The 72,089-nt window shown below is 43.5% G+C and overlaps 2 protein-coding genes across 3 annotated transcripts; one reads left to right on the forward strand and one right to left on the reverse strand.

Annotated features, from left to right (window-relative positions):
- Nucleotides 1–5,320: 5,320 nt before the first annotated feature.
- Nucleotides 5,321–45,323, reverse strand: LOC145348252 (uncharacterized). 2 transcript variants are annotated; one of them, XM_080196457.1, is made up of 5 exons: nucleotides 45,252–45,323; nucleotides 40,108–40,275; nucleotides 25,216–25,315; nucleotides 9,090–9,220; nucleotides 5,321–8,988 (listed from the first exon to the last, which is right to left on the reverse strand). In XM_080196457.1, exons 1-5 carry the CDS (start codon nucleotides 45,291–45,293, stop codon nucleotides 8,713–8,715), a joined length of 717 nt encoding a protein of 238 aa, XP_080052583.1. In that variant the 5' UTR covers nucleotides 45,294–45,323; the 3' UTR covers nucleotides 5,321–8,712. The 2 variants fall into 2 exon arrangements, with proteins under 2 accessions (XP_080052583.1, XP_080052591.1); XM_080196465.1 differs by having other exon boundaries at nucleotides 40,108–40,252; nucleotides 45,252–45,318.
- Nucleotides 45,324–57,424: 12,101 nt separating this feature from the next.
- smim19 (small integral membrane protein 19) lies at nucleotides 57,425–68,784 on the forward strand. The gene is made up of 3 exons (XM_080196470.1): nucleotides 57,425–57,620; nucleotides 58,337–58,461; nucleotides 67,170–68,784. Exons 1-3 carry the CDS (start codon nucleotides 57,493–57,495, stop codon nucleotides 67,226–67,228), a joined length of 312 nt encoding a protein of 103 aa, XP_080052596.1. The 5' UTR covers nucleotides 57,425–57,492; the 3' UTR covers nucleotides 67,229–68,784.
- Nucleotides 68,785–72,089: the final 3,305 nt, after the last annotated feature.

Consider the following 72,089-nt stretch of genomic DNA (forward strand, 5'->3'; position numbering starts at 1 on the left):
AAACAGTGGCCAGGTCTCTGGAGCTGAGCCAGTGAGCCAAAAAATCAAAAGGGGAAGCAGAAAGGTAGTGTTAATAGGGGACTCCACAGTGAGGGGCGCAGACAGGCGTTTTTGTGGACGTAGAAGGGAGTCGCGGATGGTGGTTTGTCTCCCTGGGGCTGGGATCCAGGATGTCTCTGGGCGGGTCCCAGACATCCTGAAAGGGGAGGGAGAGGAACCAGAGGTTGTAGTACATATAGGTACTACTGACGTAGGTAAGAAGAGGGAGGCACTCGTGAAAAGGGACTATAGGGAACTGGGTAGGCAGCTGAGGAAGAGAAAAGCGAAGGTAGTAATCTCAGGATTGCTGCCTGTGCCACGGGAGAATGAGGGGAAAAATGAAATGAGGTGGAGGGTGAATGCGTGGCTGAGGGACTGGTGTGGAGGGCAGGGATTTCGGTTCCTAGATCACTGGGACCTCTTTAGGGGTAGGTGGGACCTGTATAGTAAGGACGGGTGGCACTTAAATCCCAGGGGGACTAATATCTTGGCGGGAAGACTGGCTAAGGCTACCGGGGGGACTTTAAACTAGAAAGGATGGGGGGAGGGAACTGTGATGGGGAAACTGGGACGGAGGAGGTTCGCTCCCAGGTAGGGGAGGACCGCAGGCAGTATGGGAGGAAGGTTAGACAGGCGGTGGAGATGGGAAATGCCCAGACTGAGGGGCTGAAGTGTATATATTTTAATGCAAGGAGTGTAGTGAATAAGGTAGATGAGCTTAGGGCGTGGATTACTGTTTGGGATTGTGATGTGGTGGCCATTACGGAGACTTGGATGTCTCAGGGACAGGACTGGGTACTTCAGGTGCCAGGCTTCAGGTGCTTCAGGAAGGACAGGGAGGGTGGCAGAAGGGGTGGTGGAGTGGCACTGTTGATCAGGGACAGTGTCATGGCTGCAGAGAAAGAGGATGTCGTGGAGGGACTGTCTACAGAATCTCTGTGGGTGGAAGTTACAAACAGCAAAGGGTCGAAAACTTTGCTGGGTGTATTCTATAGGCCGCCCAATAGTGACAGGGAAGTTGAAGTGCAAATAGGAAAACAGATTCTGGAGAGATGTTTTAACAACAGAGTTGTCGTGATGGGAGACTTCAATTTCCCAAACATCGACTGGAATATCCCTAGGGTAAGGGGTTTGGATGGGGAGGAGTTTGTTAGGTGTGTTCAGGAAGGTTTCCTGACACAGTATGTGGATAAGCCTACGAGGGGAGAGGCTGTACTTGACCTGGTACTGGCGAATGAACCAGGGCAGGTGATGGATCTTTCGGTAGGAGAGCATCTTGGAAATGGTGACCATAATTCTATCTCCTTCACAATTGCGTTGGAACGAGATAGGATCAGGCAGGCTAGGAAGGTGTTTGTCTGGGGTAAGGGGAGATACGAAGAAGTCAGGAAGTTACTTGGACAAATAAACTGGAAGGAGGCGTTCTTAGGGAAAAGTACTGAAGGAAGGTGGCAGATATTCAAGGAATGTGTGTCTGGAGCTCTGAATGACAACGTTCCAATGAGACAAGGGGGTTTCGGTAGGTCGAGGGAACCGTGGTGCACAAAGGCTGTGTTGAACCTAGTCAGGAGGAAAAGGAAGGTGTACAAGAGGTTCAGGGAATTAGGAGAGGTTAAAGATCTTGAGTATAAGGACTGTAGGAAGGAACTTAAAAGGGAAATTAGGAGAGCCAGAAGGGGTCATGAGAAGACCTTGGCGGGTAAGATTAAGGAGAATCCCAAGGCCTTCTATAAATATGTGAAAGGTAAAAGGATAAGAAGAGAAGGGATAGGACCTATAAAAGGTGAGGGGGGAAAGGTTTGTGTGGAACCAGAAGAAATGGCAGAGGTGCTTAACGAGTACTTCGCCTCAGTATTCACAGTGGAAGCCGATCTGGGAGATTTTGTTATGGATTTCCAGCAGATGGAAAGGATTGAGTACGTGAATATTAAGGAGGAGGATGTGTTGGAACTTTTGAATTCCATCAAGGTAGATAAGTCACCGGGACCAGATGGGATGTACCCCAGGATACTGTGGGAGGCGAGGGAAGAGATTGCGGAGCCCCTGGCGATGATCTTTGCGTCATCAATGGAGACAGGAGAGGTTCCGGAGGATTGGAGGATTGCGGATGTAGTTCCTATTTTCAAGAAAGGGAACAGAGATAGCCCGGGAAATTACCGACCGGTGAGTCTGACCTCAGTGGTTGGTAAGCTGATGGAGAGGCTTCTGAGGGACAAGATTTACGAACATTTGGAGAGGTTTGACATGATCAGGAATAGTCAGCATGGATTTGTCAAGGGCAGGTCGTGCCTTACAAGCCTAGTTGAGTTCTTCGATAATGTGACTGAACACATTGACGAAGGAAGTGCCGTGGACGTAGTGTACATGGACTTCAGCAAGGCGTTTGATAAGGTCCCCCATGCAAGACTTCTTGAGAAGGTGAGAGGGCATGGGATCCAAGGGCCTTTGGCCTTGTGGATCCAGAACTGGCTTGCCTGCAGAAGGCAGAGAGTGGTTGTGGATGGGGCTTTTTCTGAATGGAGGTCAGTCACCAGCGGAGTGCCTCAAGGATCTGTTCTGGGACCCTTGTTGTTTGTCATTTTCATAAATGACCTGGATGAGGAAGTGGAGGGATGGGTAAGTAAGTTCGCTGATGACACGAAGGTTGGTCGTGTTGTGGATGGTCTGGAAGGATGGCAAAAGTTGCAGCAGGACATAAATAGGATGCAGGACTGGGCGGAGAAGTGGCAGATGGACTTCAACGCAGATAAATGTGTAGTCGTCCATTTTGGCAGAACCAACGGGATGAACGAGTACACTATCAAGGGCAGAAGTCTGAGTAGTGTTGAAGAGCAGAAGGATCTTGGGGTCCGGGTCCACAGGACTCTTAAATCGGCCTCGCAGGTGGAAGAGGTGGTCAAGAAGGCGTATGGTGTACTGGCCTTCATTAATCGAAGGATTGAGTTTAGGAGTCGGGAGGTAATGCTGCAACTTTATAAGACCCTTGTCAGGCCTCATTTAGAGTATTGTGCGCAGTTCTGGTCGCCTCACTATAGGAAAGATGTAGAAGCTATTGAGAGGGTACAGAGATTTACAAGGATGTTGCCTGGACTGGGAGGCATGCCTTATGAAGTTAGGTTGAGGGAGCTGGGACTCTTTTCCCTGGAGAGACGAAGGTTGAGAGGCGACCTGATAGAAGTTTACAAAATGTTGAGAGGAATAGATAGGGTGGATTCTCAGAGGCTATTTCCCCAGGTTGAAATGGTTGCTACGAGAGGACACAGATTTAAGGTGCGGGGAGGGAGGTTCAGAAGTGATGTTAGGGGTAAGTTTTTCACTCAGAGGGTGGTGAGTGAATGGAATCGGCTGCCGTCAGTGGTGGTGGAGGCGAACTCGCTGGGGTCTTTTAAAAGACTTCTGGATGAGTATATGGGGTTTAATGAGATTGAGGGTTATAGATAGGTCTGTAGGTTGGTAGGTGTTGATGTGATTGGCGCAACTCGTGGGCCGAAGGGCCTGTTTGTGCTGTAGTGTTCTATGTTCTATGACACTGTCCTTTGTCACAATGACAAAGTGCACAGAAGGGTGTGTTGTCTGCCTGGTGCTCGGGTCCGGGATGTCGCATCTGGGCTGCAGAGGAACCTGGAGTGGGAGGGTGAGAATCCGGTCGTTGTGGTTCATGTGGGTGCCAACGACGTAGGCAAAATGCGAACTGAGGATCTGGGGAGGGAGTATGAAAAGCTGGGAATGGAATTAAAAAGTAGAACCGACAAGGTGGTTATCTCTGGGCTACTGCCTGAACCGTGTGCAGATGGGCGTAGGGTTGACAGGATTAAGGAAGTGAATGGGTGGCTCAGGGATTGGTGTGGGAGGAATGGGTTTGAATTTATGGGGCATTGGCACCAGTATTGGGGTAGGTGGGACCTGTTCAGGCGGGATGGGGTTAGTCTGAACCGTGCTGGGACCAGAGTGCCTGGGACCTGGTGGATGTGGTCTTTCTAGATTTTCAGAAGGCGTTTGACAAAGTGCCTCACAAGAGGTTATTGCAGAAGGTCGAGGGACATGGAGTTGGGGGTAGGGTGTTAGCGTGGATAGAGGATTGGTTGTCAAATAGGAGGCAGAGAGTGGGGGTCAACGGGTGCTACTCGGATTGGCGGATGGTGACTAGTGGAGTGCCCCAGGGGTCGGTGCTGGGGCCTCAGCTTTTTACCATTTATATAGATGATCTGGAGGAGGGAACCAAGTGTAGAGTGTCGAAATTTGCTGATGACACCAAGATTGGGGGAATGGCAAATTGTGCGGAGGGTGTGGAGAGTCTGCAGAAGGATCTAGATAGGCTGGGCGAATGGGCCAGGAAATGGCAAATGGAATTGAATGTTGGCAAGTGTGAGGTGGTCCACTTTGGTAGGAAGAATGGTAGGAAGGACTATTACTTACGGGGCGAAAAACTGCAGCAGGCGACGGTGCAGAGGGACCTTGGGGTCCTTGTGCATGAGTCGCAAAAACCCAGCTTGCAGGTGCAGCAGGTGGTCAGGAAGGCGAATGGGATGCTGGCCTTCATAGCGAAGGGGATTGAATATAAAAGTAGGGAGGTCTTGCTGCAGCTGTATAGGGCATTGGTGAGGCCGCAACTGGAGTACTGTGTGCATTTTTGGGCGCCGCACCTGCGCAAAGATATTTTGGCCTTGGAGGGAGTGCAGAGGAGGTTTACTAGGCTGATACCGGAGTTGAGGGGGTTGAGCTATGAGGAGAGGCTGAATAAACTGGGCTTGTACTCGTTAGAGTTTAGAAGAATGAGAGGAGATCTCATTGAGACGTATAAGATGATGAATGGGATGGATAGGATAGAGGTGGAAAGACTCTTCCCGCTCAAAAAAGACAATAGGACTAGGGGGAACAGCCTCAAGATAAAAGGGGGGCGGTTTAGAACGGAGTTGAGGAGGAACTTCTTCACTCAAAGGGTGGTGAATCTCTGGAATTCTCTGCCCGTTGAAGTGGTGGAGGCTGCCTCGCTAAATATTTTTAAGACGCGGGTTGATGGGTTTTTGATAGGAGAGGGGATTAAGGGTTATGGGGAGAGGGCGGGAAAGTGGAACTGAGCAGCGACAGATCAGCCATGATCTTATTGAATGGCGGGGCAGGCTCGAAGGGCTGGATGGCCTACTCCTGCTCCTATTTCTTATGTTCTTAACATAAAAACATTTAAGTTAGCACTAAAAAGATTAAAAAGGACACAAGGACTTAACCAGCTGTTATCAATTCCAAAATTATCAGCTGGAAATCAAACCCAAGTTCAAATACCTCCAGTACCAGCTATTTATTAAAATTATTAATAATACAGAATGGTTTCCCAAGCAGTTCCACAGCTATAATAAACAACAGTTTGGTAATAAATAAATGCTTATTAAAGATAAAATTGGAGCATCTGTAGTTTCCATGTAAAGTACAGGTATGACAGACATTTAGCCACTCAATTGTTTTTTTTACAACCACACAATCTCCCTCCTCCTGCATTATCCCACTAAAATAATTTTCTGAAGGAAAATACTCCCTAATTGTCAAAGGTAATCAATCGCCATCCTCAATCTCCAATTCTGGGCTGATGTTTATCATATATAATGAAAACCAGCAATGAATCAATTCCACATGACAAGTTGTGATACAGTGAGTGAGAGGAAGAGGGTACTCAGTATGTTCTCTTTAAAATATTTCATAACTTCTTCTAATGCTGCACCCATCCTTTATCTCCAACTCTGGTTGACTGTGCATTATCATCTCCCTTCACCCCACCGTCGATAGCAAAGCCTGGACATAGTGCCAGTTATGTCCTCTTCCTACTGTCATTTTCAAACAATCGCTTCAATCAAGCTTTTAGTCACCTCTCCCATCATTAACTAGTGTTCATTCTGCTTCCCCCAGCCCGTACTTTTGTATAACAATGTAGTAAAAATTGATTTTTGCTTGTGCTTACTATTTAAATTTGCATTTTGTATTGTGTGAAATAACTTTTAAATAATTAAAAGTCATCTTCTTTGGCTTTGCATCATTGCCATTCTTTCATTTCTACTGCCCATCTGTTCAGTCTTAAATGGGAACACAGTCCAAAATGAACAAGACATTCTTGACTGCAGTGGAGCATTGTAGGTTGTCATTTGGCACTTTTCTGTGGCAATCTGAAGACACAATTCCTCAAATTTCTCTGCTCTAATGTGGAAACTTCAGTGCCAAGTGCTTCAGTCACCAGTTGTCGAAGTCATTCTGGCATGAAATGGTCTTGTTTATGTGAATTCTTGCATTTTGGCTTTTCTTTTGTTAGTACTTGTTTATATGCATTTCTTTAAGCAAACAAGCATGGTACCAGAAATGAATTTCTGTATGGATAATAAAATGAAACTGAATGGAATTTTAAACACTCTACTATGCTACTTTTTAATCTACATTATGCAAAAATACAATCTTTTCAGCTCTATATTCACATATATTCCAGCAGCCAGGTGTACAGAGACTTGTCTGTTACGTTGCTTAGGTATTGATCCAAAGATGGTCACTACCAGATTTAACCTGCTTATGTTTAAATTACTGATATTAAACTGAAGAAAACATTCTGCACACAAACACAAAAGCATGACAAGTGTTATATAAAGAAAAATTGTTGAATTAATCAAAAGGTATTTTTCGTCCCATTGTTAGCCCATAAAGGATTCAAGGTACAAGGTGTGAAACATGATTTGAATGACTTTATGGTCAACTTGACAGATTGGTTTCATATTCCATGGATTAGAAATTTCATGTATTCTAGACATAGTTAGAATTGAATTGGTTAAAAGTTGAACATTTTTTAAAATTTTAATTGAGAATTAAATTGGTGTGCAACCTGCAGTTGTTCTTGCGACTTCATATGATTTTACAATTTCATTCAAATCCACTTCTTCAAATTTAAATGAAATTCATCAAAATCACAATATAGAAACAACCAATTCAGATCAAAAACAGTCCTGAGTTATCTATGGGAGCTATGTACTTTAATCCAATTTTTCTGTCCTGTCTGATTTTTGTTCTTTTTAATTCACTTTTTAATTCCAAATTAAACATTACAATCTCTGCCTCAATAGTAAAAACATTCACCTTTTGAAAAATATCTTGACATCCCCATTTATTCTTTTATGATAGCGCTGCACTTGTTACTGATTCACTAACTATTGAAAACACCACATACTATTTACCCTCTCAAAATTCTTCATTTTAAAAACCTCTATCAGCTCATGCTATGAGTGTTTATAAAAAAAAATCCAATTGTTCAAGCTTTTCTCATAATTATAACCTCTTTGGGCACCATTCTCGTAAACTTTCATTGTATCATTTCCACGCCTCTAAGCCCTTTCCTATAATGGAGGTGCCGAGAACTTGAATTTTCTCATTTTTCATGTCATTCTAGGTAATTAGTGAAAACTGCTGTTTAAACAAAACTGGCTCTCTTTAGCTAGCTAAGTAACGAGTACAAAAAATGTAATCTTACATTGTTAAATAAAATTACTGTACATTCTTAGAGCTACAATTAAAATCATATGTCTATCACAAATTTTTGAAAACCCCCAACATGTTTCATTTTTATTGTTTCTTGGGACGTGGGTGTCACTGGCAAGGCCAGCATTTCTTAACCATCCTTAATTACCCTTGAACTAAATGGCTGGCTAGGCTATTTCAGAAGCAGTGAAGAGTCAAATTTATAATTTAAGAGCCAATTTTAACAGAAACTCAACCAGGTTCAATATGCACATTAATCATGTGCTTAAATAGATTAATAAAGGAAATAGGAAATTGTTAATTTATTTCAACAGCAGAAGTAATTGAGTATAGTTCCATCACACCAGTAACTGATACCAGAGATGAGGGGGTTTACTTATGAAGAGAGATTGAGTAGACTGGGTCTGTACTCGTTAGAGTTTAGAAGGCTGAGGGGGGATCTTATAGAGACTTACAAGATAACGAAGGGGCTAGATAGGGTAGAGGTAGAGAGATTCTTCCCGCTTAGAAAGGATAGCGGAACTGAAGGACACAACCTCAAAATAAGGGCGGGGGGGCAGTTTAGAGCAAAGTTGAGGAGGAACTTCTTCACTCAAAGGGTGGTGAATCTCTAAAATTCTCTGCCCATTGAAGTGGTGGAGGCTACCTAGCTGAATATATAAGTCACGGGTAGATAGGTTTCTGATAGACAAGGAAATTAAGGGTTATGGGGAGAAAGTGGAACTGATCCACTTCAGATCAGCCATGATCTTATTAAATGGCGTGCAGGCTCAAGGGCTAGATGGCCTACTCCTGCTCCTATTTCTTACGTTCTTATGTAATTGTGTTCTGGAACTTCCAAGGGTGCCAGGTATGTCCATGTGATATCCATACCTACTTACTTGGTATATAAAACGGTACAAAGTCATTGGGAGTGCAATCCCATCACATTACAGCTGCTTCCTTTACTGTTTTTGGATAAATGCTCATTACAATTTTCTTTACTTCCTAATTTCTGCTTGGTTTCAACTTTGTAGGGAAATCATTCTCTTATCCTTATTTCTAGTTTCATTTTGCATTTCATAAACTAGTAGTTCAGAGTTCCAGAGCTATCACTTCAAACTTAAATGATGTTACTTTCCAAATAAACAGGAGGCTGAATCAGAAACAGAATTTGTAAATTAAATGATCTTAACCCTCACTCTTATCCTTCTCCCTGGGTAGTCTTCCCAATGTGTAAAATTCTTCATTCGGACGCAAATCAATAAGGTGAGCCAGACGATTGGACATTGCAAAGAATGAGGCTATTGAGGCAATGTCCCAGGCATCCTCCCGATCAAATCCATGCATCTCCAGTTTTCTTAGATGATCCTCACTGATGTTTTCTGCATTGCTCACTGTGAGAGCAAAATCCAACATGGCATGCTGCCGATCATCCAAGTCAGCCAACTGCCTATTCACAACCACCTAAACACAACAAGCAGAATGCAAATGAAATCAAAGAGCCAAGTTACAGTCAATTACAAAGCTCTGTCTTTCTGCTGACAGAATATTTCATTATTACTCACCTGATCTGCTAGAACTGGATTTTTGGAATATATCCGGTGTAGGGCACTATGTGCAATGACACAGTAAGGACAGTGGTTATTAGCACTCGTGGCCACAATAATAAGTTCTCTATCTGCTTTGCTGAGATTACCTAGAGACAAATAAGAGGGGTTGGGGGAACAGAAAGAGAAAAGTTCAAACATTCCCTTTAAAGGAATTAGACATTTCAATAGCTTGATCCAAAACAATTCACTTCCTGGTTATAATCACAAAGTCAAATTGAAGGCATGATTGACATAGCTGTCATCCTGAGACATGGTTGTAAGGTAATCAAGACACGTAACTAAATGTACAAGTTTATTAACTCCATAGGAATAACAGGAAAAATGATAGGGTAGGAGTAATCTTGGTGGTTAAGGATGTAATTATTTAAATTACAAGGATATAACAAAATTAAGAAGGCAGAGACTTTAGAGGTTAAAATCAATAAACAGAAAATGATTTAAGACTTTATGGGAGTTGTATATTGGCCCCCAGGTAATAACAAAGAATAGCTTTCTTTTAAAAAAATTCATTCACGGGATGAGTGTGTTACAGGCCAGCATTTATTGCACATCCATTGTTTTCCTCAAGAACGTGGGAGTGAGCCACTTGTGGCAATCCGTGTGATGTTGGTACACCCACAGTGCTGTTACAAAAGCAGTTTCAGGATTTTTACCCCAAGACAGTCAAACTATATAAATGCAGAGGGTTAAGCAAATATGTAGTCAAAACAATGACTTTAATGGGGCATTTTATCTTTCATATAAATTGGGATATGCAGACTAGCACATGACAAAATGGAAGCAACTTCCTTCAGTGTGTTCAGGATAATTTTCTGTACCAATAGGTCTTAAAACCAACAACAAAATATACCATATTTGATACTGTAACGAGGAAAGAACTAAATTTAGCCAATAGTCCAAAGGTGAAAACCATGAAACAGTTAAGATTCTAGTTTTAGGTAAAGCTGACTTCAATGCAATGAAAGAGACTGTCCACAACAGACTTGGTAAATTTATTAATATGTAAAGCCACAAAAGATCGGTGAGAAGTGTTCAATAACAAAAGGTTTGTAATGCTTTGGGGCAAGAGTTCCACTTGCCGAAAACGTTACGAATGACTGAAGAGGTGAGAGACTGCATAAAACGGAAAGAAGGAGCAAAAAAAAGTGCACAGATCTTGGGTGAACAGGTAAGATATAGGAAAAAAAAGCAAAGGATGACAAAACGAGAGAGAGAGTATGAAAAGGAAATTTGCAAATGTGGTAACTTAAACCCACAGTAAAGGTAGTCAAATGCATTGTCAAGAGAACAATCTGCTTTACATAATAAAGTGACTAAATTTACAAATGGCAAAAACTTAGCAAACAGTAAGGAACAGGAGCAACTAGTACACAGGTTTTGCTTGCAGACCCATAAACCCCACCAAGGTCTTCACATGCACAAACCTATTCAAAGACATCAGTAACATATACGTAGACTGGTGCTACTGTAACACTCAAACACCACGTTTCCCCTTGAATTTCAATTCCCCCAACAGGACAGAAATACAATGTAAGTAACAACTCAATGATACAACAGTCTTTCAGGAGCTTATGTGATTACAATGTGATCTACGCAATACCACTTTCATTCATCAACCATTAGCAGATCTTGCATCCATTGAACTGGATCTGAAAGCTTGGAAGGTGGCTGAGAATCTACATATTAATGTTTTTCATCCATACCCAGAATAGAGTCTTTGCACTTCATACAAGGTCTCAACCCATCATCTCCCACAACAGTCAGCCATCCATCCCTGTATCAGAAATCCCTTGACTCAAAATAGAATAGGATCTCTGCCTGTCCACTGCTTAATCTGCTCAGCATTAACTGGAAAAGGTCTAAGTCTCTCAAATAAGAAAATGCAGATGGCACAGTGGTTAGCACTGCTGATTCACAGTGCCAGGGACCTGGGTTTAATTCCCAGCTTGGGTCAGTGTGTGTGAAGTTTGCTGTTCTCCCTGTGTCAGTGTGGGTTACCTCTGGGTGCTCCGGTTTCCTCCCAAAGTCTGAAAGATGTGTTTGTTAGGTGTATTGACCCGAACAGATGTCAGACTGTGGCAGCTGGGGAATTTCACAGTAACTTCATTGTAGTGTTAATGTAAGCATTACTTGTGACACTAATAAATAAACTTTAAATCTATGTCAGAAGGAAACAATGTTTTGACTGGCAGACCCAGTATAGGGAGGAGACTTAACATGCCTGTGTTTGCTTTGTCCTTCCCTGCCCTGTACACAATATTGTACTAATAAACTGAGAATGTAGGGGCCAACACTGTATAGTCGCTGAGGCCATGGGAGGAATACATTTTGATGAAAAGACTCAACGGCTTGAAGCTGGTACATTTGGTGAATGAATGACCATAGGAGATAGCCGATGGAATCCATTTACAGCCAAAAACAATAGCTAAGCCTTCTTGGTCTAATTGCGAATATACCTTTTCAGCCTTTGTCAGTATACAAGATGCAAAACCAGTGGGTTTTTCTGATCAGTCCTCCATTAAATGCAGGAGTACAGCAAATGAACCAGTAATCAGGACCTGAACCCCAAGGTATGTTATTGGAGTTTATTTATTTGTGTCACAAGTAAGGCTTACATTAACATTGCAATGATGTTACTGTGAAATTCCCCTAGTCACCATACTCTGGCACCTGTTAATGCACCTGATCAGCACATCTTTCAGGAAACTGCAGCACCCGGAGGAAACCCACACAGACACAGGGAGAAAGTACAAACTTCACACGGACAGTGACCCAAGCCAGGAATTGAACCTGGGTCCCTGGTACTATGCCACCATGCCGCCCACATTATGAAGCCATACTAGATCCCAGTAATTTTTCGATTTTGGTATAATCATGGGGACAGGACGCTTCACTGCAGGAGTGATTCTATTAACAAATCAGGGATCTATCAAAACAAGTTTTTATGCATAACAGTGTAAATATAACTCAACAAAATAAAGCAGCTTAACTTTCAACAGTTGAACAAAAGTAAAAAAAATGAAACAATTCCAATTTCTAACTTATCACTTTTAGTTCCAAATAATCAACGGCCCTCTCAGACTCAAATGCCATTTAAATAGGGACTATCTACAGAGTCTCTGTGGCTGGAAGTTACAAACAGCAAAGGGTCGAAAACTTTGCTGGGTGTATTCTATAGACCGCCCAATAGTGACAGGGAAGTTGAAGTGCAGATAGGGAAACCGATTCTGGAGAGATGTATTAATAACAGAGTTGTCGTGATGGGAGATTTCAATTTCCCAAACATCGACTGGAATATCCCTAGGGTAAGGGGTTTGGATGGGGAGGAGTTTGTTAGGTGTGTTCAGGAAGGTTTCCTGACACAGTATGTGGATAAGCCAACGAGGGGAGAGGCTGTACTTGACCTGGTACTGGCGAATGAACCAGGGCAGGTGATGGATCTCTCGGTAGGAGAGCATCTTGGGAATGGTGACCATAATTCTATCTCCTTCACAATTGCATTGGAACGAGATAGGATCAGGCAGGCTAGGAAGGTGTTTGTCTGGAGTAAGGGAAGATACGAAGAAGTCAGGAAGTTACTTGGACAAATAAACTGGAAGGAGGCGTTCTTAGGGAAAAGTACCGAAGGAAGGTGGCGGATATTCAAGGAATGTTTGTCTGGAGCTATGCATGACAACGTTCCGATGAGACAAGGGGGTTTTGGTAGGTCGCGGGAACCGTGGTGCACGAAGGCTGTGTTGAACCTAGTCAGGAGGAAAGGGAAGGTGTACAAAAGGTTCAGGGAACTAGGAGAGGTTAAGGATCTTGAGGAGTATAAGGACTGTAGAAAGGAGCTTAAAAGGGAAATTAGGAGAGCCAGAAGGGGTCATGAGAAGACCTTGGCGGGTAAGATTAAGGAGAATCCCAAGGCCTTCTATAAATATGTGAAAGATAAAAGGATGAGAAGAGAAGGGATAGGACCTATAAAAGGGGAAGGGGGAAAGGTCTGTGTGGAACCAGAAGAAATGGCAGAGGTGCTCAACGAGTACTTTGCCTCAGTATTCACGGTGGAAGCTGATCTGGGAGATTTTGCTACGGATTTGCAGCAGATGGAAAAGATTGAGTTTGTGGATATTAAGGTGGAGGATGTGTTAGAACTTTTGAATTCTATCAAGATAGATAAGGTTATAGTGGATGCCTTGGTGGTTATTTTCCAGACGTCGCTGGATTCCGGGGAAGTGCCGGAAGATTGGAAAACGGCTAATGTTACGCCGTTGTTTAAGAAGGGTGCCAGGCAAAAGGCGGGGAATTATAGCCCGGTTAGTTTAACGTCTGTGGTAGGTAAAATGTTAGAATCCGTCATTAAGGAGGAAATTGCGAGGCATCTTGAAGGGAATTGCTTGATAGGGCGGACGCAACACGGTTTCATTAAAGGGAAGTCGTATCTGACAAATTTACTGGAGTTCTATGAGGATGTGTCTAGGGCAGTGGATAGAGGAGAGCTGGTGGATGTGGTCTTTCTGGATTTTCAGAAGGCGTTTGACAAGGTACCTCACAAGAGGTTATTGCAGAAGGTCAGGGGACATGGAGTTGGGGGTAGGGTGTTAGCGTGGATAGAGGATTGGTTGTCAAATAGGAGGCAGAGAGTGGGGGTCAATGGGTGCTATTCGGATTGGCGGTTGGTGACTAGTGGGGTGCCCCAGGGGTCGGTGCTGGGGCCTCAGCTATTTACCATTTATATAGATGATCTGGAGGAGGGAACCGAGTGCAGGGTGTCGAAATTTGCTGATGACACCAAGATTGGGGGAAACGCAAATTGTGCGGAGGGTGTGGAGAGTCTGCAGAAGGATCTAGATAGGCTGGGCGAATGGGCCAGGAAATGGCAAATGGAATTTAATGTTGGCAAGTGTGAGGTGGTCCACTTTGGTAGGAAGAATGGTAGGAAGGACTATTACTTACGTGGCGAAAAACTGCAGCAGGCGATGGTGCAGAGGGACCTCGGGGTCCTTGTGCATGAGTCGCAAAAACCCAGCTTGCAGGTGCAGCAGGTGGTCAGGAAGGCGAATGGGATGCTGGCCTTCATAGCGAGGGGGATTGAATATAAAAGTAGGGAGGTCTTGCTGCAGCTGTATAGGGCATTGGTGAGGCCGCAGCTGGAGTACTGTGTGCAGTTTTGGGCGCCGCACCTGCGCAAGGATATTTTGGCCCTGGAGGGAGTGCAGAGGAGGTTTACTAGGCTGATACCGGAGTTGAGGGGATTGAGCTATGAGGAGAGGCTGAATAAACTGGGCTTGTACTCGTTAGAGTTTAGAAGAATGAGGGGAGATCTCATTGAGACGTATAAGATGATGAATGGGATGGATAGGATAGAGGTGGAGAGACTCTTCCCGCTCAAAAAAGACAGTAGGACTGGGGGCACAGCCTCAAGATAAAGGGGGGGCTGTTTAGAACAGAGTTGAGGAGGAACTTCTTCACTCAAAGGGTGGTGAATCTCTGGAATTCTCTGCCCGTTGAAGTGGTGGAGGCTGCCTCGCTAAATATTTTTAAGAAGCGGGTTGATGGGTTCTTGATAAGAGAGGGGATTAAGGGTTATGGGGAGAGGACGGGAAAGTGGAACTGAGCCACAACAGATCAGCCATGATCTTATTGAATGGCGGGGCAGGCTCGAAGGGCTAGATGGCCTACTCCTGCTCCTATTTCTTATGTTCTTATGTTCTTATAAGTCGCCGGGACCAGATGGGATGTACCCCAGGATACTGTGGGAGGCGAGGGAAGTGATTGCAGAGCCCCTGGCGATGATCTTTGCGTCGTCAATGGAGACGGGAGAGGTTCCGGAAGATTGGAGGATTGCGGATGTAGTTCCTATTTTCAAGAAAGGGAACAGAGATAGCCCGGGAAATTACCAACCGGTGAGTCTGACCTCAGTGGTTGGTAAGCTGATGGAGAGGCTTCTGAGGGACAAGATTTACGAGCATTTGGAGAGGTTTGACATGATCAGGAATAGTCAGCATGGATTTGTCAAGGGCAGGTCGTGCCTTACAAGCCTAGTTGAGTTCTTCGATAATGTGACTGAACACATTGACGAAGGAAGTGCCGTGGACGTGGTGTACATGGACTTCAGCAAGGCGTTTGATAAGGTCCCCCATGCAAGACTTCTTGAGAATGTGAGAGGGCATGGGATCCAAGGGCCTTTGGCCTTGTGGATCCAGAACTGGCTTGCCTGCAGAAGGCAGAGAGTGGTTGTGGATGGGTCTTTTTCTGAATGGAGGTCAGTCACCAGTGGAGTGCCCCAGGGATCTGTTCTAGGACCCTTGCTGTTTGTCATTTTCATAAATGACCTGGATGAGGAAGTGGAGGGATGGGTAAGTAAGTTCGCTGATGACACGAAGGTCGGTGGTGTTGTGGATGGTCTGGAAGGATGTCAAAAGTTGCAGCAGGACATAAATAGGATGCAGGACTGGGCGGAGAAGTGGCAGATGGACTTCAACGCGGATAAATGCGTAGTCGTCCATTTTGGCGGAACCAACAGGATGAACGAGTACACTATCAAGGGCAGGAGTCTTAGTAGTGTTGAAGAGCAGAAGGATCTTGGGGTCCGGGTCCACAGGACTCTTAAATCGGCCTCGCAGGTGGAGGAGGTGGTCAAGAAGGCGTATGGTGTACTGGCCTTCATTAATTGAGGGACTGAGTTTAGGAGTCGGGAGGTAATGCTGCAACTTTATAAGACCCTTGTCAGGCCTCATTTGGAGTACTGTGCGCAGTTCTGGTCGCCTCACTATAGGAAAGACGTAGAAGCTATTGAAAGGGTACAGAGGAGATTTACAAGGATGTTGCCTGGACTGGGAGGCATGCCTTATGAAGTTAGGTTGAGGGAGCTGGGACTCTTTTCCCTGGAGAGACGAAGGTTGAGAGGCGACCTGATAGAGGTTTATAAAATGTTGAGAGGAATGGATAGGGTGGATTCTCAGAGGCTATTTCCCCGGGTTGAAATGGTCGCTACGAGAGGACACAGATTTAAGGTGCGGGGAGGAAAGTACAGAAGTGATGTTAGGGGTAAGTTTTTCACTCAAAGGGTGGTGAGTGAGTGGAATTGGCTGCCATCAGTGGTGGTGGAGGCGAACTCGCTGGGGTCTTTTAAAAGACTTCTGGATGAGTATATGGGGTTTTATGGGATTGGGGGTTATAGATAGGTGTTGATGTGATCGGCGCAACTCGTGGGCCGAAGGGCCTGTTTGTGCTGTAGTGTTCTATGTTCTACGTTCTAAATACACAGTTAGAAAATCCAGGCATACCTACAATTACTTGGGTTAACACCCTTGAAGCTTTTATAGACAGGTTGATTGTCAAAGCAGACTTCTGTCTTTAAACAAACCCTGCCATAAGCTGAACAGAAAACGGTTTCTCTCTGCTACGTAACTAGCTCCTCCCATTAACCACACATCACGATCCTGAATCCTGAAACTCATCTTCCATTCCTTTAATCAAAAAAAAACCCAGAAGATCTTTTTATTTATAAACAAAAAAAAATTAGCTCTCTCTTAAGTAAACACTTCATAGATAAAATGAGTAACTATCCTATTGTCCCAGCATCTGAGCTGATTTCCTCCAGACATACTGTCTAGAAAAAAAATTAATTCTAAAACAGTCCCCTTAAACATAAAATATCTCAGTAGCTCAGTATCACAGTAGATTAACTGATTGCAACAGCACTTTCAGGTCCTTGAAAGTTATTGGTGCTGTCTTCCATTTCCATTTTGTATCTTTGTGTAGTATGTATAGTTGCATCAACACAGTTGAAAAGTCTAGCAAAAACTTTCCATAATAGTTCACAAGGCCCAAAAGTGACCTGAGCTCAGCCACATTCCTGGGCTGCGGAGCTTCCTTAAATGCTCGGACTTTCCCTTCCACAGGAGATAAGTCTTGTGCAGTGGCTGAGATACTCCACACTTTGTGCCTGAAAAATGCAATTGCTCCACTTCAGGTACAGTCCCGTTTCTGAAAACCTTTTTAGCATTTGATCCAGATTGCTGAGATTTGCCTCCTTGGTCTTCCCTGTAATCAAGATGTCACCCAAGTAGACTGCGACATGAGGAATGCCTGGCAACAGGTTATCCATCGTTCTTTGAAAAAATCACCAGACTGGGGAATACCCCAAAAACCATACGATTGTATTTGAACAGACCTTTGTTTGTGTTAATTGTAACGTACTGCTTAATGTCCTACTCTAGCACGAGTTGTTTATAGGCATGGCTCATGTCAAGTTTGGAGAACATCTTGCCTCCAGCAAGAAATGAAAGCAGATCTTCCATCCTAGATAACGGATAAGGATCTAACTGGGAAACCTGATTAACTGATAGTTTACAGTCTTCGCATACACAGTACCATTAAGTTTAAGGACAGGAACAATTGATGCTGCCCGACAAGAAAACTGAACAGGGTCAATGATTACAAGCTTTTGAAGCCGATCCAAATCCTCCTCCACTTTACTTGGCATAGGGCATTGCTCTAGACCTGAAAACTTGTGCAGTAGCACACAACATACCCAGTTCATCTTTGAAGACTTCAGGATACTTCTTAACAACAACCACGATCATCTTAGTGTGCTTGATCTCATATTCCCACTTCAGTGGAATTTTGCTAAGTCGGTGATGCTCTAGCAAACTTGGCCTCTTCACTTTTATCACAAGGAGGCGTGACCTTGCTTCTTATCTGTTGTATGCAATATGCACTTCCAATGCTCTGAGTAATGATTTGGAATCTCTGGCGCGTGGCCAAGGTTTGATCTCTGCCTGAGTTAGGGATCGTGTTCGATTAGAGTCCCAAGTCGACTTGTTTGTTTCTTCACTAATTACTGATGTGGAGGCTCCTGTGTCCACCTCCATCTTGATTTGCTCACCATCGATCACTACTGTGGTATAAATAGACTTCAAAGTGTCTCATTAACATTAAACATACTGTAAGCTTGCTCCTCTGCCTGCTCTGAGCTGTCTAGGTGATGTGTTACTGATTGAGGCTGCTTTGAATTTCAATTATCTTCTCAGCCTTTGCCTTTTCCAGAAAAATCATGTACTTGGCCAGAGAAATGGGGCACAGTGCAAGAAACAGCCACACTGAAGCCTCAGACCCCAATCGTTCCACAGCTCGAATGATGGGCAATGCTCTGGGGACCCAGGTTTGAATCCCACCACGGCAGATGGTGAAATTTGAGTTCAATAAAAAAAATGGAATTAAAAGTCTAATGATGACTGTGGATCCATCGTTGATTGTTGTGAAATCTCATCTGGTTCACTATGGCCTTTAAGGAAGGAAATCCGTCATCCTTACCTGGTCTGGCCTACATGTGACTCCAGAGTCACAGCAATGTGGTTGACGCTCAACTGCCCTCCAAGCTGGCCTAGCCTGCGACACCCATGAAGCATGAATGAAAGAAAAGGTTGTCTTCATTCATGCGCAGACTGAGTACATATTCCAATACTGCTCTGAACTCCAATGTTCTGAGAGCTGGCATAATTCTGCCACGAAATTAACTGCCGCTTGACCTGTCGAAAATGACTATGAAACTTGAATCTCTGGACGATCACTGATGTGGTAATTTTTCACAAATGCAAATGGAATGTCCCCTGACTTCAATTTTTATGATTGAAATTATATCTTATTTAATATACAAATGAACATAGTTTTGTTCTTTGTTCTAAATTTGTGAAACTACTATTTAAGTCTGCATTACATCATATGATGTGGAGTTCTTGGCTTTAGACTGGGGTAGGCACAGTAAGTAGTCTCACAACTCTAGGTTAAGGTCCAACAGGTTTATTTGGTAGCACAAACTTTCGGAGTGCTACTCCTTCAGCAGGTGAGTTATGTTATATAGCTTTGTGGCATGCTTATAAGTATTTGTATGTTTTAGTTTAGAATATGGAAACTGAAAATTTAATTGGAAAGTTGAGAAGTTAAAACTTCTTGAACCATGATTTAAATGCCTTCTTGTACGCGGTTGAGCAAATGAGAGTTCACATTTTGAGCCATGGAAAATTTAAGTGTGTATTCTTCTGCCTTCCTTACTCAAATTTAACTTCTGTTTGGACGTTTCAATAAAATACTTGTTTAATTTCTTATTCAAATGCTTTGTTTTAATGTTTTAGTAAAGCATTAGTAGAATTTTGTAAAGTTTAATGGAAAACATTTATTCACAAAAATGTTGATACCATGTTAACATTTAACTTTAGCAGATGCACTGATGTTTTGTTTAATCATCTCATCTTTTCAAAATGTTTTTACAAAATATATTTTTTCTCCAGCAATCAACAAAATATTTTTATACATTAACACAACAGTTCTAGCCGTCTCTAAACAAGGTGCTGTAAAAAGGGGGAAGGAGGAAAAGGCAGGGAATGGTGGGCGGTGGGTTTTGGACGTAAAAACTGTACATTTTACACGCAGCCTGACTCTTCTGCACCTCTCAAAAAGAACTTCAGTTAAAAAGCCAAGCTAAAAGCACGATGTACCAGCGGTGGTGGAACATGATTCCAGATTTTCAGTCTGCACTGGATTCTGCAATACCTTGGAGTTCACCTCTCCATTCACCTGACGAAGGGACAAACCCCGAAAGCTTGTGAGTTTACTATCAAATAAATCGGTTGGACTTAAACCTGGTGTTGTCAGACTTTTTACTGTGTTTACCCCAGTCCAACGCCGGCATATCCACATTCTGCAATACCTATCAGAGAGAGGGTTCACATCAGCTTACAGGAGGCTTGCATATGTCATCTTAAGGAATACACTTTCCTAAAGCATTTGAACCAATCAAGTTGCATACTTCCCACTTTAAATGTAGGTTTCTAAGGATTAGAGCTGCATCAGGGAGACCCTTAAAAGTGGGATATAAACTGCTTCAAATATATAGAAAAATCCAAATGAATTTTACCTGAAACTTATTCCAGACATTAACATCCACTTTGTTAAATATGAGCGTACTTTTTTGCTGAAATTAGTTTATGACAAAGTTTTAAATTTATTAAAAACGCGTTCATTTTTTGTGCATTACATATATGTGAACAATCTTGTTGCAACATTTATAAAAAATTTAGCGGCCCAAACAACATCTGCTGCCCCGACTCATTGCTTTTAGACCAAAAAAAGTGTTCAAATAAAGTAATACTCACCTATCGGCGCAAATGAAGAAAATTAGGGAGACATTGCAGCTCAGTACTTCAAATCAGCACTTATAGAAAGCAGCATGCATGTCCATGTGACTTCTGTACTGTCCCAAGTTGCATGTATGGCACACAACCGACTTAAATTGGGATTGGGGTCAGAAGTTACAGACTGAGTCATCCTTTGCAGTTCAAGATGCGATCAGCACACCAGACATCCCAATGAACAAATACTGAATGGAGGGTCAGAGACCTCAATTTTAAATGAAGAGAGAGTGGCAGCATGGTTTCTAATGAATAAGTCATGCCTGATAAACCAGACTGATTTGATTTGAAGAGGTGGCTAAAGTAGTGCAAAGGTCATTTATTTTGGACATTCAAAAGGCATTTGAATGAGGGCTTAGCATGTTGGACGTAGGCACAAAAAATAATTGTTAATGGGGAATTTTGGCCTTCATATCTAGATGACTAGAGTACATAACGGGAGCAACTGTTCAATAAAATCATGGCCAGTCAACCTCAACTCCAGCTTCCTGCACTGTTCCTCTGCCCTCTTCTTAGTTTCTAAAAATCTGTTGATCTCTTATTTTAACACACTCAACAACTGAACATTCATAGGACTCGACAGGACAGAATGCCAAAGGTTCACAATCTTCTAAGTGAAGAAATTTCTCAATGCTAATTGGTCAACCCTGAATTCTAAGACTCTGACCCCTTATTCTTGGCTTCCCAGTCAAGAGAAACATTTTCCTAGCATGTACCTTGTAATTGCATACTAAGATAGAATCATAAAACTCCTATGGTGCAGAAGGCTGCCATTTGGCTGATCGAGTCTGCAACGACAACAATTCCACCCAGGCTCTATACCTGCAACCTTACATATTTACCCTGCTAATTCCCTGGACACGAAGGGTCAATTTGGCATGGCCAGTTCATCTAACCCACATATCTTTGAAGTGTGGGAGGAAATGGTGCACCTACAGGAAACCCATACAGCCACAGGGAGAATGTGCAAACTCCACACAGTAACCCAAGGCCAGAACTGAACCTGGGTTCCTGGTGCTGTGAGACAGCAATGCTAACCACTGTGCCACCATGCGTCCCTTAGTGCAGTCACTTTACCAGCAAAGATAATAGAATGAAAAGTTTGTCACATTGTGGGTTACTTTACCAGTCCACGGGGTTATATTAGATAGGTGTTGCTTGCTTGCAGTCCAGAATGAAAGAGGGGAGATCTTTCAAATGCCTCTGATGCTGTCACCATGTAATCATGTGACACTGTGCAAATGCATTGGTTTAGTTTGGAATGTTCCTCCCTTTACTCCAGTAGTGTGATAGCTAACATCAACTCTTAACAAGGACAATAATTATTTTATCAAATACATATATACTATACATACATACACACAATTACATTGTCAGTACAAGTCTCCATTAGGTGGACATTTGCTCCACTTAGCTAGAATCCTTCGTTCAGGAGTCTTTGCTTTCATGCTATCAGTTGTCCATTCACCATTTTCCTCAAGCAATCATCTGATAAAGTTGGTTCTTCTTCAGTTTCTACAGGTGATGTAGTGTAGAATTTGCATTTGACTCAATCATGATCAGAGGTTCCGGGATTTCCAATTCAAGAGTTAGATGTTGGCCTTTCAGATACTGACTGCAAATTCTCTTTTAGAAGTAAGGATTTTGTCTCCTCCAAAATCTGTCATCAGTTTGCACCATATTAAAAATAGGCAGCATCTTTGAGTATTGTGACAGGTAGCCACTTCTCATTTGAAGAGTAGATTTTTGCTAAAACTCCTTCTCCTTGATCAAAACCTCTTGGTTTTGATGTGTTCACAGCGAGTAACTTGGTTTTGTTGTTGTCACTCTATTACATTAGGAGTGTCAGGTAATAAGAGCAAATCAAATTTGGTTCTCAACTTCCTTTTTAATAACAATATTGTCAGCGAGTTTTGGGATGTCTTTCTGTTAAGGTATGAAAAAGTTGTTTACTCTTTTGGCTAATGGTCCCTCGTTCTTTGACGCTTTAATGACATTCTTCAATGACTGTACCTGTCCTCTAATGGATGTTCTTTATGAAGCTGTTCCAGTATATGACCATACAAGCATGGAGGCATGATTACTCTAATCCCCCCTGGTTTTTGTACTGTTAACTCAAGTTGCCATGTTGGGGATAGCTTGAATTCTGGATTCCTCCTCAGTTTATCCAATGGCATTCCTTTCAAGATCATGTCCATAACTTTCCCCATCACTAGATCTGATCGGGTGCATCTTTGCACTTAAGGATGTAATAGATGCACTATCAACCTAGGAAAAGTACAAGATGTTCACATTCTTTTCCTGTGGTTTGGCTTTATCCCAAATTGATAGATGAGAAAGAGCATCGGCATTCACATGTTACTGAGATCTTATTTAACTTCATAATAATGTGTTGATATGATGAGGAACCATCTCTGAAAGTGACTCACAAATAGAAACAGTATACCTTGTATGGACCAAAGATTGTTGTTAAAGGCCTGTGGTCTGTCAACAAGGTAAAATGTCTTTGGTAGAGGTAGTGATAAAATCCCTTGATTCCAAAAACGATACTCAGGGCTCTCTCTTCGAATTGAGTATAATTTTGTTCAGCACTCAATATTCTGGAAGAGAAAGCTATTGGCCTTTAATCTCCATTTTGCATTATGTGAGGTTATCCACTTTGGTAGAAATAATAGTAGAAGGGATTATTATTTAAAGGGTGAAAAGCTGCAGCATGCTACAGTGCAGAGGGGCCTGGGGGTCCTTGTGCACGAATTGCAAAAACTCAGTCTGCAGGTGCAGCAGGTGATCAAAAAGGCGAATGGAATGTTGCCCTTTATAGCGAGGGGGATAGAATATAAAAGCAGGGAGGTCTTGCTGCAACTGTACAGGGCACTGGTGAGGCTGCAACTGGAGTACTGTGTGCAGTTTTGGTCCCCTTATTTGCGAAAGGGGATATTAGCCTTGAAGGGAGTACAGAGAAGGTTCACCAGGCTAATACCGGAGATGAGGGGTTTAGCTTGTGAAGAGAGATTGAATAGACTGGGCCTATACTCATTAGAGTTTAGAAGGCTGAGGGGGGATCTTATAGAGACTTACAAGATAATGAAGGGGCTAGATAGGGTAGCGGTAGAGACATTCTTCCTGCTTAGAAAGGAAAACAGAGCTAGAGGGCACAGCCTCAAAATTGGGGGGGGGGGGGGGGGGGGAGTGCAGTTTGGATCAGAGTTGAGGAGGAACTTCTTCACTCAAAGGGCAGTGAATCTCTGGAATTCACTGCCCATTGAAGTGGTGGAGGCTACCTCACTGAATATATTTAAGTCACGGGTAGATAGATTTCTGATAGACAGGGGAATTAAGGGTTATGGGGAGAAAGTGGGAAAGTGGAACTGATCCACTTCAGATCAGCCATGATCTTATTGAATGACGGAGCAAGCTCGAAGACCTAGATGGCCTACTCCTGCTCCTATTTCTTATGTTCTTATTATATGAAAGACAATTTCACCCCCCCACAGGGCAGTGTTTCACATGCGAGTTTTATTTTTAAATTAAATGAATTAAGACATCTAATGTAGTTAGCATATTTTTGATTTCAATATACACTTTTTCAGTCTTTTGTCCAAGTCCATTGTTGGTTCATACATAATAATGTATGGAGTGGTTTTAATATGGTAGCAAGATATGGAATAAACGTTCTATAATAATTGATGAGCCCTAAAATAGACCTCAGTTGCGATTTATTCTGCAGTTTATTTTCTTAGTTTCCTTGACAGAGACAGCTTACTGATGACTTTAAAAATTCTTATTTTTCTTCTTCACACGAAGATTGTGTTTCTGTAGGTCCTCCAGTGTTTCATCGAAGCTCTGTAAATGCTCCTGTTCATCTTGACCAAATAACACTGGTCACTGTTAAGGCCACGTAAGATTTGATCCATTGAATTTTGGAATAAAGCCAGAGCCAATGTTGTTCTGAACAGTAGGCATTTATACCAGAACAACCCTTTGTGAGTAACAATCGTTAGCAGTGCTTGAGACTCAGTTGCCACCCTCATTTGGAGGTATGCTCGGGACAAGTCTATCTTACTGAACTGTTTATCCCCAAATAATCCAACGATTAGGTCCTCAATGGCAGGGGGTACTGGTTGATACACAGCACTAGATCTTTCATTGTTTTGTCATCATTGTAAATTCTTTTAGAACCATTTAGTCTAATGACAGGAACGATTGGCGTTGCCCTATCGCTTGTGATTACTGACTCCATCAGTGATTAATTTTTCATGGTCCATTTCAATTTTTGCATGTGAACGTGCGATTGTAAATGCATGCGTCTGTGAAGTACAAATGCCTGCACGTGCGCAGGTGAGCGCGAGTGCACCTGCACGCATGATTGCCTGCCCGTGCAGTCGCAAATGCCTGCGTGCACACATACTCAAGCGTGAAGGCATGCATGCACGCGAGTGCGCACATGAGTGTGCATGCAGGCGTGCAAATGTGAGTGAGTGTAAAATTCTTACTTTACCTTCTCTCAATTTTGCTGTGAGGTTATTCATAGAGGATTGGAACAGTCCAAATAGAGGGGTTGAGGAAAATACGCCATCACTTATTAAGAGGCAAGAAAATTCATAGAATCCCTACAGTGCAGAAGTCCATTCGCCCACGGAGTCTGCACTGACTCTCCAACAGAACATCTTACCTAGGCCCGCCCCATTCCCTTAACCCATACATTGACCCCACCGATTCCCCTAACCTACACATCTTGGGACACCTAAGGGGTAATTTAGCATGGCCAATATATTGCAACCTGAAAAATGTCAGCCAGAAAAGCAGCTATTTACACAACAAAGAGTTGATACTCAATAAAAAATCATTGGCTGTGAATCCCTCATGCAGATTTCAATGAAACAACAGATAATCTTTCTTCCTACCTGTTTCTTTGTTCATTAGGGCATTGTAGTATGCAAAGAATGCCCTGAATTCTACAGGTCGATAGGAAAGCACTTTGAATATGTTCGGCAAAAATCCACTCTGTAAAACAGTAGAAGTACCAAAAACATATTGCTTGCTTCCCAATGTTACACAGCGAGACAAAAAAAAATTCCAATCACCTTAAAAAATTTACAACAAACTATGATAGTAAGTGAAGGTTGGAAAGAGGAAAAGTGAAGAATTGAAAGGGCAAGGTGTGATGTGTGAGGTGCCAGTGGGACCAGTGCTGGGGCCTCAACTATTTATAATATGTATCAATGACTTGAATGAAGGGCTGAATGTATAGATGCTAAATTTGCTGATGACACAAAGATAGGCAGAAAAGCAAAAGGATATAGATAGGTTAGCGAGTGTGCAAAAAATGTTTTGGTATATAATGTGTATTTGTCTACTTTTGCAGGAAGAATAGGAAAGCAATATATTGCATAACTAGGGAAAGACTACAGAATTCTGAGGTAGAGAGGGATCTGAGTATCCTGATATGTGAATCAGTAAAAGTTAGTATGCAGATACAGTAAGTGATTAGGAAGGCAAGTGGAATGTTGTAACATATTGCATGGGGAATAGAATATATAATTGGGGATGTTTTTCTGCAGTTGTACAGGGCCTTGTTGAGACCACATCTATAATGCAGTGTTCACAGTTTTGGCCTCCTTATTTAAGAAAGGATATAAATGAGTAGTAGTGTAGAGAAATTCACCAGTTTAGGGAAAACTGAACCCAGTTATTTTATTTACTGGTTAAAATTATCCAGGGTGTAGCAATCTCAAGGCTGCTCTCAGTTTCCAAGGTGACCCACATTTGAGGTCCCAGCTTACCAGGGTGATCCCCCATCCTGCTCCCCCTGACTGGTCCACAGGTCATGTGATCCTTACTTTGCAAATTCATGCTTAAAGGGACAATCACCAGATCACCCTTCTAAGTCCCTTTATACAATATTCAATTTACAGAGTCCCAGATAATTAAACATTTAGGGAGTTGTTGAACCCTTGTGGAGCATCATAACTCCTCTATGTAGAGCACTTCCACAGGATTGCGATCAGCCAAATGGTGCGGTAGCCAAAAACGAAGTTTGATATTTTGTTCTCCAGGGCTCCTCCCGACTATTTCTTTAGGTCAGAGTTAAGAAAAAAATAGAACATAGAAAAACTACAGCACAAACAGGCCCTTCGGCCCACAGGTTGCGCCGATGATATCCATACCTACTAGGCTTACCGAAAACCCTCAATTCTATAAAGTTCCATATACTCATTCAGAAGTCTCTTAAAAGACCCTATCAAATTTGCCTCTATCACCACCAATGGCAGCTGATTCCACTCACCCACCAAGGGAAAAACTTACCCCTGATAGTTCCTCTGTACTTACTCCCCAGCACCTTAAACCTGTGTCCTCTTGTAGCAATCATTCCAGCCCTGGGAATATGCCTCAGAATCCACCCGATCAATACCCCTCAACATCTTATACACTTCTATCAGGTCACCTCTCATCCTTCGTCTCTCCAGGGAGAAAAGACCGAGCTCCCTCAACCTATCCTCATAAGGCATGCCACCCAATCCAGGCAACATCCTTGTAAATCTCCTCTGCACCCCTTCAATAACTTCCACATCCTAAAAAAAATTAAATTAACAAACAAGTTAATCGTTTGGATGACTCACTCAGTTACTCCATTGGATGCTGGGTACAGCACAGTTCAATTGTACTTCAGACCATTAAGTGTGATAAAGTTTTGAATGTTAGCACTTCTATGATTTCAGGTATCCCATAAGTAAAAAAAAAATTGGCGTAATCTTTCAAAGGTAGCATGTAATGTAGGAGACTTCACATTAAAACATCCATCGACTTGGTGCACATCAATGAGCAGGAACATTGAGTCCATGAATGGACCACCATAATCAACATGGTCTCGTTCATATGCATGGCTGGCCAGGCCATTCATAAGAACATAAGAAATAGGAGCAGGAGTAGGCCATCTAGCCCTTCGAGCCTGCCCCGCCATTCAATAAGAAAACAGCTGATCTGAAGTGGATCAGTTCCACTTTCCCACTTTCTCCCCATAACCCTTAATTCCCCTGTCTATCAGAAGAGTGTTAATGTCTACATGCTCAAGCTTTTCAGTCCCAAGAGTGTTGTGGGGCTGCAGCTGGCAACCCTGGTTGTAACTGGCACTGTTCAGTGCTTGACTGAGCTTTCGATGTTGAAATCAATGTCAGGCAACCACATATAACTTCTTGCAAGCAACTTCACCTTTGAGATACCCAGATGAGCACTGCCTAATTCTATTGGAAGCAGCTCTCTCTGCCTGGGACAGGGATGACTGCTCTTGCTCCCCACAGCATGATGCCATCCTGGCAATTCAATTCATCCTGCGGGAAACAAATGGTTTCATTTCTTCAGAAACTAGCTCATTGGCCCAACCTGTAAACATTTTGTGTTTCACTTTGGCCAAATGTGGATCCCAACTGATCCAGTACCAGACTTGCTTTGTCGAGACTGGCAACGTGTCCAAAAAATTCGCTGCCCTGGCAATATGCTGTGGCATTGGAGCAACTGTAATACTTTCTTGTAATGGTCGATGGTTAGGTGCATCCACATTCTAGTGACAAGGATAGAGTGGTCACAAGGACTTTAAACAAGTAAGTTGGGGGGGTGGGGGGGGGGGGAGAGTGTAAAACTATGAGAAGTATAACTATTAAAAAGAAAGCAAAGCAGCAGGTTACCATGTGGGGAGAAGGTTTCAACTGCATCAAATATCAGGAACACAGTTAAAATGAAGGAGAACTCAGGGGATGTTATTAAAGGAGGTATTAGGATTCAAAAAGACAAAACAGGTGTCAGATCTCTCAGCGAGAGAGCATTTTGGGGATAGTGATCATAACTCTGTCTCCTTTACATTAGCATTGGAGAGCGATAGGATCAGGCAAGCTATGAAAGTGTTTATTCGGAGTAAGGGGAATTATGAGGCTATCAGGCAAGAAATTCGAGGCACAAATTGGAAAGAGGTTTTCTCAGGGAAATGTACAGAAGAAATGTGGCAAATTTTTAAGACATATTTGTCTGGAGTTCTGCGCAGCAATGTTCCAATGAGACAGGGAAATTATGATAGGTTACAGGAACTGTGGTGCATGAAAGCTGTGATGAATTTAGTCAAGAAGAAAAGCTTACAAAAGGTTCAGAGAGCTAGGTAATGTTAGAGCAGTCTGCAGGTGCAGCAGGTGATCAAGTGATCAAGAAGGGAAATGGTATGCTGGCATTTATAGTGAGGGGGATAGAATACAAAAGCAGGGAGGTCTTGCTGCAACTGTACAGGGCACTGGTGAGGCCGCAGCTGGAGTACTGTGTGCAGTTTTGGTCGCCGCACTTGCGCAAGGATATTTTGGCCTTGGACGGAGTGCAGAAGAGGTTCACTGGGCTGATACCGGAGATGAGGGGGTTGGACTATGAAGGGAGACTAAATAGACTGGGTCTATAGTCGCTGGAGTTTAGAAGGATGAGGGGGGATCTTATAGAGACGTATAAGATAATGAAAGGGAGGGATAGGGTAGAGGTAGAGAGATTCTTCCCACTTAGAAAGGATAGTAGGACTAGAAGGCACGGCCTCAAGATAAGGCGGGGGGGCGTGCAGTTTAGATCGGAGTTGAGGAGGAACTTCTTCACTCAAAGGGTGGTGAATCTCTGGAATTCTCTGCCCGTTGAAGTGGTGGAGGCTACCTCGCTAAATATATTTAAGTCACGAGTAGATAGGTTTTTGACAGACAAGGGAATTAAGGGTTATGGGGAGAAAGCTGGAAAGTGGAACTGATCCACTTCAGATCAGCCATGATCTTATTGAATGGCAGGGCAGGCTCGAAGGGCTAGATGGCCTACTCCTGCTCCTACTTCTTATGTTCTTAAAGATCTAGATGAGTATACGGCTGGTAGAAAGGAACTTAAGAAGGAAATTAGGAGAGCCAGAAGGGGGCATAAGAAGGCCTTGGCAGGCAGGATTAAGGAAAATCCCAAGGCATTCTACAAGTATGTGAAGAACAAGAGGATAAAACATGAAGGAATGTGACCTATCAAGTGTGACAGTGGGAAAGTTTGTATAGAAGCAGTAGAAATAGCAGATGTGCTCAATGAATACTTCACTTCAGTATTCACAATGGAAAAGGATCTTGGTGGTTGCAGACTTGCAGCGGACCTAAAAGCCTGAGCATGTAGACATTAAGAAAGAGGATGTGTTGGAGCTTTGGAAAAGCACCAAGTTAGATAAGTCACTGGGACCGGATGGGATGTACCCCAGGTTACTGTGGGAGGCGAGGGAGGAGATTGCTGAGCCTTTGGCGATGATCATTGCGTCATCAATGGAGATGGGAGAGGTTCCGGAGGATTGCGGATGTGGTTCCTTTATTCAAGAAAGGGAGAAGAGATAGCCCAGGAAATTATAGACCAGTGAGTCTAACCTCAGTAAGTTGATGGAGAAGATCCTGAGAGGCAGGATTTATAAACATTTGGAGAGGTATAGCATGATCAAGAATCGTCAGCATGGCTTTGTCAAAGGCAGATCATGCCTTACGAGCCTGACTGAATTTTTTTGAGAATATGTCTCAACACGTTGACGAAGGAAGAGCAGTAGGTGTAGTTTATATGGACTTCAACAAGGCATTTGATAAGGTGCCCCATGCGAGGCTTATTGAGAAAGTGAGGGGGCATGGGATCCAAGGGGACACTGCTCAGATTCAAAACTAGTTTGCCCACAGAAGGCAAAGTGTGGTTGTAGATGGATCTTTTTCTGCATGGAGGTCAGTCACCAGTGGAGTGCCCCAGGGATCTGTTCTGGGACCCTTGCTCTTTGTGTTTCTTATAAATGACCTGGATGAGGAAGTGGAGTGATGGGTTGGTAAGTTTGCCAATGACAAACGTTGGAGGTGTTGTGGATAGTTTTGAGGGATGTCAGAAGTTGCAATGAGACATTGATAGGATGCAAGATTGGGCGGAGAAGTGGCAGATGGACTTCAACCCAGACAAGTGTGTGGTGATTCATTTTGGCAGGTCAAATAGACAGATTATAATGTTAAGGGTAAGGCTCTTGGCAGTGTGGAAGATCAGAAGGATCTTGGAGTCCGGATTCATAGCAGCTTCACAGGTAGAGGCTGTGGTTAAGAAGGCATATGGTGTACTGGTCTTCATCAATTGAGGACTTGGAATTTAGGAGTCAGGGGATAATGCTGCAGCTGTATAAGACACTGGTCAGACCCCACTTGGAGTACTGTGCTCAGTTCTAGTCACCTCATTACAGAAAGGATGTGGAAGCCATAGAAAGGGTGCAGAGGAGATTTACAAGGATGTTGCCCGGATTGGGTGGCATGCCTTATGAGGATAGGCTGAGGGAGCTCAGTCTTCTCTCCTTGCAGAGACGAAAGATGAGGGGTGACCTGATAGAGGTGTATAAGATGTTGAGAGGTACTGATTGGGTGGATTCTCAGAGGCTTTTTCCCAGGGCTGAAATGGCTGCCACAAGAGGACACAGGTTTAGGGTGCTGGGGAGTAGGTACAGAGGAGATGTCAGGTGTAAGTTTTTCACTCAGAGGGTGATGGGTGCATGGAATCGGCTACCGGCAGTGGTGGTGGAGGCAGATTCAATAGGGTCTTTTAAGAGACTTTTGGATAAGTACATGGAATTTATTAAGATAGAGGGTTATAGGTATGCTTAATAGGTAGGGACACGTTAGGTGCAACTTGTGGGCTGAAGACCCTGTCTGTGCTGTAGTTTTTCTATGTTTCTAACTAGCATAAGGGCACTTTATCTGAATGCTTGTAGTATTTGAAACAAGATAAATGAGTTGACAGCACAAATCATACTGTGTGCAGTTTTGGTCGCCGCACTTGCACAAGGATATTTTGGCCTTGGAGGGAGTGCAGAGGAGGTTCACTAGGCTGATACTGGAGTTGAGGGGGTTGAGCTATGAGGAGAGGCTGAATAGACTGGGCTTGTACTCGTTACAGTTTAGAAGGATGAGGGGGGAATCTCATTGAGACGTACAAGTTGATGGAAGGGATGGATAGGGTAGAGGTGGAGAGGTTCTTCCCGCTCAGAAAGGACAGCAGGACTAGAGGGCACAGCCTCAAGATAAGGGGGGGCAGTTTAGAACAGAGTTGAGGAGGAACTTCTTCACTCAAAGGGTGGTGAATCTCTGGAATTCTCTGCCCGTTGAAGTGGTGGAGGCTACGTCGCTAAATATATTTAAGACGCGGTTAGATAGGTTTTTGATAGGCAAGGGGATTAAGGGTTATGGGGAGAAAGCGGGAAAGTGGAACTGAGCCACTTCAGATCAGCCATGATCTTATTGAACGGCAGGGCAGGCTCGAAGGGCTAGATGGCCTACTCCTGCTCCTATTTCTTATGTTCTTATGTTCTATCATTGTGAACGAGTATGCTTTGGTGACCATTATAGAGACATGGTTGCAGGATGGTCACGACTAGGGGTTAAATATCCAGGCATATTAGACTGTTCAGAGGAACAGATGGGAAGATGAAAGAAGTGGTATAGCTCTGATATTTAAGGATGACATCAGGGCAGAGGTGAGAGATAATATAGGTTTTATGGAAGAAAAGATTGCATCCATTTAGGTTGAAATTAGAAATAGTAAAGAGAAAAGGCCATTGACAGGCGTAGTTTATAGGCCACAAAGAATATCACAGTGGGGCGAGAAATAAACAAATAACTGATGCATGTAAAAAAGGTACAGCAATTATCATGGGGGATTTTAATCTACATGTCGATTGGTCAAACCAGATTGGCCAAGGCAGCCTTGAGGAGGAATTCATAGAATGTACCCGCAATAGCTTCCTTGAACAGCATGTAATGGAACCTACGTGGGAGCAAGCTATCCTGGATCTGGACCTGTGTATTAAGAGCAGAATAATTAATGATCTCACAGTTCAGGATCCTCTTCGAAGAAGCGATCACAGTATGGTTGAATTTAAAATACAGATGGAGCGTGAGAAGGTAAAATCCAATACCGGTGCCTTGGGCTTAAACAAAGGAGACTACAAAAGGGATGAGGGAGGAGTAGGCTAAGGTAGACTGGGAGCAAAAACTTTATGGTGGGACAATTGAGGAACAGTGGAGGTCTTTCAAAGTGATTTTTCACAGTGCTCAGAAAACATATATACCAGTGATAAGGAAGGCCTGTAGAAAGAGATAATCAGTCATGGATACCTAAGGAAATAACGGAGGGTATCAAATTGAAAGAAAACGCATACAAAGTGGCAAAGATTATTGGGAAACTTGAGGAGTGGGAAATCTTTAAAGGTCAACAGAAAGCCACGAAAAAAGTTACAAAGAAAAGTAAAATGGATTACAAGAGAAAACTAGCTCAGAATATAAAACAGATAGCAAAAGTTCCTACCAGCGAAAAAGAGTGGCCAAAGTAAACATTGGTCCTTCAGAGGATGAGAAGTGGGATGTAATAACTGGAAATGAGGAAATGGCTGAGGCATTGAACAGGTATTTTGTGTCAGTCATCGCAGTGGAAGACACAAATGACATGACAAAATTGACGACAGGAAAGGTATGGCAGGTGAGGACCAAGAAACTATTATCCCTAAAGAGGTAGTGTTGGGCAAGCTAATAGGGCTAAAAGTAGACAAGTCTTCTGGCCCTGATGGAATGCATCCCAGGGTACTAATAGAGATGGCAGAAACCAGGCAGAAGCAATTGTACATACTTTGGGCAGCACAGAGGTTAGCACTGCCGTCTCACAGCACCAGGGAGCTGGGTTCAATTCCGGCCTCGGTCACTGTCTATGTGAAGTTTGCACATTCTCCTCCGGGTGCTCCGGTTTCCTCCCACGATCCAAAGATGTGGAGGTTAGGTGGATTGGCCATGGTAAATCGCCCCTTAGTGTCAGGAGGACTAGCTAGGATAAATGTGTAAGGTTATCAGGATAGGGCCTGGGTAGGACTGTGTTGGTGCAGGCCTGATGGGTCGAATGGGACTTTTGTAAGAAGTCTCACAGCACCAGGTTAAACGCCAACAAGTTTATTTGGTATGACGAGTTTTCGGAGCGTTGCTCCTTCCTCAGATGAGTAGAGGGTTGGGTTTACAAACACGGCATATATAGACTCAATTGCAAGATAATGATTGGAATGCAAGTCTTTACAGGAGTCTTTAGATGTGCCTGATCATCAATACAGATACCACCATCACACGTGAGAACACCACCCATCAGATACACGGTACATACTCATGCTACTTGGCCAACACTGTCTACTCCATATACTGCAGGTGCAAATATCCTGAGGCTTGGTACATCGGCGAGACCATGAACTTGCTACGACAACGGATGAATGGACACCACTTGACAATCACCAGGCAGGACTGTTCCCTTCCTGTCAGGGAAGACTTCAGCAATCAAGGACATTCAGCCTCTGATCTTCAGGTAAACATTTTCCAAGGCAACCTTCAAAACATACGACAATGCAGAACTGCCCAGCAGAAACTGATAGCCAAGTTCCGCACACGTGAGGACGGCCTCAACCCAGATCTTGGGCTCAGATTACGCTACATGCGGTCCTTACCGTTTTGCCTGACCTTGCAAAATCTTACAAACTGTCCTGGCTTGAGACGATTCATACTTCTTTAACTAGTGATTATGCCTCTCTCCACTCGCATTGTCTGTACCTGTAAAGAGTTGATTACATGCAAAGACTCGCATTGCCACCATTATCTTGCAATTGTGTCTCTGTCTATATATGCCCTGTTTGTGAACCTAGTTCACCCCACAGACTGTAACATATTCAAGGTGGCTCCAAAATCATAATACTCTAACATGTTTTAATTTAGTGATGCAAGTTGCAATTGTTTTATCTGGAGCTCTCCTCCTTGAATTAAAACTGAACTTGAGGAGGATGACTGGTGGTTTAGACAAGAAATGTGACTTCACCAATTCACTGATTGACTTGGCTTCGGGCAACTGTGGGATTGTGAATTGGATTATATGTTTGGGTTCTACACGCACTCTGCAGAATTGCTTGTACTTTTCTTTCTCCCCAATTTAGTTTGAGCAGAAGTAATACCCAAAGCATTCTATGTATTGTGCCGAGTCCTCCTCAGAGGATTAAAATGGATCTATCAGCCCAAAGAGGACATCTTAGTCAGTACTTTTGTCTTTTCTCAATTTCACTGTGAACTGAATGCTCACAGTCTGAGAATTTTGTTTTATCTTCATCACCAAATATCAAAATGTTTGTTCACCAGTTTAGGGAAAACACAACTCATTTATTTACAGGTTAAACTATACAGAGACTTGCAGCCAATCTGCTTCCGAGATGACTCCGAGTACAGAATCTGTGCTTATCAGTGTAGTCCCCCACCTGTTTGGTTGCCCAGATTCATCCTGAAAGGACAATCACAAGGTGTATTCGACTGATTCCCAGGGTTGGTGGTGGCGTTATCTTATGAGGAACAGATGAACAGGCTGGGCCTGTATCTGTTGGAGTTCAGAAGATTAAGAGGTTATCTGATTACATCATATAAAGATCCTGAACAGGCTTGACCGGGGCGGGGGATGCTAAAAGGTTGTTTCCCCTTGTGAGAGAGCCTAGAACTAGAGGTCACAGTTTAAAACGAGGTCACCAATTAGGCAGATATCAGCAGTATTTCTTTCTCAGAGGGTCATGAGTCTTTGGAAGAGCAGTGGAGGCAGGGTCATTTAATATTTTTTAAGCAACGGTAGATTGAGTCCTTTGTTAGTCAAGAATCTAAGGTTACTGGGGATAGGCAGGAATGCCAAATTGAGGCCACAGTTAGACCAGCCATGATCTTACTGAATGGCAGAGCAGACTTAAGGGGCTGAATGGCCTATACCTGCTCCTATTTTTTGTGTTTATATGTACGTAAAAGAATAACATTTCTCTCTCTCTCCCTAGTTTTAAAGTTGATAAAGTACCAATGCAACAGCAGAGAAATTTTGAGGAATTTGAAATAGTCACCTCAGAATTCTAAAGGAATCATTCTGCTAGCTAGGACCTGTCATCGAATGATGTAGCATTTGATTTGATTTTTGTCAAATGTATTAACATTCAGTGAAAAGTATTGTTTCTTGTCAGCTAGACAGACAAAACATACCATTCATAGAGAAGGAAATGAGAGAATGCAGAATGTAGTGTTACAGTCATAGCTAGGGTGTGGAGAAAGATCAACTTAATGCGAGGTAAGTCTATTCAAAAGTCTAACAGCAGCAGGGAAGCAGCTGTTCTTGAGTCGGTTGGTATATGACCTTGGACTTTTGTATCCTTTTTTCCAAAGGAGGAAGACAGAATGTCCAGGGTGCACAGGGCCCTTAATTATACTGGCTGCTTTGCCAAGGCAACAGGAAGTGTAGGCAGAGTCAATGGATGAGAGGCTGGTTTGCGTGATGGATTGGGCTACATTCACGACCTTTTGTAGTTCCTTGCAGTCTTGGGAGGAGCGGGAGCCATACCAAGCTGTGATACAATCAGAAAGAATGCTTTCTATGGTGCATCTGTAAAAGTTGGTGAGAGTCGTAGCTGACATGCCAAATTTCCTTAGTCCTCTGAGAAAGTAGAGAGTTGGGGGGCTTTCTCAACTATACGGGTGGCACCCCAGATAGGGTGGACAGTGTGAACCTTTTTTCTCAGATGGTGATGGCTAGTACGAGGGGACAGCTTTAAATTGAGCATTGTCTTTCATTCTCTCCATGGTTTTTCAAAATTCTGCTGGTTAGCTGAAAGCAAGGCTTCTTGCCTTCCTGGAAAAGAGAATCTGCTATGGGTGCTCGACCAGAGTCTTGCCCTCGTGTTCTGGAAAGCTGTTCTGACTCCAAACTTGTCTGTGTGCCTCAAAAGAACTGTGGCATTCATTCAAAGGACTGAATTCCAGTATCATGTGAGCATTAGTCTTTGTGTAAAGGGTTTCGTCTATGAGAAGTTTCGTTTGATTGGAACATCTTAGATATATTTGTTAATACATCATCGTGGTTGTTTTTTTGTTTGCACTTGATGAAAGTTATTGCTAATTTTCTTTCCATATATGTTAACTATATTCTCACACTTGGTTTGTTTAAAGCTTCCTCATGGGTCATTTGAATCATACCCAAAGTGAAACCTCTCATGCTTATCTTAGCCAAAGTCAAAGTGCAAAATTTATGATACAGGCAAGCTCTGTAAAACACTTAGGAGTTTCTGACCTGAATCATAACAATACCCATGAAAGAGTAAGGTAGGACAAACAAATCTAGAGCACCTGGATGATAAAGGAGAGGTTAAAATGAAAAAAATTGTGTTATAAAAATAGAGATGAGGATTTTCCTTCTCAATGGGTTGAGACACTTTGGAACTTTTCTCAAAATGTGGCAGAGGAAGAATCTTTGAAAACTTTAAGGCAGAAGTTTCATAAGGAGCCCATCAAGTCTGCACTGACTCTCTGAAAGAGCATCGCATCCTGTCCCAATCCCCATAACCCCATTCATTCACACCTCTAATCCCCATAACCCACACATCTTGGGATACTAATAGGCAATCTAGCTTGGACAAATCACCTAACTGCACATCTTTTGACTGTGGAAGGAAACCAGAGCAACCAGAAGAAACACATGCAAACACAGGAGGAAACGTGCAAACTCCACAGTCACTCAAGGCACGAATCGAACCCGGGTTCCCGGCACTGTGAGGCAGCAGTGTTAACCACGGCATTACCGTGCTGACAAACATATTCTTGATAATCAAGGGGTGAAAGATTATCGGGTGTAGGCAGGAATGTGAAGTTGATGCTAAAATCTGACTAGCCATGATTTTATTGAATGTGTAGCAGGCTTGAGAGAGGCGGTTGGGGCGGGGTGGGGGGGGGGGGGTGGTTGGGGGGTGTGGTGCGCCAATTTGTGTTCCTAATTCATATGTTTGTATAACAGATGGTGGATAATACAATGGCAAATATAGAAGGTTCAGAAGTGAAAAAAGCAAAGAGGCAAAGCGGGAATACGAAAAGAGATAGACAACTAACGTAAAAGAGAATTGCAAAATTTTCTCTCCGCTGGAAAAAAACAGTAGGGCCGAATAGGGACCAAAAAGTGGATTTATGCCTGAAGGCAAGGGGATAAGCTTAAATATTAAATGAACTGCATCTGTCTTTATCAAAAAAGATGATGCTACCCATGCCATGGTAAAAGAGGTCATAATTAGTACATTAGAAGGATTAAAAATTGATAAAGAGTAATAATTAGTCAGGCTGTCTGTATAGCAGTGGATAAGGTATGAGGATCTGATTTGAGGGTCTCTAGAACAAGGGGTCAAAGACACAAGATTAAATGTAAGATATTTAAATCAGAAGAGAGAACGTAAGAAATAGGAGCAGGAGTAGGCCATCTAGCCCTTCGAGCCTGCCCCACCATTCAATAAGATCATGGCTGATCTGTCGTGTCTCAGTTCCACATTCCCGCCCTCTCCCCATAACCCTTAATCCCCTTGCCTATCAAAAACCCATCAACCCGCGTCTTAAAAATATTGAGCGGGGCAGCCTCCACCACTTCAACGGGCAGAGAATTCCGGAGATTCACCACCCTTTGAGTGAAGAAGTTCCTCCTCAACTCCGTTCTAAACCGTCCCCCTTTATCTTGAGGCTGTGCCCTCTAGTCCTACTATCCTTTCTGAGCGGGAAGAGTCTCTCCACCTCTATCCTATCCATCCCATTCATCATCTTATATGTCTCAATGAGATCTCCCCTCATTCTTCTAAACTCTAACGAGTACAAGCCTAGTTTATTCAGCCTCTCCTCGTAGCTCAACCCCCTCAACTCCGGTATCAGCCTAGTAAACCTCCTCTGCACTCCCTCCAAGGCCAAAATATCCTTGCGTAAGCGCGACGACCAAAACTGCACACAGTACTCCAACTGCAGCCTCACCAATGCCCTATACAGCTGCAGCAAGACCTCCCTACTTTTATATTCAATCCCCCTCGCTATGAAGGCCAGCATCCCATTAGCCTTCCTGACCACCTGCTGCACCTGCAGGCTGGGTTTTTGCGACTCATGCACAAGGACCCCGAGGTCCCTCTGCACTGTCGCCTGCTGCAGTTTTTCGCCACATAAGTAATAATCCTTCCTACCATTATTCCTACCAAAGTGGACCACCTCGCACTTGCCAACATTAAATTCCATTTGCCATTTCCTGGCCCATTCGCCCAGCCTATCTAGATCCTTCTGCAGACTTTCCACACCCTCTGCACAATTTGCCGTTCCACCAATCTTGGTGTCATCAGCAAATTTCGACACCATACACTCGGTTCCCTCCTCCAGGTCATCTATATAAATGGTAAATAGCTGAGGCCCCAGCACCGATCCCTGCAGCACTCCACTAGTCACCAACCGCCAATCCGAATAGCACCCGTTGACCCCCACTCTCTGCCTCCTATTTGACAACCAATCCTCTATCCACGCTAACACCCTACCTCCAACTCCGTGCCCCCTGACCTTCTGCAATAACCTCTTGTGAGGTACCTTGTCAAACGCCAGTCAAGATTATATTCAATAAGTATACGAAGGATAAGGCAGTGAAGGGAGGATTATGGCGCATAGAGGTTAAACAGAGACGTGGTCAACTGGGCCAAATAGCCTGATTCAATATTTCAACTTCTAATAAGAATTACTCAGAACAGAACCCACAAAAAAAAATCACTTGCGCAATCGCATAAACAAGCTTCTGATGCTTGATATATTTGCATTTACATATTGTCAATTCCGAAAGGAACTTTTATCTACAAAATTCTTGTCACAATGCAGTCTTCTCAGCACATGCTAAAATAAGTTATTGAATTAAAGTTGGTGAAATGGATTACCAACATAAGACCAAAAGAAATAGGAACAGGAGTAGGCCATTCAGCCCCTCGAGCCTGCTCCGCCACTCAAATAGGATCACAACTGATCTGATGTTCCTCACATTCACTTTCCTGCCCTTTCCCCATAATCCTTGATTCCTATACTGATCTAAGATCCAACTATCTCAGTCTTAGATATCCACAAGGACTCTACCAAGGTAGAGTCTACTCCTTTATTCTGAGACTGCCCTCTGGTCCTGGACTCTCCTATGAGGGGAAACATTCTTTCAGCATTTCCCTGTCAAGGCCCTTAAGAATCCTGTGTTTCAGTTCGATCAGTTCTCATTCTTCTAAATTCCTAGAAGTAGATTCCCAACTTGTTTAATTTCTCCTCATAAGACAATCCCTTCATACCAGAGATTATCCTAGTGAACCTTCTCTTAACTGTCTCCAATGAAATAATATCTTTCTTTAATTAAGGGGACCAAAACTGCTCACAGTACTCCAGATGTAGTCTCACCAGTGCCTTGTACAGTTGCAGCAAGGTCTCCCAACCCTTATACTTCAACCCCCTTGAAATAAGGGCCACCGTTCCATTAGCCTTCCCCATTAGCTGCTGTACCTGTGTGCTAGCTTTCTGTGTTTCATGCACAAGTACTCCCTCCTGCCCCAGTCCCTTTATGTTGTAGCTTTCTGCAGATTTTCTTCTTTTTCTGTTCTTTTGTTCACCCTTCCAAAATGAACTTCACATTTTCCCACATTATTCTCCATTTGCCAACTCTTTACCCACTTACTGAACCCACCAATATCACTTTGTAAACTGTATCCCTCTCACAACTTGCCTTTCCATCTATTGTGTCATCTGCAAATTTGGCTAAAGTACATTCTTCCTTCTTCCAAGTCATTAATATATACTGTAAACAGTTGTAGTCCCAAAACCGTTTCCTGTGGAATCCCACTGGTTACAGAGCTGAAAAAGAACCCTTATCCCAACAACACCCCAGAAGTAAAGATTTCCTACCTTAGTTTCTACCTCCTCCATCAGTTCAACAATATCATATGGCAGATCCTTTTTATATGGGACAGGGTATCGCCCAATAGGCTGTTCAGGTTTCCCAGACTTTGTGCTGTACAGCAGTTTGCAAGCAGGTCTCAATCTTTTCCATCTTGATGTTAACACAACGAAAGACTAGAATGTGAAAAGTGCCATTTCACAATGATATTTCAGTACAGTTTTAAAATGAATACTTAATCTACACATATTTGAGACCTGTGGGAATAACAGCAAAAAATTTCAGAAAAAGCTTATCTAGCTTCATTATTTATCATCAGTGTCAATAGATTTATGAAATGGATTTACTGTGGCCCAAAGTATAAGCAGAAGATTAACATCAACAATAAATCGGGGGTGGAGGAGCCCACGCGGGTGGAGCAAAGAGGGCATGCCTGTTCACTATTTACAAGCCACAATTATATGATCGTGGCATTCACTCCACTCGCTGGATGAGTGCAGCTTCAACACAGTCAAGAAGTTCATCATCATTCAGGACAAACAGCCCAAATGATAAGCACTCCCCATTCACTACCTTAAACATTCAATACTTCTAAACTGATTCAGCGACAGCAATGCATATCATCTACAAGATGCACTGCAGAAACCCATCAAAGGCTCTTCAAAAGCATCTTCCAAACTTGGGACCTCTACCACCTAGAAAGTTAAGGACATCAGATGGATGGGAAAACCACCATCTCCATGTCATACATCTTCCCAATTTTGAACTATATCACAGTTCTTTCATTGTCACTTGGTCTGAAACCTGGAACTCCTTCCCTAACAGTATACCTATACTATGGACTTCAATAATTCAAAGCAGCAGCTCACCATTACCTTCTCAAGGGCAATAAAAACTGGCCTAGCCAACAATACTCACATCCAGTGAACAAATAAATACAAAATTTAATTAAATTCAAGAAGGCTTTCTTCAGCATCCATCTGCAGTCATTGTGGTAGATCACAATATCGTAGTGCACCCCATAGCAGTATACTCCATTTTCAAATAACTGAAGTGTGATCCTAGGTACTGTGTCAAGGCCACAGCTCTCACCAGTACAGACTAGGAGTCAACCATGGGTATGCTAATCCCACACAACGGACACTTCCACGATGCATGACTTGATAAGGCATGATATAAAAGACTTTGCATTTTTGCAAGTACTCTGCTTCCATATTATGTGATCCACCTATAGTTCCTACGACGCACATATTGTTTTTTTTAGAAATCCAAAGTTTGGTGAGGAATTTTCTTGACAAGAACCCAAATCAGTTCTTTGCATTGATATGAAAAGAGACAAAATACGCTATAATTGAGGTTTAAGATTGTAATTTTTTTGAAGTGTCTTTAATTTAGATAAGATCAAGAGAGTCATGTGATCTATTCTAAAGTTTGTCTGACAACAAGCTGGGACAACAGTCTGTTAAAGATTAAAGGAAAGCCCTGATAGTTTTGCTGGAAAGGTGCAATGGATCCAAACTTAGAGACAATGCCAGCAGCGTATGTATTTACAGAGTTTAGACCACAAGCCTCTGAAGTCCCAAGTGTTGACAATGTCAGGTTATAAACAATTGTACTTTAAACTGTCCATTTACTTCCAAGATAAAAGAGAGTTGGGAAAGCTCAAAGAAAGTTAATCAGCAGTTGTAACTGTCCATGTGCATAGATCCCTGAAAGTTGGCACCCAGGTTGATAGGGCTGTTAAGAAGGCGCACGGTGCGTTAGCTTTTATTGGTAGACAGATTGAGTTTCAGAGCCATGTGGTCATGTTGCAGCTGTACAAAACTCTGATGTGGCCGCACTTGGAATATTGTGTACAGTTCTGGTCGTTGCATTATAGGAAGGATGTGGAAGCATTGGAAAGGGTGCAGAGGAGATTTACCAGGATGTTGCCTGGTAAGAGGAGATTTACCAGGATGTTACCAGGCAAAACTATCTGGACTTTCCTTTAATCTTTAACAGACTGTTGTGCCAGCTTGTCAGACAAACTTTAGAATACATCCCATGACCTTCTTGATTTTATCTAAATTAAAGACAGCTCAAAAAAATTACAATCTTAAACCTCAATTGTAGCATATTTTGTCTCTTTTCATATCAATGTAAAGAAATGATTTGGGTTCTTATCAAGAAAATTCCTCACCAATCTTTGGATTCCTATAATGGGGAAAGGCTGAGGGACTTGAGGCTGTTTTCGTTAGAGAGAAGAAGGTTAAGAGGTAACTTAATAGAGGCATACAAGATGATCAGAGGGTGAGATAGGGCGGACAGTGTGAACCTTTTTTCTCAGATGGTGATGGCTAGTACGAGGTGACAGCTTTAAATTAAGGGGTGGTAGATATAGGACAGATGTCAGAGGTAGGTTCTTTTCTCAGAGAGTAGTAAGGGCGTAGAATACCCTTCCTGCAATAGTAGTGGACTCGTCAACATTAAGGGCTTTTAAAGGGTCATTGGATAAGCATATGGATAATATTGGAATAGTGTAGGTTAGGTGGGCCTTAGATTGGTTTCACAGGTCGGCGCAATATCGAGGGCCGACAGGCCTGTACTGCGCTGTAACGTTCTATGTTCTAACTTAAGGACACATTTTATAAAGTATACCTGCAAAGTGGTTTTGCATGTTGTGTTAAAAATAAAAGGGAAATGGTCTGTTAAATTGCAAGTTGCCTACAAAAAAAATTGTTTAGCTAAAACTTCATTGACTGTTACAAAAAAAGCCTTCAAATGGGAAATCATCCAAAGATGTGCAGGTTAGGTGGATTGGCCATGCTAAAATGTCCCTTAGTGAACAAAGATGTGTAGGTTAGGTGGATTAGCCATGGCCAATACGCAGGGTTACGGGGTTAGGTTGGATGGGGGGGGTTGTCTGGTTAAGGTGCTCTTTTGGAGTTGGTGCAGACTCGATAGGCCAAACAGCCTCCTTCCTCACTGTAGGGATTCTATGCATCTATGTTGCATCACACCTTCAGCTAACAACTGGAAGTTTGAATGTATAAAACATCTCTGTTCATAACAAACAGGGTCATTCACATCACAGCTTCGAACAGGAAACAAGAACACAAAATACAATGAAATCACAATGACTCAAAGTCAGGTGACACAAAATTCTGGTTATAAGAACATATGACATAGGAGCAGGAGTAGGCCATCTAGCCCTTCGAGCCTGCCCCACCATTCAACAAGATCATGGCTGATCTGTCGTGGCTCAGTTCCACATTCCCGCCCTCTCCCCATAACCCTTAATCCCCTCTCTTATCAAAAACCCATCAACCCGCGTCTTAAAAATATTTAGTGAGGTAGCCTCCACCACTTCAACAGGCAGAGAATTCCAGAGATTCACCACCCTTTGAGTGAAGAAGTTCCACCTCAACTCTGTTCTAAACCGCCCCCCCTTTATCTTGAGGCTGTGCCCCCTAGTCCTACTATCCTTTCTGAGCGGGAAGAGTCTCTCCACCTCTATCCTATCCATCCCATTCATCATCTTATACGTCTCAATGAGATCTCTCCTCATTCTTCTAAAGTCTAACGAGTACAAGCCTAATTTATTCAGCCTCTCCTCATAGCTCAACCCCCTCAACTCCAGCATCAGCCTAGTAAACCTCCTCTGCAAAGTCATTAACCAATCTTGCTAGCACAACAGCAAATCTAATAGAATGATGTCCAGGATAAGCCAAAACTTTGCACTGGCATCTGTGGATTAATAGAACTTGCCCGAGTTTGCCATATGATTGCACAGACCAAAGCAAAGTTAGGTCAACTACGTGCCTCCAAAACAGCAAAGGCTACAAATATGCTCCAAGATTTTGCAGCACTGTTCAAGAATAGCAAAACACTGCATTGATGACATTGGTGGACTACATCACGCATGTCAAAGACAGCACACAAAGTAAAAAAAAATTAGTGTTTTTCTGGAGCTATTTCCCCACACTTTGCAATGCAAAGTTCCAGCCTGTTATAAGGTCAGTCTATTATAAGGTGCCAACAAATTGAATCAAAGATTTTTTCACACATTTATTGTTTTACTGTGATTCCACTTGAACCTGCTGCTTTTGACATAACTTTGTAAGCATATCGGATTACACAAAAATGTATTCATGGTGAGCTCCGCTTAACCTGAATTTGTGGATAGATCCCCTGGGACTTGATTCATGATGGTTTTAATTTATGCTGGGAATGTGCTACATTGTTAGAGAAACGCAAGCTTCCATTCTAAGTGACCTTCAGAATTGTGATTGACGATGGAAAGGACTTGCAATTCCATATCAGCTTGTGGAGATAAAACTACAGTTGGTAATATAGGCCAACATAAGTACAGTATAATCTCAAACAGCGAGTCAATCTAAGTTTTATTTCTAAAAATTGTAACAGCAGAAGTCCAATACAAAACTTCTGGCATATCTCTGAACCTGGTAATCTTGACCCACCTTTACTGCATAGGCTGAAATCCTGGGCAACATTAAGACTTGGGCTGATAAGTTGTAAATAACATCTGTATTGCGCTAGTAGTAGGCAACGATCATTTCTTTCTGACATTCAAACAATATCATTAGATTTCCCACCAACAAAATTCTGGGGTTACTATTTACCAGACATTCAACTAGATCAGCCACATAAATACTGGCTACAACAGCAGGGAAGTTGATAGATTGGCCATGGTAAATGCACAGAGGGGAGGGCCTGGGTGGGATGCTCTTTCAGATAGTGCAAACTGTGTGGGCCGAATAGCCTCTTCTGCACTGTAGGGCTTCTACGGTTCCATAACAGGGTTCAAATCCTGGAACTCCCTCCTGAGCAGCACAGTGGATTGACCTCCGCCACAGGGACTGCAAGGGCTTCAAGATGGCAGATCACCACCACCTTCTCAAGGACAATTAAGAATAGGAATTAAACAGGAACAGAAGAACAACAAACGCCGGCCTAGCCAGTATCTCCCTCATCTGATACAAATCCCCTTGACAATATCAGGGATAAAAGACTGCAAACTCCAGGCGATACCAGCAGGCAACTGCTGCCGGCTTTCCCAGTTACTGTAATAGAGCCGCAGTCCCAGCAACAAGAGCGCTCCGTCTGCGGACAATGCAAAGCAGCAATGGGGAACTGCCGCTGCCATACTCACCGACAACCGAACCAGCTTCCCCACAGAGCACACCCAACTCATTGTCACACACAGCCGACTCTTCCTCCCGAAAGGTCACATAGAGCAGGAAGTTTCAAACTGCTTCCGGGTGCCAAGCAGCCACTCACTGCGCCTGCGCTGCATCCCAGTCAGTGCTCCAGCAACAAGCCCCGCCCGCCCACCTGTCAATCATTTCACAGTCCCGCCCCGCTATCTGTCAATCATTTCAATCAGTCCCGCCCATCTGCATGTCAATTATCTCACAGTCCCGCCCAGCTTTCTGTCAATCATTTCATACCGCCCCACTCGTCTATCAATCATTTCACGCAGCCCCACCCAGCTGTCTGTCAATCATTTCACACAGTCCCCTCCCATTTCACCCTCCTTTCACAGAAACCCAATAAATAACAAAAGAAGCAAAATACTGTGGATATTGAATTCTGAAACAAATCTGATTTGATTTATTATTGTCACATGTATTAGCATACAGTGAAAAGTATTGTTTCTTGCGTGCTATACAGACAAAACATACCATTCATATAGAAGATGGTGCAGAATGCAGTGTTACAGTCATAGCCAGGGTGTAGAGAAAGATTAACTTAACGCAAGGTAGGTCCATTCAAAGTCTGACAGCAGCAGGGAAGAAGATACAGAAAATGCTGGAAAATCTCAGCATGTCTGACAGCATCAGTAGAGAGAGAATAATAAATAACAAGTTAGCAGCAGTTTCAAACCTTCAGACTCAGTCACTCATCAAGTTGTCCTGTTCGAATTTTGTGTGGCTGGGAGTTAGGAAAGGGCGACACGGTGGTTAGCAGTGCTAGCTCCAGCAGACCGGGGTTCAATTCCAGCTTTGGGTCACTGTCTGTGTGGAGTTTACATGTTCTCCCCGTGTCTGTGTGGGTTTCCTCCAGGTGTTCTGGTTTCTCTCACATATTCCAAAGATGTGTGTGTTAAGTGCATTGGTCATGCTAAATCATCCTTTAGTGTCTGTGTAGGTCAGATAGATTAGCCATGGGAAATGTGTGGAGTTAACTTAAATTTATTTATTAGTGTCACAAGTAGGCTTACATTAACACTGCAATGAAGTTACTGTAAAAATCCCCTTAGGCCTGGGTAAGATGCTCTGTCAGAGATTTTGTGCAGATTCAATAGGCCGAGTGGCCTTTTCTTTATAGGCATTCTATAATCCTGAACAGCCCTACTCTTATTGATCACCCATGGTTACAGCAACACAAGGCTCTGGTTGGGTCAATTCTAGCCTTGGAAGCAATACAATGTAGGTCAAATTCAAATACAGAAAGGTATATTTCACCAAAGGGAAAAAGCAGCACAAAAGAATTCAGGGCTCTCTGGATGACGAGAAGGGTAGCGATTAAGATGAAAAAGAAAAGGTGTGCTTATGCGAGATGTGAGATGAATAATGCAATTGGAAACTAGGACAAATAAAAATGGTTCAGAGTGGAAGCGAGAAAGCAAATAAGAGAATTGAGAAAACACTGGCAGATAACAGAAAAGCTAACTCAAAATCTTCTATAGGCATACAAATCTATTAAACTCAGAGATAAAACTTACAATGTGGCAAAAATTAGTGGTCAGCCAGAGGATTGGGAATTGTAATGATATTTTATCTTTAATAAATATATTTGAGCCATGTTCTTGTGCAGGATCTGTTGTAGCTGTTTTATCCACATGGAGCCGCAGTGTCTACCAGCATCCTGTATTGTTGCTGCGGCAGCATAATTGTTTCTAACAGCTGGAATGCTGGTTTTAATCTGAATTAATGCTGTTCTACAGTTTTTCCTTGAAATTTTGCAGAGTAGGGCTTGATTAGGATGATTGGCAGATCTGGTCATTTGAAGGGAGAAGCTGGGCTTACACAGAATATTCAAGCATAGATGCAGTTTTTGAGTAAAGAGAAATCAGTGTCTCTCTTTTCTGCTCTCTGAAATCTGGAGACTGGAAACTAAGTTTAACTCTCTGAAGATTTGCTGTTTTGAGGATATATCTTTCTCTGAAAATTGCTGCCTGGATCTCTGTCCAGAAAGTATTAAGAAACTGAAAATGCAGCATCATGTGAGCATACTTGTTTTCTGTGCTAACTAATTCTGAAGAAGGTTGTATGTCTATGGGGTATTTCTTTAAATGAGAACAACAAAGATAGCTAGCTGTTAAGGATTATACTTTGACAAGTCTAAGTATTTGAATTGGTACAAGTTATGTTAATTCTTTTTGTTATATTCTAACTGTGTTCTTAAATAAAGGTTGTTTTGATAAAATGTCCCAAGTGGATCAGTTAAAATCATATCTGGAGTGAAACATCTTATGCTCATCCTAATGCCAAATCAAATGCAAAAGTTGAAGTCTAGGCTAACTGCATAATATAACTTGGAGTTTCTGGTTTGGCCCTTACAGAAAGTTTTAAAAATTAACAAAACGTGATCAAAAATTAATAAACAGGAGGAAGATAAACTACAAGGGAAAGCTTGGAAGTAATATAAAATGGTCAGTGACAGCTTCTTGAAGTATATAATAAAGAGAAGGGCCAAAGAAGAACAGGCTCCTTAGAGAATGAGACTGCAGAAATAATAGTGAGGAAGCAGGAAATGGCAGAGGAGTTAAATAAATACTTTGTGTCAACCTTCATTGTGGATGACACTAATAACATTCCAAAAATTCTAAAGAATCAAAAGGTAGAAGGGGGAGGAGAATAAATACAATAACGATCACTAGGAAAAAAGTGCTAGGGAAACTAATGGGACTAAAAGCCAATAAGTCCCCCGGATCTGATGGGTTGGATCTCCAGATATTAAAGGAAGGCGAGGTAATGCATTTTAGAAATATAATAAAGACAGGAAATATACAGTAATTGGCAGAATTCTTAAGAGTATTGATAAGCTGAGGGATCTGGGTGTACAGGTACACAGGTCACTGAAAGTGGCAACACAGGTGGAGGAGGTAGTCAAAAAGGCATACAGCATGCTTGCCTTCATCAGTCAGGGCACTGAGTTTAAAAATTGGCATGTCATGTTGCAACTTTTTGGAACCTTAGTTAGGCTGCACTTGGAATATAGTGTTCAATTCTGGTCGCCACACTACCAGAAGGATGTGGAATTTTGGAGAGGGTACTGAAAAGATTTACCAGGATGTTGCCTGGTATGGAGGACATTAGCTAAAAGGAGAGATTGGAGAAACTTGGTTTGTTCTCACTAGAACGACAGAGATTGAGGGCAACCTGATAGAAGTCTACAAGATTATGAAGAGCATGAACAGAGTGGATTGTCAGAAGCTTTTTCCCAGGGTGGAAGAGTCCATTACTAGGGAGCATAGATTTAAGGTGCAGAGGGCAAGGTTTAAAGGAGATGTACAAGGCAAGTTTTTTTTTTATACAGAGGGTGGTGAGTGCCTGGAACTCACTGCTGAGGAGAGTAGTGGAAGTGATCTGAAAGTGACTTTTAAGAGGCATCTGGACAAATATATGGATCGGATAGGAATAGAGGGATATGATCCCTGGAAGAATAGGGGGTTTTAGTTCAGTTGGTCAGCATGGAGAGCCAAAGGGCTTGTTCCTGTGCTGTTATTTTCTTTATTCTTTGAAGGAGCTACAGGGATAGTGGCTGCATTGGTTGTGATCTTCCAAGAATCTTTAACTTCTCAAAGTCCTGGAGGACTGGAAAACTGCCAGTGAAACACCGTTGTTCAAAAAGGGAGACAAAAAACAAGTCACTATAGGCCAGTTAGCTTAAATTCGATCAGGGTCAGCATAGCTTCATGAAGGGGAAATCATTCCTGATAAAGTTATTAGAATTTTTTGAGGTGGTAATAAGCCATATAGATAAATGGAAACCAGTAGATGTAATACACAAAATCTTTTGATAATTTATTCATTTTTACTGGATGTGGGCATCACTGACTGGGACAGCATTTACTTCCCATCCCTGAGGGCATTTAGGAGACAACCATATTGCTGTGGATCTGGAGTTACATGTCAGCCAGACCAGGAAAGGGTGGCAGATTTCCTTCCCGAAAGGGCATTAGTGAACTAGGTGGGTTTTTTGACAATTGACAGTGGTTTCATGGTCATCAGTAGATTCTTAATTTCAGATATTTATTAAATTTAAATTTCATCATCTGCCATGATGGGATTTGAATTCGAGTCTCCAGACCATTACCTTAGGTCTCTGGGTTGCTTGTCCAGTGATAATTCCATTATGCCACAGCCTCCACATAGGTATTGCACAAAAGGCTACTTAATAAGATACGAGCCCATGCTATTGGGGGAGTATGTTAGCATGGATAGAAAATTGGCTAACTGATAGGACACAGAGAGTTGAGATAAGAGGTGGATTTTCAGGATGGCAGCCACACCTAGAGAACTGGGAGCAGTTTTGGTCTCCTTATCTAAGGAGGCAATCCAGAAAGGGTTTACTAGGTTTATCCAGAGTGTGGAAGGATTTTCCTATGAGGAGAGGATAAGTAGGTTGGGCCTGTATCATTGGAGTTCAGAAGAACGAGAGGTGACCTTATTGAGACTAATAGGATTCTCAGAGGCCTTGACAGGGTAGAAACGAGAGGATGCATTCTCTTGTAGGAGAGTTTAGGAACAGCCATCATAATTTCATAGTAAGGGGTTGCCCACTTAAAAAGTCTGACAACACCAGGTTTTAGTCCAACCTATTTATTTGATAATATACTCACAAGCTTTCGGGGTTAGCCCCTTCGTCAGGTGAACGGAGAGTTCTGGCCTCAGACAGAGCATATAAAGCACAGACAGTTTAGAGATTACTGATTAGAATGCGAATCCTTACACCTAACCTGCTGTTCAAGACCTGAAGTGGCTGATAATGTGAGTGTATATTGTCTGGAGACAATACACATCTCTTTAACCTGTGATCAGTGCTCCTTCCACTCACATTATCAGCCACTTCAGGTCTTCAACAGCAGGTTAGGTGTAAGGATTCGCATTCTAATCAGTAATCTCTAAACTGTCTGTGCTTTATATGCTCTGTCTGAGGCCAGAACTCTCCATTCACCTGACGAAGGGGCTAACCCCGAAAGCTTGTGAGTATATTATCAAATAAATAGGTTGGACTAAAACCTGGTGTTGTCAGACTTTTTACTGTGTTTACGCCAGTCCAACGCCGGCATACCCACATCTTGCCCACTTAAGGCAGAGCTGTGGAGGATTTGCTGGCCTTGGAGGGAGTCCAGAGCGAGTTCACAAGAATGATCCAAAGAATGAACATTTTGTGATGTGAAGAGGGGTGGAGGAGTCTGGGCCTATATTTGATGGAGTTTAGAATAATGAGGAGGGATCTAATTGAAACTTACACAATACTGTGAGCTTTGATAGAGTGGACACGGAGAGGATGTTTCTACTAGTGGGAGAGACGAGAACTTGAGGGCACAACCTCAGAGTGAAGGCATGCTCCTTTAAAACTGAGATGAGGAGGAATTTCTTCAGCCAGCAGGTGGTGAATCTGTGGAACCCATTGCAACAGAGGGCTGTCAAGGCTGGGTCATTGAGAGTCTTTAAGACAGACATAGATAGGTTCTTGATCAATAAGAGGATCAAGGAGGAGAAGGCAAGAGGATGAGGATGAAATCATATCAGCCACGATGAAATGGCAGAGCAGACTTGATGAGCTGAAAGGCCTAATTCTGTTCCTATATTTTACGGTCTTTTGGAATTTCTTCTCTCACAGGGTAGAAAATCTGTGGAATTCTTTACTGCAGAGGGCTGTAGAGGCTCAGTCATTAAGTACGTATAAGATAGACAGATTTTTAATCAGTCAGAGAATCAAGGACTCTGGGCACAAGGCAGGAAAATCGAGTATGGATGAGGGTGGTGCAGCTGATGCAGTTTACATGGATTTCAGCAAAGCCTTTGACAAAGTCCCACATGGGCAACTTATTAAGAAGGCTAATGCACGTGATATACACAGTGATCTGATAAGGTGGATTCAAAATTGGCATCATGGTAGGAGTCAGAGGGTGGTGACAGAAGGCTGCTTCAGTGACTGGAGGACAGTGACCAGTGGCATACCAGAGGGATCTGTGCTGGGTCCCCTATTGTTTGTCATTCATATAAATGGGGGATAAGATCAGTAAGTTTGTCAATGACACAAAGTTTGGTCGGGTGGTTAACAATGAGGTTGAGTGTCCTGGATTACAGGAAGAAATAGATGAGATAGTTAAATGGGTGGATAAGTGGTAGATGGAATTTAACCCTGAAAAGTGTGAAGTGATGCATTTTGGAAGAAGTAATTTGATAAGGAAGTATACTATGAAAGATATGACACTAGGAAGTACTTAAGAACAAAGGGACCTTGGCACATTTGTCCATAGATCTTTGAAAGCAGAAAGTCAGGTAAATGGGGTGGTGAAAAAAGCATTTGGCGCATTTGCCTTTATAAATCAGGGTATAGATTACAAAAGCAGAGAGATCACGATAGAGTTGTATCGAACTTTGGTGAGGCCACAACTGGAGTACTGTGCGCAGTTCTGGTCACCACATTATAGGAAGGATGTGAACATACTGGAGGGGATGCAGATGAGATTCACCAAATGAACATTTAAGTTACGAAGAGGGGTTGGATAGGCTCAGGTTGTTTTTTTCTGGAGCAGAGAAGACTGAGGGGTGACTGAGACATTCAAGATTATGAGGGGCAAGGACAGCTTGGATAGGGAGCAGCTGTTCCCCTTAGTTGAAGGGTCAGTCACAAGGGGACACAAGTTAAAAGTGAGGGGTGGGAGGTTTAGGGAGATTTGAGGAAATATCTTTTTACCCAGAGGGCAGTGATGGTCTGGGAGAGCGGTGGAGGCAGGATGCTTCACATCCTTTAAGTTAAACCTGGATGAGTACTTGGCACGCCATAACATTCAAGGCTATGAGCCAAGTGCTGGCAAGTGCAATTATGTGGGCAAGTCAGGACCTTTCTGCATCGGTGCAGACTCAATGGGCCGAAAGGCCTCTTCTGCACTGTCGTTTTCTGTGAATATAATCAAGCAGAGTCAGCGTGGTTTCATGAGAGAGAAATCATACCTGTTAAGGACAAAATCAGAAACTCTAAGGCATTTTTTGAAGTTAGCTTAGACACTAATTTTTACATTTGATTTTGGCATCGGGTGAGTGTAAGGCATTTCACTCCAGGTGTGATTCAAGTGACCCACCAGGAAGCTTTTATGAAAACAAACTTTATTTAAGAACACAGTTAGAATATAACAAAAAGAATTAGCATAATTTTTACCAATTAAAATATTTAAACATGACAAAGTATAATTCTTAGTAGCTAACTATCCCTATTGTTCCAATTTGGCAGCATCCTTCATAGACAGAAATCCATTCTTTAGAACTAGTTGGCACTAGTTACCAAATATGCTTACATGACTACACAATTTCTGGCCTTTTAACACCTCTAGAGAGTGATCCAGACAGATACTTGTCTTCTAATTCCACACAGCAACTTCTTGAGAAAGCATCGTCTCAAATGGAATCTCAGAGGAAAACGGCTTATTTCTTGACAGATTCAGTTTCCATTTTAGACAAAGCAAGAGATACAGAGAAAGCAACCTTTCTCTAAAGATTCCAAAAAGCAGACTGCGTCAAGTTCTCTGTGAATGCCCAGCTGCACCCAGTCATGTGACCTTATCTCTCAATCCAGTTTAATCAAGCCCTACTCTGCAACATCCCAGGGGAAAACACAAAATAACAGAACCCTGCATTACTTCCGATTAAAAAGAAACACTGTAGTAAATATGATCAATTATGCTGTAGCAGGGACAATAGTGCTACTGTATATGAACAGAACAGCTCTGATTATAAAAACAAACTATTACAACAGATCCTATGCAAAATATATAACAAATATATTTCTTAAAGACACAGCACCATCACATGGAAGAACTAATAATAGGGAAAACTCATAGGCTTTGCATTCAGAATAAAATTAATGAGCTAACAGCTCAAACAAAGACAAAGAGATATGATTTGGTGGCGATTACAGACACATGGATACAAGGAGACCAGGTCAGGAAGTTGAATATCCAAGGATATTCAGTGTTTGGGAGGGATAAGTTACTCACCTTAGGGAATCGAATCAAATCACTTTAAAAGTTATTCACCTTAGAGAATCAACCTCATTGTTGCTTGACAGCACAGCAGAGAGGGAGCGATTCGTGAGAGTAAGCCTCATTGATTTTTTAACTAACTTTTTTAGTTTTTTTTATTTTAAACCAGAATAAGGTTGCAGGGAGGCCTGGGTAGGTGTTTTTTTTTCTCCCCCCATAAATTGGAATGGTGAGGAACTCGAACTGCAGCTCGAGGACCTTCGTCTCGTTAGAGAGAATGAGGAGGTGATTGACAGGAGCTACCAGCAAGTGGTCACTCTGGGGCAACGGGAGGAAGGCAAGTGGGTAACGGTTAGGAAGGGGAAAGCTCATGTGATGGAAAGCATGCCAGTGGATGTCCCCCTTCATAATAAGTACTCCTGTGTGAGTACTGCTGGGGGCGACAGCAGTGGCCAGGTCTCTGGAGCTGAGTCTGACCCAGTAGTTCAAAAAAAGTAAGGAAAAGAGGAAGAAGGCAGTGTTAATAGGGGACTCCATAGTGAGGGGGTCAGGCGGGCATTTTTGCGGACGCAGACGGGAGTCGCGGATGGTGGTTTGCCTCTGTGGTGCTGGAATCCAGGATGTCTCTGGACGCTTCCCAGACATCCTGAAAGGGGAGGGTGAGGAGCCGGAGGTCGTAGTACATACAGGTACCGCTGACATAGGCAGGAAGAGGGAAGCAGTCATGAAAAGGGATTATAGGGAATTAGGTAGACAGATGAGAAAGAGGAATGCGAAGATAGTAATCTCGGGATTGCTGCCCGTGCCGCGGGAGAGTTAGACCAGGAATGGAATGAGGTGGAGGGTGAATGCGTGGCTGAGGGACAGGAGCAGGGGGCAGGGATTCCGGTTCCTGGATCATTGGGACCTCTTTAGGGGCAGGTGTGACCTGTATAATAAAGACGGGTGGCACTTGAATCCCAGGGGAACCAATATCTTGGCAGAAGGTTGGCTAGGGGCACTGGGGGGGCTTTAAACTAGAAAGGTTGGGGGGAGGGAATTGAGGGGAGGTGACTGAGAACGAGGAGGTTAGCTCCCAAGTAGAGAAGGACTGTAGACAGTAATGAGAGGGAGGTTAGACGGGTGATGGAGAAGGGAAGCACCCAGACTGAGGATCTGAGGTGTGTCTATTTTAACGCCAGGAGTGTAGTGAATAAAGTGGATGAGCTTAGGGTGTGGATTGCTGCTTGGGAATGTGATGTGGAGGCCATTACAGAGACTTGGATGTCTCAGGGGCAGGACTGGGTACTTCAGGTGCCGCAATTTAGATGCTTCAGGAAGGATGGGGGGGGGTGCAAAAGAGGTGGGGGGGGAGAGTGGCACTGTTGATCAGGGACAGTGTCATGGCTGTAGAGAAGGTGGATGCCATGGAGGGACTGTCTATGGAGCCTCTGTGGGTGAAAGTTAGGAACAGCAAGGGGTCAATAACTTTGCTGGGTGTTTTCTATAGGCCGCCCAATAGTGACAGGGAAGTTGAGGTGCAGATAGGGAAACAGATCCTAGAGAGATGTAGAAATAACAGCGTTGTCAAGATGGGAGACTTTAATTTCCCAAACATCGACTGGAATATCCCTAGGGTAAGGGGTTTGGATGGGGAGGAGTTTGTTAGGTGTTAGGAGGGTTTCCTGACACAGCACGTGGATAAGCCTACGAAAAGAGAGGCCGTACTTGACCTGGTGCTGGCTAATGAACTTGGACAGGTGTCGTCGGATCTCTCAGTGGGAAAGCATCTCAGGGATGGAGATCATAATTCTATCTCCTTCACAATAGCATTGGAAAAAGATAGGATCAGGCAGGCTAGGAAGGTGTTTGTCTGGAGTAAGGGGAAATATAAGAACATAACATAAGAAATAGGAGCAGGAGTAGGCCATCCAGCCCTTCGAGCCTGCCCCGCCATTCAATAAGATCATGGCTGATCTGTCGTATCTCAGTTCCACATTCCCGCCCTCTCCCCATAACCCTTAATCCCCTCGCTTATCAAAAACCCATCAACCCGCGTCTTAAAAATATATATCTCAATGAGATCTCCCCTCGTTCTTCTAAACTCTAACGAGTACAAGCCTAGTTTATTCAGCCTCTCCTCGTAGCTCAACCCCCTCAACTCCGGTATCAGCCCAGTAAACCTCCTCTGCACTCCCTCCAAGGCCAAAATATCCTTGCGTAAGCGCGACAACCAAAACTGCACACAGTACTCCAACTGCAGCCTCACCAATGCCCTATACAGCTGCAGCAAGACCTCCCTACTTTTATATTCAATCCCCCTCGCTATGAAGGCCAGCATCCCATTAGCCTTCCTGACCACCTGCTACACCTGCAGGCTGGGTTTTTGCGACTCATGCACAAGGACCTCGAGGTCCCTCTGCACCGTCGCCTGCTACAGTTTTTCGCCACGTAAGTAATAGTCCTTCCTACCAAAGTGGACCACCTCACACTTGCCAACATTAAATTCCATTTGCCATTTCCTGGCCCATTCGCCCAGCCTATCTAGATCCTTCTGCAGACTCTCCACACCCTCCGCGCAATTTGCCGTTCCACCAATCTTGGTGTCATCAGCAAATTTCGACACCATACACTCGGTTCCCTCCTCCAGATCATCTATATAAATGGTAAATAGCTGAGGCCCCAGCACCGACCCCTGGGGCACTCCACTAGTCACCAACCGCCAATCCGAATAGCACCCATTAACCCCCACTCTCTGTCTCCGGAAGATAATTGGACAAGTAAACTGGAAGGAGTGTTCTTGGGGAAAAGTACTGAAGGAAGGTGGTGGATTTTCAAGGAATGTTTGTCTGGAGCTCTGCACGACAACGTACCAATGAGACAGGGAGGTTTTGGTAGGTTGCAGGAACCATGGTGCACGAAGATTGTGATGAATCTAGTCAGGAAGAAAAGAAAGGCGTATAAAAGGTTCAGAGAGCTAAGAGATGAAGGATCTAGAGGAATATACGGTTTGTAGAAAGGAGCTTAGAAAGGAAATTAGGAGATCCAGAAGGAGTCATGAGAACGCAGGTAAGATTAAGGAGAACCCCAAGTTCTACAAATATGTGAAGAGTAAAAGGATGAGAAGTGAAGGGGTTGGACCTATAAAAGGTGAAGGGGGAAAAGTCTGTGTGGAAGCGGAAGAAATGGCAGAGGTGCTTAATGAGTACTTTGCCTTGGTTCGGTGGTTAACACCTGAGCCCAACTTTTATGACAACTTACAGAAGGTTCGGTGGAAAGTGATCTGGGATGTTGTACTACAGGTTTGTGGCAGACTGAAAAGATTGAGTATGTGGATATTAAGAAAGAGGATGTGTTGGAACTTTTAATTTCTATCAAGATAGATAAGTTGCTGGGACCGGATGGGATGTACCCCAGGTTACTGTGGGAGGTGAGGGAAGAGATTGCAGAGCTCCTGGCGATGATCTTTGCGTCGTCGATGGAGACGGGAGAGGTACTGGAGGATTGCGGACGTGGTTCCTATTTTCAAGAAAGGGAACAGGGATAGCCCGGGAAATTACCAACCGGTGAGTCTGACCTCAGTGGTTGGTAAGTTGATGGAAAGGATTCTGAGGGACAGGATTTATGAGCATTTAGAGAAGTTTGGAATGATCAGAAATAGTCAGCACGGCTTTGTCAAGGGCAGGGCGTGCCTTACGAGCCTAGGTGAGTTCTTTGAAAATGTGACTGAACACATTGACGAAGGAAGAGCGGTGGATGTGGTTTACATGGACTTCAGCAAGTCATTTGATAAGGTCCCCCATGCAAGACTTCTTGAGAAGGTTAGAGGGCATTGGTTGTGGATGGGTCTTTTTCTGCATGGTGGTCGGTCATCAGTGGAGTGCCCCAGGGATCTGTTCTAGGACCCTTGCTGTTTGTCATTTTCATAAATGACCTGGATGAGGAGGTGAAAGGCCCAGGGAGTTAGAGTTGTCCCGCAGGCGGACTCCAAGGCAGGGCAGCTCAGCACCTCCTCCTCAGTAGCAGGAAGCACCTCTTCTAAATGTCAGCCACATTCCCCATCCATCAACCAGGAACAACGCTGTGACCCTCTAAACCTTGACCTTTCAACCCGGACGTTCAAACTGCTGGAAGTTCCGGTACGTTCACCATCTGACTGAGGAAGCAGTGCCGGGCCTGGGCCAATCCAGGAATGGCTGCAGCTGAAGCGGGGGCTGGGGTAGGGATGGACTACACGGTACATGAGGCTTGGAACGATGCGACCAACATTTATCTCATCGCCATTCTGGTCAGCTTCGGCCTCCTGGTCTATGCGCGCAAGTGAGTAACCGGAACTGACCCTCCCTGAGCCCCGCCCACAGACCAATCCGAACCCCAAAAAGACTCACTCCCCACTTTACCCCGCCGCCCCCTCGCCCCCCATCCTATGCAGTGTGTGCCTATCTGTGTGTATATACTGTGGACAGCCTGGCTGCAGAGTTTCAGGCGCTATTTAACATGGCCGTACGAATCCCACGCCCCCCTCCTCCCCTCCTCTCGCCCCCCCCTCCCCTCCTCTCGCCCCCCCCTCCCCTCCTCTCGCCCCCCCCTCCCCTCCTCTCGCCCCCCCCTCCCCTCCTCTCGCCCCCCCCTCCCCTCCTCTCGCCCCCCCCCTCCCCTCCTTCGCCCCCCCCTCCCCTCCTCTCGCCCCCCCCCCCCTCCCCTCCTCGCCCCCCCCCTCCCCTCCTCTCGCCCCCCCCTCCCCTCCTCTCGGCCCCCCCCTCCCCTCCTCTCGCCCCCCCCCTCCCCTCCTCTCGCCCCCCCCCTCCCCTCCTCTCGCCCCCCCCCCTCCCCTCCTCTCCCCCTCCCCCTCCCCTCCTCTCGCCCCCCCCTCCCCTCCTCTCGCCCCCCCCCCTCCCCTCCCCTCGCCCCCCCCCCCTCCCCTCCTCTCGCCCCCCCCCTCCCCTCCTCTCGCCCCCCCCTCCTCTCCTCTCGCCCCCCCGCACCCAACCCCCCACCCCCCACTTCATAAAGTTAACCTAATGTTTTAATGTTAGAAATAAAAGAAAGATCATGCGGATATTTACTGTGCCTCCGGCTGCTGATCTAACACCTGAGCCCAACTTTTATGACAACTTACAGAAGGTTCGCTTACGCCAACAGTTAGAAATGTACTACAGTGGTAAGTATGTTCAGCACTGATTTGCTAAAAGTATTAGAATTTTGAAATGTAAAGTTTCAAGTGTTTGTGTGGTACAACGAGAAAATATTAACTAATCTTATTGTGTGGGGTTCTTTAGGAAATCAGAATCAGAATACTACAATGCATAGGAGGCTTTTTGGCCCACCGAGTCTGCATCAAAACATGAAAGTAAAAGTTTATTTATTAGTCACAAGTAAGGCTCACATTAATTCTCCGGTACCTGATCGGGTCAGTGCACCTGACCACGTCTTTCAGACTGTGGGAGGGAACAGGAGCACCCAGAGGAAACCCACGCAGACACGAAGAGAACATGCAAACTCCACACAGTGACCCAAGGCAAGAATCAAACCCAGGTCCCTGGCGCTGTGAGGCAGCAGTGCTAACCACTGTGCCACCATGCTGCACAAGCCCATTTAATCCCACTGGCCAGCACTTGGCTCACAGTCTTGAATGTTATGGCGTGCCAAGTACTCATCCAGGTATTTTTTAATGGATGTGAAGCATCCTGCCTCCACCACCTTCCCAGGCAGCGCATTCTAGACAATCACCACTCTGAGTAAATAAATTTTTCCTCAAATACCTCCTAAACCTCCCATCCCTCACTTTTAACTTGCGTACCCTCATAACTGATCCTTCAAGTAAGGGGAACAGCTGCTCCCTATCCACCCTGTACATGTCCCTCATAATCTTGAAGACCTCAATCAGGTCACCCCGTCAGTCTTCTCTGCTCCAACTAAAACAACCCAAGGCCATCTAACCTCTCTCTATTTCCTAAATGTTCCATCTCAGGCAAAGTGTTCCATCTTGGTGAACGTCCTCTGCACCTTCTCCACTGCTTCACATCCTTCCTATAATGTGGTGACCAGAACTGCACACAGTACTCCAGCTGTGGCCTCACCAAAGTTCTCTACATCTCCAACATGACCTTTTTGCTTTTGCACTCTATATCCTATTTGACGAAGGCAACTGTGCCATATGCCTAGCAACGTAGATGTCCCTTTCTTATTCCAAAACTCTACGTACAAAGCTTCATTCGATGCCCCCTCCAAGGTATCATCTCTCCTTACTGCAGTAACTGCCTTCTTAACTAATAATGCAATGCCTCCTCCTCTTACCCCCTACTCTATCTTGCCTGAAGATTCTATATTGGCAATCAGACTCGTCACTCAACCACAAATTTGTGATGGTTATTATATTATAATTATATGTTAATCCTTGCCCTTAACTCACCTGTTTTACCTTTGATATTCCAGGAATTAAAGTAAAGGTCTGACAGCTTTGTTTTATGCTCTTGAAACTTACTACCACTGTATTCCCTCTGACCTTCCTGCCTGCTGGTACACTCCTGCGACCTTGAAACCTTATTCATGACCTCACTACTCTCAACCTCCTGTACACCGGAGCTACAATTCAGGTTCCCAGCCCCCTGCTGAATTAGTTCAAACCCTCCCGAAGAGCATTAGCAAATTTCCCCCCCAGGATATTGGTACCTCTCTGGTTCAGGTGTAGACCATCCCATTTGCAGAGGTCCCACCTACCCCAGAATTTGTTTCAATGCAAGGGGCCTGACGGGCAAGGCAGATGAATTCAGGGCATGTATGGGTACATGGGACTGGGATATTATAACTATTGCTGAAACATGGCTAAGGGAAGGACAAGATTGGCAGCTCAATATCCCAGGGTACAGATGCTAAAGGAAAAATAGAACAGGAAGTAAGAGAGGAAGGGGAGTTGTGTTTTTGATTCAGGAGAACATCACGGCAGTACTGAGAGGGGATATATCCAAGGGTTTGTCCACTGAGTCTATATGGGTAACACTGAGAAATAAGAGGGGGGAGATCACTTTGATAGGATTGTACTACAGGCCCCCAAATAGCCAGTGGGAAATTGAGGAACAAATATGTGAGGAAATTACAGATAACTCCCAGAAAAATAGGGTGGTAATAGTCGGGGACTTTAACTTTCCCAACATGGACTGGGACAGCCATAGTATTAGGGACTTGGATGGAGAGAAATTTATTGAGTGTATTCAGGAGGAATTTCTCATTCAGTATGTGGATCGCCCAATGAGAGAGGTGCAAAACTTGACCTCCTCCTGGGAAATAAGGAAAGGCAAGTGACAGAAATGTTAGTGAGGGATCACTTTGGGACCAGTGACCATAATTCCATTAGTTTTAAGACAGCTATGGAGGATGATATGTCTGCCCAAAAGTTAAAATTCAAAATTGAGACAAGGAACTTTCAAAAGTTGATTGGGAGAGTCTGTTGGCAGGCGAAGGGATGTCTGGTGAGTGAGAAGCTTTCAAAATTGTGTTAACCACGGTTCAGGAAAAGCACATTCCTCTTCGAGTGAAGGGCAAGACTAGTAGAAGTAGGGAACCTTGGATGACTTGGGATATTGAGGCCCTGGTCAAAAAGAAGGAGGAGGCATATGACAAGCATAGGCAGTTGGAATCAAATGGATCCCTTGAAGAGTATAGAGGTTGTCGGAGTAGAGTTAAGAGAGAAATCAGGAGGGCAAAAAGAGGACATGAGATTACTTTGGCAGAGAAGGCAAAGGAAAATCCAAAGAGCTTCCACAAATACATAAAGGGCAAAAGAGTAACGAGGGAAAGAGTAGGGCCTCTTAAGTATCAACAAGGTCACCTATATGTGGATCCACAAGAGATGGGTGAGATCCTATGTGAATATTTCTCATCAGTATTTGCTGTTGAGAAAACATGGATGTTTGGGAACTTGGGGAAATAAATATTGATGTCTTGAGGAGTGTACATATTACAGAGAAGGAGGTGCTGGAAGTCTTAAAGTACGTCAGGGTAGATAAATCCCCGGGGACCTGATGACGCGAGGCTGGGAAGAAATTGCAGACCTTCGAGCAGAGATAGTTGAATCACTCACAACAACAGGTGAGGTGCCTGAAGATTGGAAAGTGGCAAATGTTGTGCATTTGTTTAAGAAGGCCTGCAGGGAAAAGACTGAGAACTACAGGCTGGTGAGTCTAACGTCTGTAGTGAATAAGTTAAGAACATAAGAAATAGGATCAGGAGTAGCCCATCTAGCCCTTCGAGCCTGCCCCGCCATTCAATGAGATCATGGCTGATCTGAAGTGGATCAGTTCCACTTTCCCGCTTTCTCCCCATAACCCTTAATTCCCTTGTCTATCAAAAACCTATCTACCCGTGACTTAAATATATTTAGCGAGGTAGCCTCCACCACTTCAACGGGCAGAGAATTCCAGAGATTCACCACCCTTTGAGTGAAGAAGTTCCTCCTCAACTCTGATCTAAACTGCACCCCCCTTATCTTGAGGCTGTGTCCTCTAGTCCTGCTATTCTTTCTAAGCGGGAAGAATCTCTCTACCTCTACCGTATCCATCCCCTTCATTATCTTATACATCTCTATAAGATCCCCCCTCATCCTTCTAAACTCCAACGAGTACAGACCCAGTCTATTTAGTCTCTCTTCATAGTCCAACCCCCTCATCTCCATTATCAGCCTAGTGAACCTCCTCTGCACTCCCTCCAAGGCCAATATATCCTTCCGCAAGTGCGCACAGTACTCCAGCTGCGGCCTCACCAGTACCCTGTACAGTTGCAGCAAGACCTCCCTACTTTTATATTCTATCCCCCTCGCTATAAAGGCTAACATTCCATTTGCCTTCTTGATCACCTGCTGCATCTGCAGACTGGGTTTTTGCGACTCGTGCACAAGGACCCCCAGGTCCCTCTGCACTGTAGCATGCTGCAGCTTTTTGCCTTTTAAATAATAATCTCTCCTACTATTATTCCTGCCAAAGTGGATAACCTCACACTTGCTAACATTGTACTCCATCTGCCAGGTCCTCGCCCACTCGCTTAGCCTATCCAGATCCCTCTGCAGACTTTCCACCCTCCACGTAATTTGCTTTACCACTCATCTTCGTGTCATCAGCAAATTATGTCACCCTACACTCAGCCCCCTCCTCCAGATCATCTATATAAATGGTAAATAGTTGAGGCCCCAGCACCGATCCCTGCGGCACTCCAATAGTCACCAACCGCCAATCAGAATAGCACCCATTGATACCAACTCTCTGCCTCCTATTAGACAGCCAATCCTCTAGCCACGCTAACACCTTATCCCTAACTCCGTGCACCCTAACCTTCTGTAGCAACCTTTTATGAGGCACCTTATCAAACGCCTTTTGGAAATCTAAAAACACCACATCCACCGGTTCCCCTCTGTCTACTGCACTAGTCACATCCTCATAGAAATCCAATAAATTCGTCAAACACGACTTCCCTTTAACGAATCCGTGCTGCGTCTGCTTAATCAAACTATTGTTTTCTAGGTGCCTCGCTATTTCTTCTTTGATGACGGATTCCAGCATTTTTCCAACTACTGACGTTAAACTAACCGGCCTATAATTCCCTGCCTTTTGTCTGCTACCTTTTTTAAACAGCAGCGTAACATTAGCCGTTTTCTAATCTTCCGGCACTTCCCCGGAATCCAGTGAATTTTGGTAAATAATTACTAAGGCGTCCGCTATCACCTCTGTCATTTCCTTCAGAACCCTGGGATGCATTCCATCCGGTCCTGGGGACTTGTCCACCTTCAGTCCCATTAGTCTATCAAGCACTACCTCTCTAGTGACAGTAATCGCATTCAGGCCCTCAACTCCTCCCATCCTTCTATCTTTAAGATCCGGCAAACTATTCGTGTCCTCCTCCGTGAAGACCGAGGCAAAAAACTTATTTAAAGCCTCAGCCATTTCCTCATCTCCCACCACTAAATCCCCCCTCTCATCCTCTAAGGGTCCAACATTCACTCTAGCCAGCCTTCTCTTCTTTATATATTTGTAAAAACTTTTACTGTCCTTTTTTATATTTAGTGCTAGTTTAGCTTCATAGTCTACCTTTCCTTTCTTTATCACCTTCTTAGTCATTCTTTGTTGATTTTTAAATCTTTCCCAATCTTCTAATCGCCCACTACTTTTAGCCACTCTGAACGCATCAGCTTTTAATTTAATACTCTCCTTCATTTCCTTAGATAACCACGGCTGGTTATCCCTTCTCCTACATTCCTTCTTTACCATCGGAATATATTTCTGCTGAGCACCGAAAAAGATCTCCTTAAAAATCCTCGATTGTTCCTCAGCCGTCCTACCAACCAATCTGCGCCCCCAATCTACATTCGCCAATTCCTCTCTCATCCTATCGTACTCCCCTCTGTTCAAACAGAGGACACAGGTTCGGGACCCTATTTTCTCATCCTCCATCTGCATCAAAAATTCAACCATACTATGATCACTCGTCCCAAGAGGATCCCTCACAAGAAGATCCCTAATTGTACCCGCCTCGTTACACAACACCAGATCTAAGATAGCTCGCTCCCTCATAGGTTCCGTCACATACTGTTCAAGGAAACTATCCCGACAGCATTCCAAGAACTCTTTCTAAAGCTCATCGCGTCCGACTTGGGTCATCCAATCAATATGCAGATTAAAATCCCCCTTAATTATCGCCATTCCGTTTCTGCGCACATCATTTATTTGCTTGTTTATAGCCTGCCCCACCTCTTAGTTATTATTTGGGGGCCTATAGACCACACCCACCAGCGTCTTCCTCCCCTTACTGTTCCTTATCTCCACCCACAACGATTCTACGTTTTGCTCTTTGGAGCCTATATCTTCCCTTACTACCGCCCTGATATTATCCTTAATTAACAGAGCTACCCCTCCCCCTTTTTCCTCCCGTCTATCCTTCCTAAACACTTGATACCCCTAGACATTCAGCTCCCAGTCCCTGTCACCCTGCAACCACGTTTCTGTAGTGGCCACTAGATCATATCCATTTGTGCTGATGTGTGACATCAGCTCATTCACCTTGTTCCGAATGCTTTGTGCATTCAGGTAAAGTGTCTTTATACCAGCCTTTATCTGGACCTTATTTGAAGGAACGCTACTAACCTCTCTCATGCCCCCTACTCCTTTTATTATTGGGACATCCTCAACATTTTCCCGCGCCCGTGCCCTCTCCTTTACTTTAGATTTTGTAATTTCTCCCACCCCTGCACCCCTACAGTTGTTCGAAGGTATTCTGAGAGATAGGATCTATAGGCATTTAGAGATGCAAGGACTGATTAAGGACTGTCAGCATGGCTTTGTGAGTGGAATATCATGTCTCACAAATTTGATTGAGTTTTTTGAAGAGGTAACCAAGATGGTAGGTGAGGGCATTGCAGTCGATGTTGTGTAAATGGACTTTAGCAAGGCCTTTGACAAGGTACTGCATGGTAGGTTATTGCATAATGTTAACTCTCATAGGACCCAGGGTGTGGTAGCCAATTGGATACAAAATTGTCTTGAAGACAGAGGGTGGTTGTAGCAGGTTGTTTTTCAAACTCAAGGCCTTTGACCTGCGATGTGCCTCACGGATCGGTGCTGGGTCCACTGTTTTTTATCATTTTATATTAATGATTTGGATGAGAATATAGGAGGCCTGGTTAGTAAGTTTGCAGATGTCACTAAGATTGATGGCGTCGTGGACAGTGAAGAAGGTTATCTTGGATTGCAACGGGGTCTTGATCAATTGGGCCAATGGGCCGATGAATGGCAGATGGAGTTTACTTCAGATAAATGTGGGGTGATGCATTTCAGTAGATCAAATCTTGGCAGGAGAGTTATAAAGCAAAGAGATCTAGGGGTACAGGTTCATAGCTCCTCGAAAGTGGAGTCAAGGTGGTAAAGAAGGTATTTGGCATTATTAGTTTCATTAGTCAGAACATTGAATACAGGAGGTGGGATGTCTTGTTGAAGTTGTACAAGACATTAGTAAGGTCAAACTTGGAATACTGTGTATAGTTCTGCTCACCCCATTATAGAAAGGATATTATTAAACTGGAAAGAGTGGAGAAAAGATTGACTAGGATGCTACCAAGACTTGATGGTTTGAGTTATAAGGAGAGATTGGATAAACTGGCTCCTTTTTCCATCAAGCATAAGAGGCTTAGGGGCCTCCTAAGGATCTGACAGAGGTCTATAAAATAATGAGGAGCATAGGTCAGCTGGATAGTCAACATCTTTTCTCAAAGATAAGGGGGTCTAAAACTAGAGGGCATAGGTTTAAGGTGAGAGGGGAGAGACACAAAAGGGTCCAAAGAGGTAATTGTTTCACACAGAGGGTGGTGATGTCTGGAACAAGTTGCCAGAGGTAGTAGTCGAGGCAGGTACAATTTTGTCTTTAAAAATCATTTAGACAGTTAGCTTCATGGTTAGAAACTGGGCGGCATGGACAAGTTAGGCCGAAAGACCTGTTCCATGCTGTAAACCTCTGACTCAATGATATCAAGATTGGATAATTATGGGTTTGCATCAGGATAAAAAAGATTAAAAAATGGATAATGTCAAAGTTTGCAAAAATGCAGCTGCATCAGTGCTTGGATTACATGGCCCGAAATCTATCTTTGAAATGAATTCAAATTTTCAAATTGCCATTGGATTCTGAATTCGTCATTCTGCTGAGTCCTAGTGATTCCCTGTTACCCCAATCTAGGCTTGCTGAGGCCAATTGAAGTGACCTCTATTCCTGTCTTAGTTGAGTTCAGTTCCAACCACAAGTAAGGTTCTATCTTGGGCCTTTCTTATCTCTTATTGCTGAGCTGAGTTATTGGTAATGGTGATTTTCTGTTTAAAATGTACATCACTGTTCCTGTATATTACTGCTCAAGGAGATCTGTAAAAAAACTAACAACTAAGTGTCACTCAAACTTGTGGATCTTTGGAATTCCCTACCTCAAAGATGTATTTGGTGCTGGGATAGACAAACTTTTGCTGTCTCAGGGAATCGAGAGATAATGGGGGGGGGGGGGGGGGGGATGGCGGTGGTGTTGGGGGGTGGGAGGGAAGAAGGTGGACTTATAGATCAGCCAAGATCATATTGCATGGACAAGCAGGCTTGATAGGCCTTATGACCTTCTCCTGTTTTCTATTTCTTATGGTCCACAATTTCTGTTTAATGTTTTAGGATTAAAATTGAAGTTCAAATCCTCAAACAGTTTTTCTCGCGTGTATATAGCCATCTGCTATCAATGCATATTCTGACTGCTTTGTTGAGCTGGTTGTAATGAAGTGAATTTCTGATTTTAGGTTTGAATAAGGTTGTGGTGAGACATTCAAATGTTTTTTTAAAACATTTTGGATTCTTTCATTGGAAATTCAACATTAATTGTAAAATTAGATCACACTGGCATGTAACTTCAAAAAGTTGAATTTCTGTCTAAAGTATTTTGATTTATCTGCTAATCTTGGCTTCCAAATATTATAACATTATTTTGGTTGTTATTTTGTCCTGGAAATATATTGTTATTTGGGATTTTGTAAATTAAGCTTGCCTCTTTAAAAATTAGAACATAGATATTAGTTCCAAGTCTTTGTTCTGTTGGGTGTTAATTGACATATTCTGACTGGTTATTCTTGGCATTTTCCTGCATCTCCATTAGCTCAGTGAATTTACAACAGAAGTGACCACTACAGAGGGTCTTGGGTCAGTGAGCAGTAACCTGCCAAATTCACTCATGTGGTTGCTACAGTTGTATTTTGAATTTGGAAGCAAATACTAAATTTAATTTTACTTGGCTAACATTTTTTTAAAATAGTAACACATTTTACTCAAATCCATCTTGACTGATATTGTTTTGTGTTGTTTCAGCACGAAAGTATGAGCAGCAACAAGGACAGGCAGATAGTGTGCAGCTTACAATGGACTGAAAACTGCATGGTATCACAAAGCCACTATTGATACTTCAGTAGAAATGACAAACTTAAACACCGTTGTACAGAAGAGGTGTGAAATTAAAGCAGAAAATGTTGGAATTTGGAACTTAATACTCACTTATAAGAAAATGCAAGAGAATCGGGATGGCTGCTATCTTTTTCAAAATATTACCTTGTTTTTCCATTGCATCAAAATCTCCAAATCATCTGTTTCAAAAAAAAAATCGACACGTGTCAATAAAATATGATGAGAAGGAGGCAAGATCTCAAGTGCACTTGAGCGTTTGCATGGCTGCTTTACTGATCTTTTGATGTTAACAAAAAAGTTAGTAATTAAGTATTATGAGCAGACACAGACCATACAGCTCCTCAAGGCTGCTTCATCATTCAATGCAATCAATACAGAGCTTCTTCTTCAAAGCCACTTTCCTTCCCATACCCCAGATCCCTTGATTCTCAGATCAAGAACCATCAATCTGAATCTTAAATATACTCAATGATGGAGTGGCCACAACCGTCTGGGATAGATGTTACAGGTCCATAGGTGCATACGTTGGATAGAATAACTTTCAATGGATTGACATTGGAATGAAAGGACATGTTAGCTTTCAGTTGAGAGGAATCTCAAACAGTTTTATATTAAGATTTAACAAAACATCTCTAATTCTATCCATGGAGTTTTATAATAAGGGTCTTATTTTTGTTGGAATACAATGTAACTTTGTCTTATTCATTGTTCATGTGAAGATTCTCATTGTTAATTTATGCTTGAAAATTAACTTTTTAAAATTGTAATTGGATTTTTTTGAACAGAACTGTTGAACCAGGATGTTATTGAAGTGGAAAGAAATAAAGTTACTGAATATGGAATTTGAAAATAATTGTAAATGTTACAATTATTCTTAATGCTTAAAATATTTCTTTGCTATTTTTGTTCCTCTGTTGTGTGAAATGAAAATCTGGGTAATGTTAAAGGCAAAATACTGCGGATGCTGGAATCTAAAACAAAAAGCAGAGTCAGACCTACTGAGTTTTTGTATCTGGGTAATGTTGTTGTACTCAATAACCTTGACACCATCTAAGTTAAGCTCCCTTGTGCTCTAATTGTTTTTTCAGCTAGGATCACTGGATTGTGAGCAAAAATGAGAAATTTACCTAAGTTTATGTTTACTGCCCTGAAGTCCACTGTAGAGCCTCCCAAATGCTGCACTGATAGCAACTGACTAATTCAAATCACATCAGAGATTCTGATTTGTGTGGTCGAGTACGGCATTATCTGGTATATTTACAAAATGAGATATTGGAAAGCCTTTTGTTTTAAAACAGAAATACTAAATACATGATGGTGAAGCTATGTTTATGCCGATAAACTTTTCTTAATTTACTTCATAATTTACTTCAGACTTCACAGCTAACCGAAAGCAGGAGTTTGCTCTATGTAGTCATCCATTTATTACATTTAAACCAGTGTTGATTAGACTGGATCAGAGTATATGCTTTCCTTGTGAAATGCTGACAAATGTGATTATTAATAAAGAATTTCCAAAGTTGTGATGTGGAATTGCCTTAAAAATATATCTGTGCTCTTTTATTTAAGTCGACTTGTTTATTCTTTCTGGCTTCCACAATGGGCACAATTCTTTGTCAATGTGGATAGTGACGTCGTTGATTCTAAGACCCAGGGTTCTGTATCTCAATAAAGGTAACTATAATGGTATGAGGCATGAATTGGCCATTTTGAGCTGGGAAACATTACTTAAAGGAATGACAGTGACAGACAATGGCAAGCATTTAAAGAACAAATAGTGAATCCAGAAGTTGTTTATTTCTGTTTGGCGCAAGAGTGGATAGGGAATTGTGGCTTACAAGGGAAATTAGAGATTGTATGTTTCTTCCTCGAATCTGATACTAATTGGCAAGCGAAAGCAATAGTCCTGAGGATTGAACATAGAACATTACAGCGCAGAACAGGCCTTTCGGCCCACGATGTTGCGCCGACCAGTTAAAAAGCAATGACCCTCTAACCTAAACCAAACCCTTTCCATCCATAAACCTATCCACAGATCTCTTAAATGCCCCCAAACTAGGCGCATTTACAACTGCAGCAGGCAGGGCATTCCAATCCCTCACAACCCTCTGGGTAAAGAACCTACCTCTGACATCCGTCCTATAACTACCAACCCTTAATTTAAAGCTATGCCCCCTCGTGCTAGCTTTCTCCATCCGAGGAAAAAGGCTATCACTGTCCACCCTATCTAAACCTCTAATCATCTTATATGTTTCAATAAGGTCCCCTCTTAGCCGCCTTCTTTCTAACGAAAACAACCCCAAATCCCTCAGTCTCTCCTCATAGGACCTCCCCTCCATACCAGGCAACATCCTGGTAAACCTCCTCTGCACCCTCTCCAAAGCCTCCACATCCTTCCTATAATGTGGGGACCAGAACTGCACACAATACTCCAAGTGCAGATGCATCAGAGTTTTGTACAGTTGCAACATGACGCTGCGGCTCCTAAATTCAATCCCCCTACCAATAAACGCCAAGACACCATATGCCATCCTAACAGCCCTATCTACTTGATTCCCAACTTTCAGGGATCTATGTACACATACACCAAGATCCCTCTGTTCATCCACACTATTCAGAGTCCTACCATTAGCCCTATACGGATTAGTAAATTTGCTGATGACACCAAAGTCGGAAGTGTGGTAGATTGTGAGGAAGGGTGTCATAGTTTGCAGGAAGACTTAGACAGGTTGCAGAGCTGGGCCGAGAGGTGGCGGATGGAGTTTAATGCGGAGAAGTGTGAGGTAATTCACTTTGGTAGGAATAACAGATGTGTTGAGTATAGGGCTAACGGGAGGACTTTGAATAGTGTGGATGAACAGAGGGATCTAGGTGTATGTGTACATAGATCCCTGAAAGTTGGGAATCAAGTAGATAAGGTGGTTAAGAAGGCATACGGTGTCTTGGCGTTTATTGGTAGGGGGATTGAATTTAGGAGTCGCAGCGTCATGTTGCAACTGTACACAACTCTGGTGCGGCCGCACTTGGAGCACTGTGTGCAGTTCTGGTCCCCACATTACAGGAAGGATGTGGAGGCTTTGGAGAGGGTGCAGAGGAGGTTTACCAGGATGTTGCCTGGTATGGAGGGGAGGTCCTATGAGGAGAGACTGAGGGATTTGGGGTTGTTTTCGCTGGAAAGAAGGCGGCTAAGAGGGGATCTTATTGAAACATATAAGATGATTAGAGGTTTAGATAGGGTGGATAGTGATAGCCTTTTTCCTCGGATGGAGAAAGCTAGCACGAGGGGGCATGGCTTTAAATTAAGGGGGGGTAGTTATAGGACGGATGTCAGGGGTAGGTTCTTTACCCAGAGGGTGGTGAGGGATTGGAATGCCCTGCCTGCTGCGGTTGTAAATGCGCCTAGTTTGGGGGCGTTTAAGAGGTCCGTGGATAGGTTTATGGACGAAAAGGGATTGGTTTAGGTTAGTGGGCATTGTTTTTTTAACTGGTCGGCGCAACATCGTGGGCCGAAGGGCCTGTTCTGCGCTGTAATGTTCTATGTTCTATGTTCTATACTCCACACATCTGTTATTCCTGCCAAAGTGAATTACCTCACACTTTTCTACATTAAACTCCATCCACCACCTCTCGGCCCAGCTCTGCAACTTGTCCATAAGAACATAAGAAATAGGGGCAGGAGTAGGCCATCTAGCCCTTCGAGCCTGCCCTGCCATTCAATAAGATCATGGCTGATCTGTTGTGGCTCAGTTCCACTTTCCCGCCCTCTCCCCATAACCCTTAATCCCCTCTCTTATCAAGAACCCATCAACCCGCTTCTTAAAAATATTTAGCGAGGCAGCCTCCACCACTTCAACGGGCAGAGAATTCCAGAGATTCACCACCCTTTGAGTGAAGAAGTTCCTCCTCAACTCTGTTCTAAACCGCCTCCCCTTTATCTTGAGGCTGTGCCCCCTAGTCCTACTGTCTTTTTTGAGCGGGAAGAGTCTCTCCACCTCTATCCTATCCATCCCATTCATCATCTTATACGTCTCAATGAGATCTCCCCTCATTCTTCTAAACTCTAACGAGTACAAGCCTAGTTTATTCAGCCTCTCCTCATAGCTCAATCCCCTCAACTCCGGTATCAGCCTAGTAAACCTCCTCTGCACTCCCTCCAGGGCCAAAATATCCTTGCGCAGGTGCGGCGCCCAAAACTGCACACAGTACTCCAGCTGCGGCCTCACCAATGCCCTATACAGCTGCAGCAAGACCTCCCTACTTTTATATTCAATCCCCCTCGCTATGAAGGCCAGCATCCCATTCGCCTTCCTGACCACCTGCTGCACCTGCAAGCTGGGTTTTTGCGACTCATGCACAAGGACCCCGAGGTCCCTCTGCACCGTCACCTGCTGCAGTTTTTCGCCCCGTAAGTAATAGTCCTTCCTACCATTCTTCCTACCAAAGTGGACCACCTCACACTTGCCAACATTAAATTCCATTTGCCAGTTCCTGGCCCATTCGCCCAGCCTATCTAGATCCTTCTGCAGACTCTCCACACCCTCCGCACAATTTGCCTTTCCCCCAATCTTGGTGTCATCAGCAAATTTCGACACCCTGCACTCGGTTCCCTCCTCCAGATCATCTATATAAATGGTAAATAGCTGAGTCTCCCTGTAAACTAAGACACCCTTTCTCACTATCTACCACACCTCCGACTTTGGTGTCATCAGCAAATTTACTAATCCACCCAACTATACCCTCATCCAGATCATTTATAAAAATTACAAACAGCAGTGGCCCCAAAACAGATCCCTGAGGCACACCACTCGTAACTGAACTCCATGCCGA

Source organism: Carcharhinus amblyrhynchos, chromosome 1 (assembly GCF_965287045.1).
Source record: "Carcharhinus amblyrhynchos chromosome 1, sCarAmb.v2.hapA, whole genome shotgun sequence".
Classification (NCBI taxonomy): Eukaryota; Metazoa; Chordata; class Chondrichthyes; order Carcharhiniformes; family Carcharhinidae; genus Carcharhinus; species Carcharhinus amblyrhynchos.

Bases quoted from the DNA above. Each gene is read 5' to 3' on its own strand.
- LOC145348252 (XM_080196457.1), bottom strand. From the start codon at position 45,293: ATGAGTTGGGTGTGCTCTGTGGGGAAGCTGGTTCGGTTGTCG. The intron at 40,276-45,251 runs GTGAGTATGGCA...TTCACATTCTAG, and splicing joins GGAAGCTGGTTCGGTTGTCG to TCTTTCGTTGTGTTAACATC. The intron at 8,989-9,089 runs GTGAGTAATAAT...TGTTGTGTTTAG, and splicing joins ATCCAGTTCTAGCAGATCAG to GTGGTTGTGAATAGGCAGTT.
- smim19 (XM_080196470.1), top strand. From the start codon at position 57,493: ATGGCTGCAGCTGAAGCGGGGGCTGGGGTAGGGATGGACTACACGGTA. The intron at 57,621-58,336 runs GTGAGTAACCGG...TTTTAATGTTAG, and splicing joins CTCCTGGTCTATGCGCGCAA to AAATAAAAGAAAGATCATGC. The intron at 58,462-67,169 runs GTAAGTATGTTC...GTGTTGTTTCAG, and splicing joins GTTAGAAATGTACTACAGTG to CACGAAAGTATGAGCAGCAA.